A 72089-nucleotide genomic window follows, 5' to 3' on the forward strand; every position below is an offset into this window, starting at 1 on the left:
CACTCCATCTGCTTCCTCTGGTCTGTAATGTTCTCGTCTGACTTGGTTTTTAGTGGGGCGCTCTTGACAGCAGTCGAGCCAGTGGCCACTGGTACACTGATGCCTGTATAAATGCTGCCTATGTTGCAGCAGTCTGCATCAGACTGTATGCTCTGGCTCAGCTTCAGCCAGTAGTCATTAGTGCATTGTTGGGCTGTCTGCTGGCAGTTGTTATATATGGCCCTCATTGTGTCCCTTGTGGCTGGGAAGTTGCGCTGCACTGCACTTGGCCTCCATGACCGGCTCATCTCCTGCTAACTCGCCTGGAACCAGTCCTCGTTTTGATGCTCTTTTCTCACAAATGTCTCCAGCCCTGATTGGTATAGAACATACTGCCCTTCTTCCATTTTAAGTTAGCAGATGTGGCATCTGTCGACCACTATCCACAGGGATGTTTTAGGAGAGACTGAATGTTGGCAAAGAGTGCAGCTGAACCAATCTGTAAACATATCAATAAAACTGATCATTACAAATACTGACAGATAGTTTAATGATGGTATAGGCTTTGGAATATATGGGGACAATACTTCTGAATGTCAATCAATGGGTCATTGATGAGTCTAATGTGGTGTAAAACAAACGTATAATTGGTCTGAAGGAAATATCAGAAATGCAAAGTGGGGCAAGATTTTACAAAATTTAAAACTTACCTAAAGGCAACAGAGGACGAATGCAAAATTTGTACACATACAGTGAATATAGGGCTTAACTGATTATAATATTCAATCACAATTAATTGCATGATTGTCCATAGTTAACTTGCTAATTAATCACAAATTAATCACACATTTTTGGGATCTTTAATCCAAGCTACTTAATGTACAGTAGCAGTCAAAGGTTTGGACACACTTTCCTATTCAAGCTCCCTTTCTACATCTCTCCATTTGCACGCCTGTGCATAATCTATGTAAACAGGAGTTAAACATACAACCCAAGGATAAACTCACCTATTGGCTGGGAGGAAGGCAGTAACACACTCACCATCTATTTCAGGGGTGGGCAACGTGTTCCAGAAAGAGCCAAGAGGGTGCAGCTTTTCTTTGCAGCCACTGACTCCACCAGGTGATTTCACTGATTAATATCACTTTGAGCAGATGGAATCAGTTAATCAGTGAAATCACCTGGAGGAGTCAGTGGCAGCAAAGAAAAGCTGCACCCTCTTGGCCCTTTCTGGAACAAGTTGCCCAGCCCTGATCTATTTGAAGTGGTGTGTTTTTCAAACTTTCACCGTAATGCACTGTCCGAAGCACTGTGCTCATCAAACAGAGCAAGACATGCACTGTTGAAAGAGCTGACAGTGCATATGGCAAAACAGACAATGTGCGCCCAATTATTTATTGTCTTGTGGTTAATTAACTTGATCCAGATCAATCAAAAATGGCTTTGATCAAGCATTCCTGTTTACAAAGGTTTGTTTCTGCTGTCATCGATACCGTTACTGCTGTGTGGCTTCCGTGTGTCCCAAACTACAGTGTGGGCCGTGGGTCGCAGAAGGCGCATGCATTAATTGTGACATTAAAGGGAATTTGCATTAAAATGTTGACTATGGTAAACTGTTTCAGAATGTGGTGGAGGTGATGGTCTAGTGGTTTAAGTGTTGGGCTTGAGACCAGAGGATCCTCCGCATTGGAATTTGGCAAAAGTTTTACACCAGATGCCCTTCCTGACAATGCCAGTTTTACCTGGAGAAATGGAGATGCTTAGAGCCCCTGGTCTTCTGAAGAGGTCCTCCATCCAAGTGTAAACCAGGACTCACTCCAAGGGCTGACAGAATCAGGCTCACACAGAGCAGAGTGGCTGCTTTAGCATTAATTTAATATTCAGTCATTTTCTATACCCGCTTACTCCAGTCGAAGCATGTGGGGGTGCTGGAGCCCATCCCTGCAAACCACTGTACACGTTTGGGGAGGTGATGATCTAGTGGTTAAGCGGTGAACTTGGCAGATCCTCAGTTTAAACACTGACCAGATCAGAAAATCATTAAGGCCCCTTGGGCAAAGACTTTAATTCTCCCAATGTTCAGTCTTTCATGGCAGCAGCGTGACATCGGTGTTTAAGTGAATGTGAGGCATAATTGTAAAACACTTTGATTTTGTAACTCAGATGGAAACACACTATATAAATGCAGTCCATTTGCCACTGTGCCACCCTGTGACTTTAAAATTGAGTATACTGTATGAGGATGATCATATACTACAGTGTAAATTTTGGCTTCTCTTCAATGGTTTATTTGCTTAAAATTGATTGGGTGCATCCAACAATTTCTACTGCCATGAAACTGTACATTTGTAGTTAACTTTAATTTATTAATTAGCATATTAAAGGGTATTCAGCAGAGGTGGAACAAAGTCACGCCATCAAGTCACTCTTAAGTCATGAATCAGCAAGTTCAAAGTCAAGTCTCAAGTCATAATGACCAGCAATTGTTTGCAAGCTGATCAATAACCTTGGGGTAATTTTTGATCCTACATTGTCCTTTGACCCCCACATTAGAAATATTGTGAGGACTGCTTTCTTCCATCTGCGAAATATAGCGAAGATTCGTCCCATCCTGTCTATGGCTGATGCTGAGACCCTGATTCATGCGTTTATATCTTCTAGATTGGACCACTGCAATGTTCTATTTTCTGGTTCACTGCAGTCCAGCATTAGGACTCTCCAATTGGTTTAAAATGCTGCAACCAGACTATTGACATGAAGCAGAAAGTTCAACCACATTACACCCATTTTGGCATCCCTTTACTGTTTTCCTGTCCCAGTGAGATCAGATTTTAAGGTTCTGCAACTACAAGTAGTCTATAAATTTTTTCACAGACTGGCACCTCCCTACTTAGCTGACCTCAATAAACCCTATGTACCGGCCCAGGCTTTGCGTTCTCAGGGTGCAGGACTACTTTGTGTCCCTAGAGTGAATAAGAAGTCTGCAGGTCATAGTGCTTTCTCTTATTGTGCCCCTGTTCTGTGGAATGATCTCCCTGCATCAATAAAACAGTCAGATTCTGTGGAGACTTTCAAGTCCAGACTTATGATGCACTTATTTTCCCTTTCGTATGGCTAGCATACTGGTATAGTACGAGGTCTGTCCAAAAAGTAATGGACCTTTTTATTTTTTTCAAAAACTATATGGATTTGAATCACGTGTGATTGCATCAGCCAAGCTTGAACCTTCATGCACATGCGTGAGTTTTTTCATGCCTGTCGATTGCGTCATTCGCCTGTGGGCAGGCTTTGAGTGAGCACTGGTCCACCCCCCTCATCGGATTTCTTTTGTCTGGGAACTGGCTGAGAGACTGCCGCTTTGCTCCATGAATTTTTTTTCAGAAACTGTTAGAGACAGCCAGTTGGAAACCATTCGAAAGATTCAGATAGATATCGGTGAAGATTCTGTCGGCGTCATGCAGATTAAGGACTGTTAAAACCTTTTTAAAGACGGCCCACCATGGCGGAGGGCGCGTGGCGCACCGAGCGGCCATCAACAGGCTGGATCGAACGCTGTGTTGATCCGGGACATCATGTGAGTACCACAGAAATGGCAAGAGAGCTGGACATAGCACTTTTGTGGCACATTCCACTGTTACAGGAGATTTTGTAATGAAAGACGTGTGGAGGATTTCGCGCATCGGCACGGAACTGCTCATGGCGCGCAACAAAAAAAACACCTCGGTGTTGGAAACCATTCAGAAGATTCAGACGGCTTTCGATGGCTTTCAGTCGAGTGAGTATCTGAGAAATTGTGTAACAGCTGGACATGCCACAACATGTCCTGTGAGACTTCCAACACGGAGGTGTTTTTTTTTTTGTTTTTTTTTTTGTTTTATGCTTTTTACTGTTTTAATTCATTTTATTAGGAAACAGAGTGTACTGGGGCCTCAACTTTACTTAAATTGTGGGTTTTTTAGTGAAGCTTAGAGCTAGTGGCCGGCCATCACCTTAGTATTTCCTGTTTTTCTTGTTGTTTAATGCTTGCAAATTATACTGTATTTCTTGTCTTTCTGATGCCTGATTCTGTTTTTTTCTCTGTAAGGTGCGGCTTCATCCAGAGATGGGGGTGGTATTCGTGTTGGAGACCCTCCTGTCCTGTGCACCAAATGCATTTCCTGTATATTCGTTTTGTAAATTGTTCTGTAATTATGTCTGTAGCATGGCCTAAGCAGAGGGTCACCCCTTTGAGTCTTCCTCAGAGGAAGTTTGTCCTTGCCATTGCTGCTCTGGGTGTTAGTAAGGTTAGACCTTACTTGTGTGAAGCGCCTTGAGGCAACTCTGTTGTGATTTGGTGCTATATAAATGAAAAGAAATTGAAATTGACTTGACAATGACTTGACAGTGACTTCGTCCCACATCTGGTATTTAGGGTAGTTGTACTGTTTAGTCTAAATAATTTACTTTTGCAAGCAGCAATGCTAGTTTCATTCAAGGACAATTGTGGTCTGTGTGAATTGCACTAAATTACAATAGAGACAAGGAACTGTAAATATCTCATCTCATCTCATCTTCAACCGCTTTTCCAGGATCGGGTTGCGGGGGCAACAGCTCCAGCAGGGGACCCCAGACTTTCCTTTCCTGTGCCACATTAACCACCTCTGAACTGGGGATGTCAAGGCATTCCCAGGCCAGTGTGAAGGTATAATCTCTTCACCTAGTCCTGGGTCTTCCCCGGGGTCTCCTCCCAGATGGATGTGCCTGGAACACCTCCCTAGAGAGGTGCCCAGGGAGCATCCTTACCAGATGCCCAAACCATATCAGCTGGCTCCTTTCAACGTATAGGAGCAGGGACTCTACTCCGAGCTCCCTATGGATGACGAAACGTCTCACCCTATCTCTAAGGGAGACACCAGCCACCCTCCTAAAGGAAGCCCATTTCGGCCGCTTGTACCCGTGATCTAGGTTTTTCGGTCATGACCAAACCCTCATGACCATAGGTTAGAGTAGGAGTGAAGAATGACCAGTAGGTCGAGAGTTTTGCCTTTTGTTTCAGCTCCCTTTTCGTCACAACAGTACGCTAGAGCGAATGCAATAGCGCCCCTGCTGCACTGATTCTCCGGCCGATCTCATGCTCCACCATCCCCTCACTCATGAACAAGATCCAGAGGTACTTAAACTCATTCACTTGAGGCAAGACCGTATTCCCTACCTGTAGTCAGTGGTGGGCACACCTCCGATAATCCGATAACAGAAAATTATTGAAGATAATGTTTTCATTATCGGATTATCTTTTTAGATAACTTTAAAACATCCGAGGCTAACAGCGGCTACATCCGCGGCTAGCAGCGGCTACATCCGGGGCTGGCGGCGGCTACGACCGGGGAAGGCGGCGGCTGTGAACGAGGTTAGCAACGGGGAGGGTTGGGGTGCGGCTACCGGACCTGTGGTGGTGAAGGCTACTGGTGAGAATTGTTTTTGTAATCAATAGTGGCCATACTGAGCCACGACAGTCGGCATGGCACCACCCAGGAAAACAGATAAACTCGAGGAAGATATAGAGGAGATAAAGACCTCATTAAACCATATATCAAAAGACATGTCTAATCTAGACAAACTGATGGTGGAAATTAAAGAACTCCAAAATCTGGTTAAAGAGAAGGACAAGATCATTAAGAAACTTGAGCAACGTGTAGATGAACTTGAACAATTTACTAGAAAAGATGACGTTATAATATCTGGACTAGAAACAAGGCATCGGACATATGCAAGGGTGGTGGATTCTGGTGTAGCCAGTGGGGAGGATGCACCACCTGAAGAAAGACAATCATTGGAACAACAAGTTACAAACTTTTTATATCAAAAAGGTGTTGTCATCCATCAAGACACAATATCAGACTGTTATACTATTCCAACTAAAGATAGAAAAAATAAACTATCTAACATTGTTATACGATTTACAAGCAGAAAATATAAAAATGAGTTATTAAGACAGGCAAAGAATTTGAAAGGAACGAGTGTCTATATAAATGAGCATCTAACAAAAAAAAAATGCAGATATTGCTAGGGAAGCAAGACTACTAAGAAAACAGAAACATATTGTTGCTACATGGGTCTGGAATTGTAGGGTGTGGATTAGAGTGAAAGAAGGAACAAACGGTATACAAATCAAAAACATGGAGGACCTTACGAAATACAGACCTGAATAGACAATCAAATATAACATCTGTTGGTAATTGGACCAACAAAAAATCAGATCAAACATGGAAACAGAGGATAAAATATATGACATAGACACTAATATTGATGAAAGTATATTTGACTTAAAAACGATTGGTTGTGAGTATTATACAGTAGAACAGCTGAATAGTGAAAAAATTGCAGAAGATACCCTGTCACTCGTACATATAAACAGTCGAAGCTTGTATTGTAAAATGTCACAAATAAAAGATTATTTAAATCAGTTTAAAAATAGATTTAGTATTGTTGCAATCACTGAATCTTGGCTTAAAGATGATCTCATGGATGAAGTTCAAATGGAGGGATATGAGCTGTATTTTGTAAACAGAAGATATAAAAAAGGCGGTGGTATTGCTCTGTATACAAAAACAGATCTGATGTGTACAATTGTTGAAGAAATGACAATTATGAATGATGTCATAGAAATTGTAACAGTGGAACTTGTACATGAAACATCTAAGAATATTTTAATCAGTTGTGTATACAGAGCACCAGATTCTTGTGTTGTGAAATTTACAGATAAAATAATTGAATTATTCCATCAAATTAAAAACAAAACGCTTTTTATGTGTGGGGACTTTAATATTAACATAGAAAGCTCCAGCTGCCAAAGATTAAGTGATTTTGTGAATTCAATGTATAGTTTGGGGTTATTCCCCTTGATAACAAAACCAACCAGAATTACATCGCAAAGTGCAACGGTAATTGATAATATATTTACAAACAGAACAGATGAAATTATCAAGAATGGGATCTTCATGACAGATATTAGCGACCATTTACCAATTTTTTCAATATTTAAATCTAAAAATAGGTACAACAAAAAAACTGATATAAACTTTAAAAGAGATAAGTCAGTAAAAGCCTTAGAGGCATTAAAATATGACCTTAAAAATCAAAACTGGGAAGAAGTTTATGTCAGTGATGTTAATGTAGCATATAACTCATTTATGAAAATATTGATGAAATCATACAATAAAAATTGTAAATTAATTGAAATTAGTAAGAAAAGAGTAAATAAACCATGGCTGACAAAGGGAATAAAAAATGCTTGTGCAAAGAAAAACTGTTTATACAGGTGCTTTTTAAAATTGCAAACAAAGGAATCAGAACATAAATACAAAAAATATAAAAATAAACTATTAACAATAATTAGGAAACAAAAAAAAGATTATTACAGTGAAAAACTAAATAAGAGTAAAGATAATATGAGGGTAACATGGGGAATTATAAAAAGTGTGATTGATAGTGATGGAACGAAAGAAACTATTCCAAATTACTTTGTTAAGGAAAATAAAGAGATATATGATATAAAAGAAGTTGCAAATGGGTTTAATGATTATTTTTCAAATGTAGGGTCAAGTCTGGTGGGAAATAAACCAATAATAGAAGATAAATTATGTACATTGGTAAATACGGTCAATAGTATTTTCCTGGACAATGTGGAAAAAGATGAAATAAGAAATATTGTAAAAAACTGTGTAAGCAAAAGATCAACTGACCATGAAGATTTAGACATGGTGACTGTAAAAAGTATAATAGAAATTGTTATTGAACCATTTACTTATATTTGTAATCTGTCTCTGTCAACTGGGGTTTTTCCAGATGAAATGAAAATTGCTAAGGTAGTCCCATTATATAAAAATGGAGACAAACATAATTTTTCTAATTACAGGCCAGTATCATTGCTTCCACAGTTTTCTAAAATTATGGAAAAAGTTTTTGTAACAAGATTGGATAAATTTATTAAGAAACATCATATTTTAAATAATGCTCAGTATGGATTCAGAACAAAACATTCGACAGCTATGGCAATTATGGAACTAATAGAGAAAATATCAACAACAATAGATAATAAGGATTATTTTGTAAGTATTTTTATTGACCTGAAAAAGGCTTTTGATGTTATAGACCACTCAAGATTGCTCCACAAGTTACAACAATATGGAATAAGAGGTGTTGCACATCAGTGGGTAAAAAGCTACTTAGAAAATAGAAAACAGTTTGTTCAGATAAATAATACCAAATCAGAATTGTGTAACATTATTTATGGAGTACCACAAGGATCGGTACTTGGACCCAAACTGTTTATTTTGTATATCAATGATTTTGTGAATGTATCCAATGTGCTTGGCAGCATTTTATTTGCTGATGATACAACGCTGTTTTACTCTGGATCAGATATACAGGAAGTAGCACAAGTGATAAATACAGAGTTGGAAAAAGTTAAACATTGGTTTGATATAAACAGATTGTCACTAAATATTAATAAGACAAATTTCATATTGTTTAATGATAGAGCGAAAAAAAAGAATGTGTCATTACAAATAGATGGAATGGATATACAAAGGGTAAAAGAAATGAAATTTTTAGGAGTCATGATTGATGAAGATCTTACATGGAAGTCACACATAAATTACATAAAAGGAAAAATAGCGAAAGCCATTGCTGTTTTGTATAAAGTAAAATATTCATTAAATAGTTATGGTTTATTAACATTGTACAATTCATTGATTGTCCCATATTTAACTTACTGTGTAGAAATCTGGGGATCAACATATACAACCTATATACAACCTTTATTTATTTTGCAGAAAAGAGCTTTAAAAGTGATTAGTAACAGTGGTTTTAGAGATCCATCTAATCCATTGTTGATTAAGTATAGGGTACTTAAATTTCATGATTTAGTCGATTTGAAAATATTACAAACGATGTACCAAGTTAATAAAAATACTTTACCAACAAACATTCAAAATATGTTTGAAAAAAGAGTAAGTAGTTATATATTGAAAGGAATAGAAGTCTTTAAAAAACCAAGATTTAGAACCAAAGTAAAGGAAAGGAGTATTGCAGTAAATGGTGTCAAATTATGGAACAATCTTAATAAAGAAATTAAAGAATTAAGGTCACTTAAATTATTTAAAAAACATATTAAATTAGATGTATTAAGTAAGTATGAAACTATGAAGTAAGTCAGTGGGCTGCAAGAAAGTCAAAAAAAAAAAAGTAAACTTAATAATGTTTGGAGTGTCTTAAGTTTAAATGTAACCTATCAGTGATGTAATCTATTAATTAATGGTCATAATTATGAAATGGGTCAGTGGTATGTGACAAGTTAAAGAAATGCAATCTGTTAAATAATGTTGACTATGATGCTGTATATTGAAAGATTGTATTGTTAAAAGGGGCAGAAATCATAAGACTTGTTCTTCTTTCTGCTCCTTTTCATTCTGGTATTGTGGTGCTTTTGTTTTTTGATTTTCTGTTTTTCTTTTAAATGAATGAAATAAATATTAAAAAAAACAACCAAAAAAAAACATTATCGGACTAATTATCTTCCGATAAATTGTCGTCCGATAACTTTTAGACCGATAACATAGTAAACCAAGCTGAACAGCGGCAAACATTTTTAAAACTTAAAATCAGTTGAGACCTACCTTTTAAAAGTTTCCTAAGAGATGTATAGTTCTACCCTCTACAAACAGAAGAGAGCTGCTTTCAGAAGAAACCACTGTATTCTCTGCAGACAAAGGAGCACTGATCACAAAAAAAAAAAAAAAAAAATCATTTTCCTTAACACCATACTGATACACTGGCAATATCACCCAAGTCATCCAGAGGCATTTTTAACTTATGGTTCAAATTTTAACCAAACTAATTTTGGACAAGTTATTTAAAATTACTGTCATGTCTGAAGTTTTATAAAGTGAAAATATCAGATATATGTTTTAGTTTGAAAGTAATGTGCTAATTTTTGTGCCCAGTAGTGCATTATGGGTAGGCTAGGGTAATCTCAGTACGTTCACGACAGGACAAATGCATTTCAGGCACTCTGTTCAGGCTCCATGGACAGCAGCATTAAACACTAGTGCCTAAAACTCTTGTGAATATATTCTCTGGGTTTTTGACGATATTATATTTGCGTTTGATAAATTCCACGGTTCTTAAATGTAGCAGACACGGATTATCTGGAAATTTGTTTTGGGAGGTTTTCAAGGCCTCTACTGCCATCTACTGGCCAGTAGTATTCATGACAGTATTCACCCTACGTACTAAGCATCTGGGCACCAGTAGATGGCACTGTTCTATTTATTTTGACCCCGGTTATATCAGCTGGTTGTCAAATCAACTTTTTGGCTTTGCAAATGGCTTTTTTTTTTTTTTTTTACAAATTAAGTTTAAAAACAAAACAACAACAAAAACATTACAAGACAGCTCTGCGGTGTTTGCACATGCACCGTGCGAGTGGTTGGACGCTTGTAGCTCTTCAGAAGCAGGATACAGAATAATAACAAACAGGTTTGATTTTCATTCGACCATATGATCGGCGATCAGGAGGTGGTCGTGAGATGTTGAACGCAGCTTGTTACTCCATGTACACGACACGATGCAGGACGTGCAATTAACCTGAAACTCAGTCCAAAAAATTCTCGCACGAATGAAAAATCATCTGAAAAAGGGCCAAAACTCGCACAGTGTAAAGCCAACATTTATGTGTCAAGACAATATTGAGTGCACGTTTTACAACATCATAAAACATGCGCACATCATAAAACGTGTGCACATTTTCTCCACATGCAAAACATTTTGCGATGACACTTCCAGGGCTCCGTAAAAATGCCTGTTTTTACAAATAAAAAATGGAATATTTTACAAAAGCACATTTATCTGTAAACACCAACACACAACACACATCACATTAACGTGTTGGTTTACATAATGAATGACTGAACCAATCAGTGTTTAGCAAAGGCACTTTTACCCAGAATCCTTTGCGATCTGTCTGTGTTTGTAACAAAACCTCAGAATTAGTGCATTATTCAACATTAAAAGATATATGTTATATTTTAACTATGTACAAATGACAGAATTGTCATTAATGGAGTTATTCTATCAGTATTCACACAAAACCATAAGTCAGTATGACTTTATTTTTCAAGACCTCCGCCTGACTGGAGCATTGTGATTGGTAGAGAGCTGGCTTTGTGGTTGCTCTCAGGGTGCTTCTGTGCTGTAGCCGTGTAGCTTCCAGCAGGGGGCAGCATGTTCAAACATAGAAGTACTGGCTCGTTTGGGTTTTTTGTCGCTTTTGATGCTTCCAAAACCAATTGTGGTGTTAAAACTCAAATTCAGCTTGTTAGTAGTTGCAAATGTACCAGAGACAATACTGAAATTTATCAGTTATCTATAACTTCCAATACATTTTTGGGTGGTTTATCAGTTATCTTTATCAAAGATAACTTTTCAGTTATCTGATTATCTGTTATGGAAGTTAATTTTTTGGTTATCTGTGCCCACCACTGCCTGTAGTAGGCAATCAATCGGTTTCCTGCTGGATGACACCTGCTGTTGGATCTTCAATTTCTCTGTTATTCCTGGAACAAATGATAATTTATGATGATTTTACCTTCTCCTCTTTCCCTTTATTTTTTATCGTGGTCTTTGAGTTTTTTTGTTGTTGTTTTGTCCACAACTTTGATCTCAGGACCATCTGAACCTCAGGTTACAGAGCAGTCCAGCCTCCACCGAACATGTCACAGTGGACAACAAAAAGAGTGCCATATTTTCCTCCACCTTGGACACAATTATTCCATTTCCCTCTGCTGTGAAACTCTTCTGTTTTTTTATTTGACTTTGGGAGACATCTCTAATTCACAATTATCATCTGTCACCTTTGTTCTGCACAATGCTCTCATCATGAAACACCAAATGAATGTCCTGTTATGTCATGTGTAGAGAAATAGAGGTTTGGCAGTGTGTGAGCTGCACCTTGGGCATGCACCTGTCAGTTCACAATGATTCTGATTCACAAACATAAACATGGTGAGAGCACAACTACGTGGGTTACACACGTCATAAATCGAGTTGTGATTTTGTACATACACTTATTTTATGCAGAGTAAGAACATTTCTATGCACATACAGTATTAGTGAATGAGGTCCAATATGTTCAACTTCATGCGTGACTTTGTATGACAACTACAGCCGATGTGTCACCGCTTCGTTAGTTATTTAGCATAATGCTCTACACAACAGTGATGCATCACTTTAGAATGAGCAAATTCAAGGCTGAATGTTGATTAATGATATGATTCCAAGCTTTATTTATTTACTTATTTATTTTCCAGAGCTGGTCTTTTCCTTCCATGTTTATTAAAACTTTCATACGTATATTCAGGAAGCTAGAGAAGGTGCACCATGAGACTAGGGAGGGGTGTTATTTTTAAAAAATTGGAAATATATAAATGTTTGCATTGGAATATGGAAATGTACACGGAATAAACCATAGCAGGATAAATTTTGAGTCATTTGGTTCCAAAAACTCATATGGACGGAGCCAGTGAAGATATCGGGTTCAAAAATCGGCAAAAATAGCGATGAAAATGTCCTATCTTGAGAACTGCTGCACCTAGAGACTTGAAATTTGGCTCCAAATGTTGCTTGACCCCAAGTTTATATTCCACTTTCTATAGTAACAATAAGCCTACCTGGTGTTTTTTAAGAGTAATTGACAAAAACCTAATTTCATACACATGTTACAATCAATTGTAACAAACAAAATCTATGTACACTCAACAAAAATATAAACGCAATACTTTTGGTTTTGCTCCCATTTTGTATGAGATGAACTCAAAGATCTAAAACTTTTTCCACATACACAATATCACCATTTCCCTCAAATAATGTTCACAAACCAATCTAAATCTATGATAGTGAGCACTTCTCCTTTGCTGAGATAATCCATCCCACCTCACAGGTGTGCCATATCAAGATGCTGATTAGACACCATGATTAGTGCACAGGTGTGCCTTAGACTGCCCACAATAAAAGGCCACTCTGAAAGGTGCAGTTTTGTTTTATTGGGGGGGATACCAGTCAGTATCTGGTGTGACCATCATGCAGTGCAACACATGTCCTTCACATAGAGTTGATCAGGTTGTCAATTGTGGCCTGTGGAATGTTGGTCCACTCCTCTTCAATGGCTGTGCGAAGTTGCTGGATATTGGCAGGAACTGGTACACGCTGTCGTATACGCCGGTCCAGAGCATCCCAAACATGCTCAATGGGTGACATGTCCGGTGAGTATGCCGGCCATTCAAGAACTGGGACATTTTCAGCTTCCAAGAATTGTGTACAGATCCTTGCAACATGGGGCCGTGCATTATCCTGCTGCAACATGAGGTGATGTTCTTGGATGTATGGCACAACAATGGGCCTCAGGATCTCGTCACGGTATCTCTGTGCATTCAAAATGCCATCAATAAAATGCACCTGTGTTCTTCGTCCATAACAGACGCCTGCCCATACCATAACCCCACCGCCACCATGGGTCACTCGATCCACAACATTGACATCAGAAAACCGCTCACCCACACAACGCCACACACGCTGTCTGCTATCTGCCCTGAACAGTGTGAACCGGGATTCATCCGTGAAGAGAACACCTCTCCAACGTGCCAAACGCCAGCGAATGTGAGCATTTGCCCACTCAAGTCGGTTACGACGACGAAGTGGAGTCAGGTCGAGACCCCGATGAGGACGATGAGCATGCAGATGAGCTTCCCTGAGACGGTTTCTGACAGTTTGTGCAGAAATTCTTTGGTTATGCAAACCGATTGTTTCAGCAGCTGTCCGAGTGGCTGGTCTCAGACGATCTTGGAGGTGAACATGCTGGTTGTGGAGGTCCTGGGCTGGTGTGGTTACACGTGGTCTGCGGTTGTGAGGCTGGTTGGATGTACTGCCAAATTCTCTGAAACGCCTTTGGAGACGGCTTATGGTAGAGAAATGAACATTTAATACATGAGCAACAGCTCTGGTTGACATTCCTGCTGTCAGCATGCCAATTGCACGCTCCCTCAAATCTTGCGACATCTGTGGCATTGTGCTGTGTGATAAAACTGCACCTTTCAGAGTGGCCTTTTATTGTGGGCAGTCTAAGGCACACCTGTGCACTAATCATGGTGTCTAATCAGCATCTTGATATGGCACACCTGTGAGGTGGGATGGATTATCTCAGCAAAGGAGAAGTGCTCACTATCACAGATTTAGACTGGTTTGTGAACAATATTTGAGGGAAATGGTGATATTGTGTATGTGGAAAAAGTTTTAGATCTTTGAGTTCATCTCATACAAAATGGGAGCAAAACCAAAAGTGTTGCATTTATATTTTTGTTGAGTGTAGTTTTTATTTCAGGAACATCAGTTGAGTATAATCATCACATGTAAAGAATGACATGGCCACAATGAACTAATTATAAGAAACAGAGTGGTTTTCTACGTCAACAGCACAGAAATTTTCAAACGCTCCGTCCATATGGGTTTTTGGAACCAAATGATTATTCCATATATATTTCCATATTCCATGCAAAAATTTATAGATTTCAAATATTTTTGAAATAACACCCCTCCCTAAAGTGACTGGAGGACTATTTGCAAGCAGATTTATTTATTTTTTTTCCTAGCATATCTCAAATTTGTACTTTCAGGGCACTGTGCCTCCTCCGTGTGTGACGCTTTTGTCCGCACAAGACTGTCGTTACACAACACATACACAGTCATGGAGAAGATACACACAATAATGTGAACAGAGCTTCAGTCTGAAAATCAGTATCTTGGTGCAAGAAGGGCTGGATGTTGCTGTTGTGATTTTAGTCATTAACAGCACAAACTGTCCTAAGATTTACTCCTCGTGCCATCAGAGTCCAATTGTTGTTATGAAGCTTGCCCAGAATGTCTAGTATCTTGTTTATCACAACTCTAAGTGAAAAATAAATGAGATAAGTTCATAGGAAAGCAGGATGAGCACTGCTCCTTTTTGTACTTGAAGACTTTTTTCCATTTTTAGTCTGTCAGTCAGCAGTGATGGAGCTGTTGAATAGACACTAATCAGAACAAACCCCCTCATGCGACCGAGGGCCTGGGAAACTGTCTAATTTGGATTGGATCATGGGTTTGTGTAATGTTGTGGATTTTACGGTTTCAGTAAAATGATGGTAATTTGTTTGTGCTGAATAAATACTGAAAATTTATGAATGGTCAAGTGAAGGTTTTTCTTTGAAAAACAAGTTAAATGACTGAGCCACTCACAGAATTCAATCAATTTTTTTTTTTTTTTTTTTTATATAGCGCCAAATCACAACAAACAGTTGCCCCAAGGCGCTTTATATTGTAAGGCAAGGCCATACAATAATTATGTAAAACCCCAACGGTCAAAACGACCCCCTGTGAGCAAGCACTTGGCTACAGTGGGAAGGAAAAACTCCCTTTTAACAGGAAGAAACCTCCAGCAGAACCAGGCTCAGGGAGGGGCAGTCTTCTGCTGGGACTGGTTGGGGCTGAGGGAGAGAACCAGGAAAAAGACATGCTGTGGAGGGGAGCAGAGATCGATCACTAATGATTAAATGCAGAGTGGTGCATACAGAGCAAAAAGAGAAAGAAACAGTGCATCATGGGAACCCCCCAGCAGTCTACGTCTATAGCAGCATAACTAAGGGATGGTTCAGGGTCACCTGATCCAGCCCTAACTATAAGCTTTAGCGAAAAGGAAAGTTTTAAGCCTAATCTTAAAAGTAGAGAGGGTGTCTGTCTCCCTGATCTGAATTGGGAGCTGGTTCCACAGGAGAGGAGCCTGAAAGCTGAAGGCTCTGCCTCCCATTCTACTTTTACAAACCCTAGGAACTACAAGTAAGCCTGCAGTCTGAGAGCGAAGCGCTCTATTGGGGTGATAAGGTACCACGAGGTCCCTAAGATAAGATGGGACCTGATTATTCAAAACCTTATAAGTAAGAAGAAGAATTTTAAATTCTATTCTAGAATTAACAGGAAGCCAATGAAGAGAGGCCAATATGGGTGAGATATGCTCTCTCCTTCTAGTCTCCGTTAGTACTCTAGCTGCAGCATTTTGAATTAACTGAAGGCTTTTTAGGGAACTTTTAGGACAACCTGATAATAATGAATTACAATAGTCCAGCCTAGAGGAAATAAATGCATGAATTAGTTTTTCAGCATCACTCTGAGACAAGACCTTTCTAATTTTAGAGATATTGCATAAATGCAAAAAAGCAGTCCTACATATTTGTTTAATATGCGCTTTGAATGACATATCCTGATCAAAAATGACTCCAAGATTTCTCACAGTATTACTAGAGGTCAGGGTAATGCCATCCAGAGTAAGGATCTGGTTAGACACGTTTCTAAGATTTGTGGGGCCAAGTACAATAACTTCAGTTTTATCTGAGTTTAAAAGCAGGAAATTAGAGGTCATCCATGTCTTTATGTCTGTAAGACAATCCTGCAGTTTAGCTAATTGGTGTGTGTCCTCTGGCTTCATGGATAGATAAAGCTGGGTATCATCTGCGTAACAATGAAAATTTAAGCAATACCGTCTAATAATACTGCCTAAGGGAAGCATGTATAAAGTGAATAAAATTGGTCCTAGCACAGAACCTTGTGGAACTCCATAATTAACTTTAGTCTGTGAAGAAGATTCCCCATTTACATGAACAAATTGTAATCTATTAGACAAATATGATTCAAACCACCGCACCGCAGTGCCTTTAATACCTATGGCATGCTCTAATCTCTGTAATAAAATTTTATGGTCAACAGTATCAAAAGCAGCACTGAGGTCTAACAGAACAAGCACAGAGATGAGTTCACTGTCCGAGGCCATAAGAAGATCATTTGTAACCTTCACTAATGCTGTTTCTGTACTATGATGAATTCTAAAACCTGACTGAAACTCTTCAAATAGACCATTCATCTGCAGATGATCAGTTAGCTGTTTTACAACTACCCTTTCAAGAATTTTTTTCTCTAAGGAAACATCCTTCATGAGTCTTAAGTCATAAATTCATGAATCCTAAAGGTCGCATTGAGCTGTGTGCTTACTTTGACACCTGGAGGCTTCTCATATCAGTTCTGTAGACTGATCAGGGGAATCAGGTGGCGGCTTGCTGCTAAACCTCTGGACTGCTTTAAAACCTCTGAGCAGATGTTCGGTGGTTGTGGATTTACACACACACACACACACACACACACACACACACACACACACACACACACACACACACACACACACACACACACACACACACACACACACACACACACACACAGCAGGCTAGATTACATTTCCACCACAGCACCATCATCATGCTCACCACAACACGCTGATAAGCTGCCAACAGATTTAGGCTGAATTTTAATTTAATAGATTGCAGTGGCACAAGGCGGCAGCAGATGGGCAGTTGTTCACCGATTCTGGAGGTCTAAATAAAGTACAGGCTTCAAGCGTATGTCTGTGTTTTGCAGCTGAAGCTTCATTATTGAATAGTATTTTGTTCTGCACTCATGCTTTGTGTACAGCATTCACAGCAAACAGCTCATAGTAAGGTGCAAAGCAAAGGCCCTGTCAACATGTCTCAAGAGTTTACTGTCAATTATTATGCTGGATGTTTGCACAAATCTGAAAATGGAAAGCTTGATCGCATATCCAGGGCAAGCGGCAAAGAATGTACTATTTCAAAAATAAGCGCTGTGTATTCTGGCCGGCTCTGTATTTGCTGTTGACCTGCAAGAGCAAATGTTTCATTAAAGGAAAAACATATAGTCCCAAAGTACAACATGTCTCTTCGACTGTAGCTGCAATAAAACGTGTATGATTTATCGACAACCTTTTACAATTTCAGATTTCACTGTCTCAGCTAGAGGTGGGTGCATCGATCCTAATATCAATAATATCAATACCAATGTTGGTATTGATATTGAACGATCCTCGTCTAAAAAGATTAATACTCAAGTTTATTTTCTCTCCCGCACGCAGTGACTGCTGCGCATGCAGATTCATCAAAGTCTGCTCTCTGTCTGTAAGAATAGCGCTGCACTGTGTCACACAACACAGAGCAGCGCACCCTTGTATTGTGGTTTGTCTGTTTGTTTGTTGTCTACCTCAGGAGATTTTGTTTTAAGTTGTGTTGAGTGATATTTTTTTAAACAAAAATGTTGATTGTGATAATAAAATATTTTGTTGTCACGTACAATGTTTGGCGAAATTCTATCCTAGGTCTTTTGGATCCTTTGGATCTATGAAGCTTAAATATGAAAAAGTATCAGTATCGATATCGGCGATACTGGGCTTGTATTTACTTGGTATCGGATCAATACCAAAATTCCCGGTATCGCCCACCTCTAGTCTCAGCTTTCCAAATGAGCCCACCTTTACTCACACAGTGAGAAGAAATTACTCAAACTCACAAACAACTCAAAATCAGTGACACTTATGTGAACACATCACCCTGCGAGGTTTACCTTCTGCCCAGTGATGTGCGGCGAGGTTCATGGCTGGTGAGGCACTGATTTTATCACAATCAGATTTACAATCATATAAACCTCACAGAGTTTGATTGACAGCAGTTAACGGGTTATGTTTAAAATCTCATATCAGCATTCTTTACACATACAAACTGTAGCACACAAAAAAGCACATATAATTAAAAAAAAAAGCGTTATTATGGTCTTACCTTTACTTATAAATGAAGTCCATGTACCACTCCATCTGAACAAAAGCATTGATGGCTTGCTTGTGGAAGTCCTTCAGTTTTAAAAGTCTCTCTGTCTCAGTGGAGATCACTTCCAGGGAAGAAAGTTGTCCATCAGTCCTGTTCCGACTATATTTGGAGCTTTTTCTGGTATTCAATGTGAGTGGTCGACTGCTCATGTTTGATAAGACTTCTTTGTGAATTATGTAGGCCACAATATCCCATCTGAGTCCAGCCATTGTCACAAGTTGAGAAAAGGAGGCAGAAAAAGGCAGTTTCATACTGGACATCCCCACAGCCAGACTTGATGTGTGTCCTGCTCCGTTTGAAAAGAGTGGGTCTTCTGTTGTCTGAAGCAAACTTTTTACCTATGGGGTTGGTCTTCCTATAATTATTACCTCCTGCTTCGATTGAAAGTCCAGTTTAGAAAATTGTTTCATATTGGATAGGTAATCCTCCATTCTGAAAGTAAAGTCCAGACGAGAGCAAAAAAATAAATGAACGGCAGCTCTTGTAGTTTGCTGTCACTTATTCTGCAGCTGAGGCATTGCAGGAAGAAGAATCCCTGGGATCACTAGTGCCCCTAACATGAGGCAGGAGAACTGTGTGTCTCACCTAGTGCCTTTTTTCAGCAGTTACCCACACATACAGATGTTGACACTACATTATGTACATCGGCTAAACTATGGAATTTAAGCTCATATAACCAACGTGTTTGACCATTTTAATGGTTACATACAGAGAAACAGTGAGACAGAGTCTGCATCCAGAGTCTCCTAAGTAGTTCAGAAAACAATATTCTTATATTTTATGGGGGGAGGGGCATTTAATTTATTTTTTCATTTTACATTTTTTTTTTCTTTCCATGATGACATTACTAATAACACAACATATATATATATATATATATATATATATATATATATATATATATATATATATATATATATATATATATATATATTAATCCAGATTTTGAGTATATTTCTTATTGTTACATGAGAAACAAGGTACCAGTAGATTCAGTAGATTATCACAAATCCAACAAGACCAAGCATTCATGATATGCACACTCTTAAGGCCATGAAATTGGGCTATTAGTAAAAAAAGTAGAAAAGGGGGGACGTTCAAGACATTGTTCAGAAGAACAGCATAGTTTGATTAAAAAGTTGATTGGAGAGGGGAAAACCTATACGCAGGTGCAAAAACTTATAGGCTGTTCATCTACAATGATCTCCAATGCTTTAAAATGGACAAAAAAACAGAGATGAAAATGGAAAACAACCATCAAAATGGATAGAAGAATAAGCAGAATGGCAAAGGCTCACTCACTGATCAGCTCCAGGATGATCAAAGACAGTCTGGAGTTACCTGTAAGTGCTGTAACAGTTAGAAGACGCCTGTGTGAAGCTAATTTGCAAGAATCCCCCGAAAAGTCCCTCTGTTAAATAAAAGATATGTGCAGAAGAGGTTATAATTTGCCAAAGAACACATCAACTGGCCTCAAGAGAAATGGAGGAATATTTTGTGGACTGATGAGAGTAAAATTGTTCTTTTTGGGTCCAAGGGCCGCGAACAGTTTGTGAGACAACCCTCAAACTCTGAATTCAAGCCATAGTTCACAGTGAAGACAGTGAAGCATGGCGGTGCAAGCATCATGATATGGGCATGTTTCTCCTACTATGGTGTTGGGCCTATATATCGCATACCAGGTATCATGGATCAGTTTGGATATGTCAGAATACTTGAAGAGGTCATGTTGCCTTATGCTGAAGAGGACATGCCCTTGAAATGGGTGTTTCAACAAGACAATGACCCCAAGCACACTAGTAAATGAGCAAAATCTTGGTGCCAAACCAAGAAAATTAATGCCTCGCAGATGTGAAGAAATCATGAAAAACTGTGGTTATACAACTAAATACTAGTTTAGTGATTCACAGGATTGCTAAAAAAGCAGTTTGAACATAATAGTTTTGAGTTTGTAGCATCAACAGCAGATGCTACTATTATTGTGAACACCCCCTTTTCTATTTTTTTTTTTTTACTAATAGCCCAATTTCATAGCCTTAAGAGTGTGCATATCATGAATGCTTGGTCTTGTTGGATTTGTTGGAATCTACTGGTACCTTGTTTCCCATGTAACAATAAGAAATATACTCAAAACCTGGATTAATCTTTTTAGTCATATGGCACTGCTATTATTCTGAACACTACTGTGTATATATATATATATATATATATATAGAGAGAGAGAGAGAGAGAGAGAGAGAGAGAGAGAGAGAGAGAGAGAGAGAGAGAGAGAGAGAGAGAGAGATGGGTGTGGTGTCTGTTCCTGTCCTGTGCACTGGGAAAATTTCCTGATTATTCCTTTTGTGAATTGTTTTGTAAATTGTTTTGTAAATTGTGTCAGTAGTATGGCCCTAGCAGAGGGTCCCTCTTTAAGTCTGGTCTGCTTGAGGTTTCGTCCTCAAATCATCAGAGGGAGTTTTTCCTTACACTGTCGCCTGTGTGCTTGGTCTGGGGTTGGTAAAGCCCCTTTCACACCGGGGCTGCTCCCGGTTGCGCCGTGCGTCATTATGACTACGCCGCGTGGAAGCAACTCAGTGCCCAGACGATGCAGCTCGGCGCCACAACAGCGCGAGGACGCAAAAGGAGGAAGCAAGTCGGGCATCGAAAAATTAAACCTGTTTCATTTTTAAAGGTTTTAGACCTTGCTTGTGTGAAGCACCTTGAGGCGACGTTGTTGTGATTTTGTGCTATAGCAATGAAAATAAATTGAAATTGAAATATATACAGAGAGAGGGAGAGACACTAGATTGCTTGCTGCATTGTTTTCAGTCCCTCATACACCTTCAGCACGCGGGGTGAGAGACTTAGCCTGTGCCTAAGTCTCCTCTTTGGCACAGGCTTTCCTAGGGAGGCTGAGAAGTGTGATTCCACTATAATTAGAACACACTCTCCTGTCCGCCTTAAAATTAAATAAATAAATAAAACATGGAAACTATCACCCCAGTTTGCCAATCAAGACATACATTCCCAGACTTCCATACAACATACAACATCCAGAGGCATCACTATCTTAGGGTGACTCTCATCCACTCTGGGTGACTTGGCACCAAGGAGGTTTTTGTTGACCTCAGTGGCTTCTGCCACGGAAATGACAGCAGATCTGCCCGAGGTTGTTAGGGTTGAAGAGATCCAACCATTACAAAATCCTGAGTCCAGGTGAGCATCATACACTTGCTGAATACAATTCAGTCAAAGAATGGCCTTCCTTTCCTTAGTTGTTTCACTTCTTGCCAGAGACCCTTTGAAGCTGACCAAAAGTCATTCTAATTGGCCACACCAAACACCTCCCACACTGTGCTTTTGCTTGCTGGTGGCACCAACCGAATGGTCCCCTCTAAAAATTGGTCCACCCTGCCTTCTGAGGCTGACTCTGACTCTCTACACGCAAAGCGATTAAAGGGAATAATGTGATTATTAATCATCAGATGACAAAGTAAAACATCTTAAATCATTCTAAAGTCAGTTTTAAGCAGAAATGAGGCAGTTTTGAGCAGAAATGTGCTGATAATCGCCTCATTTCGCGACTGACGCTCCGACATGACGTAGGCGCTGCAGCACGTCACTCTCAGATGTGCTGCTGTGGCACTCTGATCGGTCCCCCCATAAATTAATATGAAACAGTGCTGGATTTATGTGGAAAAGTTTCTTGTACAAAAGCTTCAGATATCTGTCACTGAGACAGATGATGCCTGGAGTGCAGTTTTAAGCAGAAACAAGGTGATAATGGGTGAATCACTGCCAACACTCAGAAATGATGCTGTTGGTGTTCCGAAATGATGCATGCACAGTGACGGCAGGGCGGACCAGGTTTTAGGTGGGACCGTTCGGTCGCCGACACTGGCACCTATCTGTTGATTGCAGACATTGCGTAGACCTTCTAAAGCTTGATATTTCCCTCCCTGTGAGCTTCTCCATCATTGCCAATGTGAGCACTAATGTTAAACAGTAGAACTCAGGGATTCCCAGCACGGACCTCTTATAGGATCCCACTAGTAGTATCCGAGAAGCCTGGGTCCTCTGAACTGCCATTTGTTGCATATGCACAAAGAGAAGCGAGAGTCCTCTCTCTACCAATGGTCGGCTGAAAAGTCCTGCCTCATACACCATTATTTTAAAAAGCAAGATACTCACATGAATCACACACTGCTTAAAGCTTGGACTATACTCCATCAGGCAGTGTTGTTAAATTTCCACATAGTCACCTTCCCTTTCCACACACTTATACCAAAACTGGGCAAGTTTTTTTATCCCATCAGTGAATAAATCTGGTGTCTTCTCTCAGCACCATTAATGAGCAGATGCTTGCATTTCTGCATTACGAGTGTAACGGTGTCCCTTCATGTGTTCTTTCAACTTTGGGAACAGGGAAAAAGACTAAGGGCATGAGATCTGTGCTGTACAGTGGATGTGGTAAAGTCTCATCAAATTTGAGCCGGTGCAATGCATCCTGTGTTTGTCGACTTGTGAGTAAAAAAAGTATTGTCATGCTAACAAATTGTGTCTTTTCTAGGATTATCCCACTTAAATCATGCGATCAGCTTTTGCAATTTCCACATATTGGTCAGAGTTGACAGTGTTTCTGTGTTTCAAAAATTCTGTGGGGAATTTGCCCTCACAGTCTCACAAAATGGTTATTAAGACATTTCCCGCTGAAGGGACAAAATTTTTTTTTTTTAAGTAATGTGAGCCCTTATGCCTGTACTCTAGTGACTGCCACAGACATTCCTGAAAAGCCACTTTTGCTTCTCTTTCATTTCAAAAATCAGCATCCATGGGAGCTAACGTGCACACACTTTTCCAATGCCAAGTACATCATGGACAGTGTGATGGACCCGCTCTTTTGAAATCTCAACCGTTTTGGTGAAGTGTTTCTGCTTGATACAGCAATTTGGCATGAATCAGTTTGTCCATCCGCACTTGATGCTGTGCATCAGTAGCTGTTGTGGGGTGCCCATTACAGGCGTGGTCATCCAGACTTGTCATGGCTGGATTTTTACCCGTTAAACTCTGTCCACCTCCTGACAGTACTGACAACCAGGTGTGGCCATAGACAACACTCAATTTTTGATGAATGTTCATGTGTGCACAGCCCTCCACCGTGAAGAATTCAGTCACATCACATTGTTTCAAATGCACGTCTATGTACATTCACAGTTCTTTTACCAACTACTGTGAGCATGTGATATGTTGATGGTGATTCTGTGCATGCTTGAAATTGCAAGCAAGAAGTGTTTGGTGTTGAGATAGTCAATGAGTAAATGACTATTCTCGTGTTATTCTTGTATTCTTGTTTCACTTTGCATCTTGCACGTTATTTAAATAATGATGTTCGAGGCAGAATTTTTCAGCTGACCCTCGTAGTTGGTGTGACTCAGACTTCTCCAGAGGTGACAAGATAAAGGCAGAAAATTGATGAGTGAATGGGTGATCAGTGGTGCTGCACTTCAGTATCTACTCCTCTCCACCACCAGCATTTCACTTTGAATCTGTGTTTTGTCTGCAAAAACTGATGATGCAGGAACAAAAACAAAAAGAAATAAAACACCTGCTTTTGTACAGTACATGTACTAACCAATCAATAGTTTTCAACTGCAGAGTCCAAACATTTAGGCTAACAAACATCCATAATGTGTACTGTAATGAAAGTTGCTTTGTCACTGGACATTTTCGAAATATTTGTAAATTTTGTAGACCTGGGGGCTTTATATAGAACATACATGGGTTTAACATATACAAAAACTTTAACATGCACTTGAATCACATGCACCTTATATAATGTTTGCACATTATACAGTTGTATGTAAAAGTTTGGGCACCCCTGATGATTTCCATGATTTTCCTTTATAATTCATTCGTTGTTTGGGTCAGCAATTTCAGTTAAATATATAATATAGCAGACAAACACAGTGTTATTTGAGACGTGAAATGACATTTATAGGATTTACAGAAAGTGTGCAATCATTCTTTAAACAAAATTAGGCAGGTGCATAAATTGGGCACCCCAACATAAAAAAATACATCAATATTCAGTAGATCCTCCTTTTGCACACATAACAGCCTCTAGATGCTTCCTATAGCTTCCAGTGAGAGTCTGGATTCTGGTTGAAGGTATTTTGGACCATTCTTCTTTACAAAACATCTCAGGTTTGTTGGTTTCCAAGTATGGACAGCCGGTTAAAATCACACCACAGATTTTCAATAATATTCAGGTCTGGGGACTGAGATGGCCATTCCAGTACATTGTACTTGTTCCTCAGCATGAATGCTTTAGTAGATTTTGAGCAGTGTTTAGGGTCATTGTCTTGTGCAACTTCAACTTTGTCACTGACTCATGAATATTGTTCTCAAGAATCTGATGATATTGACTGGAATCTACATCCTTTGCTTCCTGTGTTCAGCCCAAAGAGCAGTCCCAGCAACACAAACACTTTAAAGGTTCGAGAGGGGACCAAGTGATAAATTAGGATAGGGGTAAGAGCTGTATTGCTTGGGAATGTAAATGTTTTCATAAATATTTTAAGTATGTTATTTTTGATAGGTGTGGCAGTACATATAAATTGTAAAATAAATAAATGTAATTAGGATTAATATTTGTAAGTGATACATTTAATATGTGAATTTGATGGAAGAACCTGCAAAATGGTGCATTCCAGTTATGTGGGTATATAATACTCTCATCACACATATGCTGATTGAAGCCAAATGGCATCAGAATGACACATCCGGCCTCAATCAGGAAGTATTGCGATCTGACGGCCGCAGTCTCTGAGCAGTCGACATATTTGGAGCCATTTGCTTAGCTGTCCAGAGGGTGTTGCACATGTTCAAAACACTCTTGGCGCCATTGAGATGGGATGCACATCTGACGGCAGTCTATGTAAAATCCTGCGGGATTCGAACCTGTAATTTACAAAAGCTCTGATTAACAGACAGAAACTTTACCACTGTGTTACCATCGCTGTCCTATATCAGGAGCCTAAAATGCCTTAAATCAACAAGGAGATAAATGCATTTAAAAAAAAAAGAAATTAGATGATGTAGATGGTGAAAAAAGCACCGTAATTGCCCCAGTTGTGGAGGAAAAACAAAACAAAACAAAAAAACAGCTATAACATGTTACACCACATACCACACACCATAACAAAACACTGCATTTTATTGAATCCCTCTTATTGAGTGGACAATACAAGTATGAATCATCTGTTCCTCTGTAGATGACCCATGGTCACAGATGTACAGTGATGACATGACATGAATGAAGCAGTGCGCTGTTATCATGTCCACATCGGCTGGCCTGGCATGTCCAGCTGGCCCCGTGCGTGTGTCTGGCCCATCACACGTGTCTTGTGGATAGCGCGCCACAGGACATACACCGTGTCATGTGGAACAGAGCTCACATGGGTGACATGACATTCAGATCGCCCACTGCGTGTTATGATCTGATGGTCCGTTTCAGCTAGGACAGCCTGTCAATGTGAACACCATGCACTCACATTCTGCAGCCGGTCACAACAGCGATAGTTAATGAGGACAGCAAGCAGACACACATGTCACAGTGGACAGTTGTAAGGTTTTGTCTGTCCAAACACGGTACATGTTCCCCAGCCGTGACATCCAGAACCAGAGATCTCCAACAGCTGCTGCTGTCGGGGGCCACGCCACCTGTCGGTTCAGCACACACACCAACGTGTCTCTCTGTTTGTTATGTGATAAATTTTTTAGTTATTTGTTATCTAATTGTGCATGTAGGTAGTGTAGTACTTATTAATATACCTGTCCTGGCTGTGGTTTCTGTGTTTTCAATGTTAAACGTTGTGTGCACTGAGCCATCATTTTTTTAGCTGTCAGTGAGTCTCTGGTCAGCAGCTGGGAGGTGGCTCACTGTGCTGTGCGCGCTCAGACTTGGCTGTCCGGCCCCCATGTGATTGTGTCTATGCATGTATATCAGCATTTTATGCAAGTGCGCCCCCCCCGGCACACCACGTGTTGGGGGAGTGTGGGGGGTGTGAAACACACGTACGCCACATGTTTCAGGGTGGCGCCACACCCGCGCACACGTGCGATACACATGCAAGCCACATGTGTGTTGCTTTTTGCAACACCACACTTGTGGGGGCACTTAGATAAATTTCACATCCAACTAGAAAGTGGTTGTCAGCTCACTGTTTTCGTGCTGACAGCGCAAATGTCCACACATTTTCTTAGTGTCAAGCAAGTGGTGCTGGATGTTCCTGTGTCTCACCTGGAATTTAGCTGACACCTGCCAAACGGGTTTGAACGGGCTTTCACAGGGCACTCTCTTTCTGCCGCTGGTGTGTGTGAATAATTGTAGCAACAGGTCTACGACGCATTGGACGCAGATCTGATTTTTTACGAATAACATGCAATTCCTCCTGCGTTCGCTAGTCAGCTTCAGTCAGCTTGTGTGAAGGGGCCCTTAATTTTTATCTTGCAGTGGTAAAGCATCTACAGTATCTTCAGAGGTGGACCATGTGGGCACTTCACAGGGAGGTTAGACCAACTTAGTGGGTGTGTCTCAAGATAGAGTAGGAGTTTCTAAACATAAACTATTTGCTTTTGGGGTGAAACCACAACCATGTGTCACTGCAAAAGCCAGACACTGATTTTTGGTCTGTGTCATCCCTTTAATTTATTCTTTATGGAAACAATGCAAGCATTTTGACCAAGACACACTCAACATTGAGTATTCTGCCAACAGTTTCTTCAAAACAGAATCAAAGCGTAAACAGACACAGTCTTGGTAGGCACAATTTAGTCATCAATGTTTGCTGTCATTTGCAGAGACACTGACAGGATGGAAATATTGTTTTTTTTTCTCAATATGGCTGCCAAACAATGTGGATTTTGTTATCTACCTGCTTGTAATAGATCCAACAGCTTCATTAAATATGCCAGTCCAAGATCTTCTGTCTCAAAATACACATGGGGAATATAGTCTCCTGGGGCCTCATGTACAAAGACTTGCACTGACTTTCTAATATAAGTTGGCATACACCAAAACCCTTAATCAGGCATAAACTCAAATATATTCCAATGTATCAAAGTGTGTGTAGGCATAAATCCACGCACATTCGGTTTGACAATCCCACTGAATGTGGAATTTCGCACACGAGCACATGCACTAAACTCCTCCCTGGCCACGCCTCTATCTGAATATGCAAATGTATTCAAATAGTTTGGTTGTGTCATGCTGATGGCACCATACATATGGAATATGTGATTGATGATTTGATGACTTGAAAGCATTGCTTAAATTTTCATTGTTACGCAGATGATACCCAGCGTTATCTATCCATGAAGCCAGAGGACACACACCAATTAGTTAAACTGCAGGATTGTCTTACAGACATAAAGACATGGATGACCTCTAATTTCCTGCTTTTAAATTCAGCTAAAACTGAAGTTATTGTACTTGACCCCACAAATCGTAGAAACATGGTGTCTAACCAGATCCTTACTCTGGATGGCATTACCCTGACCTCTAGTAGTACTGTGAGAAATCTTGGAGTTATTTTTGATCAGGATATATCCTTCAATGAGCATATTAAGCAAATATGTTCAAATCTGCTTTTTTGCATTTGCGCAATATCTCTAAAATTAGAAAGGTCTTGTCTCAGAGTGATGCTGAAAAAGTAATTCATGCATTTATTTCCTCTAGGCTGGACTATTGTAATTCATTATTATCAGGTTGGCCTAAAAGTTCCCTGAAAAGCCTTCAGTTAATTCAAAATGCTGCAGCTAGAGTACTAACGGGGACTAGAAGAAGAGAGCATATCTCACCCATATTGGCCTCTCTTCATTGGCTTCCTGTTAATTCTAGAATAGAATTTAAAATTCTTCTTCTTACTTATAAGGTTTTGAATAATCAGGTCCCATCTTATCTTAGGGACCTCATAATACCATATCACCCCAATAGAGCGCTTCGCTCTCAGACTGCAGGCTTACTTGTAGTTCCTAGGGTTTGTAAGAGTAGAATGGGAGGCAGAGCCTTCAGCTTTCAGGCTCCTCTCCTGTGGAACCAGCTCCCAATTCAGATCAGGGAGACAGACACCCTCTCTACTTTTAAGATTAGGCTTAAAACTTTCCTTTTTGCTAAAGCTTATAGTTAGGGCTGGATCAGGTGACCCTGAACCATCCCTTAGTTATGCTGCTATAGACTTAAACTGCTGGGGGGTTCCCATGATGCACTGTGTGTTTCTTTCTCTTTTTGCTCTGTATGCACCACTCTGCATTTAATCATTGGTGATTGATCTCTGCTCTCTTCCACAGCATGTCTTTTTCCTGATTCTCTCCCCTCAGCCCCAACCAGTCCCAGCAGAAGACTGCCCCTCCCTGAGCCTGGTTCTGCTGGAGGTTTCTTCCTGTTAAAAGGGAGTTTTTCCTTCCCACTGTCGCCAAATGCTTGCTCACAGGGGTCGTTTTGACCGTTGGGGTTTTCTGTAATTATTGTATGGCTTTTGCCTTACAATATAAAGCGCCTTGGGGCAACTGTTTGTTGTGATTTGGTGCTATATATATATAGATTTGATTTGATTTGATGCCCGCCATTGTCTCTGTGTTGTTTTGTGTAAAAATTAAAGAACTTTCAGACACAACGTGCAAAAACAACAAAAGCTGTGATTAGATCTCAGTTTTCTCTGCACACTGTAATATAAAACAGAAATTAAATGTGTTTGTATGTGTAAATGCTCAACTGAGGTGCTCGCACAGACAGAAAATATATTAGGTGCACAGTGGCTGACACTGTGTGACATTAACATTAAGTGCTTTTATTGACAAATACTGAACACAGTTGGGAGCTTGTTAAGAAGCTCTCTAGTTCCACAATCAAGAAAAAGAAAACATATTAATAAAAAAAATCGGTCTGCCTTTTGCATCTGCGCATACGTCATTTCGAACCACAGCAGCACGTCTGAGATGGAGTCTCTTCACCCAAAGCAATCAAATGGATTAATGGGATTAGTAACCATCAGATGATAAAGGTAAGCCCTGTTAAATCATTCTAAAGTCAGTTTTAAGCAGAAACGAGGCCGTTTTAAGCAGAAACGAGGCGAAATTCCGTAATGCTTTGAAATGTCCGACGCGCAGTGAATGCATCAGCTAGCAGCTCATTTAGCCACGGCGCTCTGATCACTTCCTCTTTCTTTTATGATGAAATAATTCTGAATTTATGTGGAAATGATTGTTGTACAAAAGTTTTGAATATCTGTCGCTGAGATAGATGATGACTGGTGTGCAGAAACAAGGTGTTAATCCGTGAACCATGTCATCAGGGGGGACCGATTTTTAGGGGGACCATTTGGTCTGCGACACCGGCTCTCGCTGTAAAATGCGCTGTAATATTGGAACGTACCTGGATGAGATTCACATGACCATGTTCCATACAGTTGGCATGGCTCTGCGCAAGGTTGACTGGCACACGCCTGACCGATCAGCCAGCCATGCAGGAATGTCCATTATGTCAGGATGCTAGCATGGTCAGCCCCTATGTGGGCAAAGACAACCCCTTGTTCCTCCCTGTATTATGCTCTAGGCCGGCTACAGTTCTGTGCGCACCTCCAGTAACAGTGACCTTGGTAATCGAAATTGGTTTATGAAGTTTGAAGCAGGGGTGGTGGCCAAGTGGTTAGTGCACTAGGTTTCTCTGAAGAAGGTTCCCGGTTCGAATCCCACCCCTGCCACATTTCTCCATGTGAAGTGGAGTTGCGTCAGGAAGGAAGGGCATCTGGCGTAAAACCTGTGCCAATTCAACATGCAGATCCACCTTGGATTTTCTGTGGCGACCCCGAGTGCAAACAAGGGAGCAGCCAAAGGGACTTACTTATCATCATTTGAAAGTAAATCCTTGCTTTCCCTGAGTACATGCTAACATCAGATTGAACCTTTTCAAAGGTCCTCTAACAACGCTAACACAGCAACTGTTAGTGTCATTTCACGCATCACTTTGTGCATGGCTTTATATCCATCTATATAATTGCAAACACGTCAGTTGGTTAATTGCTCATCACTGTGTCGCTGATGTGCACATCAGTTCAATTCAGTTCAAGTTTATTTATGCACGTTTAAACACAGCTGCAGCTGACCAAAGTGCTTCACAATAATAGCAATACAATAACTGTATATACCACTATATATCACTTAGCCAGTGTTGAAAGCCAGGGAAAAGAGATGAGTTTTCAGTCTGGACTTAAACTGTCATACAGACTCTGAGGACCTGACAGACAGCGGAAGATTGTTCCAGAGTCGTGGCACTGCCACAGAAAAGTCTCTATTATCTCTGGATTTAAGCCTGGCTTCAGGAACAGCCAGGAGAAGGTGGTCAGCTGACCTCAGAGCCCTATTACTAGGGGAGCTACGACCACAACCTTTGCACCCCCCATCCCAGGACTGTGATATTTAAGTTGTTTATATCAATCAATCAATTTTTTTTTATATAGTGCCAAATCACAACAAACAGTTGCCCCAAGGCGCCTTATACTGCAAGGCAAGGCCATACAATAATTATGTAAAACCCCAATGGTCAAAACGACCCCCTGTGAGCAAGCACTTGGCTACAGTGGGAAGGAAAAACTCCCTTTTAACAGGAAGAAACCTCCAGCAGAACCAGGCTCAGGGAGGGGCAGTCTTCTGCTGGGACTGGTTGGGGCTGAGGGAGAGAACCAGGAAAAAGACATGCTGTGGAGGGGAGCAGAGATCGATCACTAATGATTAAATGCAGAGTGGTGCATACAGAGCAAAAGAGAAAGAAACAGTGCATCGTGGGAACCCCCCAGCAGTCTACGTCTATAGCAGCATAACTAAGGGATGGTTCAGGGTCACCTGATCCAGCCCTAACTATAAGCTTTAGCAAAAAGGAAAGTTTTAAGCCTAATCTTAAAAGTAGAGAGGGTGTCTGTCTCCCTGATCTGAATTGGGAGCTGGTTCCACAGGAGAGGAGCCTGAAAGCTGAAGGCTCTGCCTCCCATTCTACTCTTACAAACCCTAGGAACTACAAGTAAGCCTGCAGTCTGAGAGCGAAGCGCTCTATTGGGGTGATATGGTACTACGAGGTCCCTAAGATAAGATGGGACCTGATTATTCAAAACCTTATAAGTAAGAAGAAGAATTTTAAATTCTATTCTAGAATTAACAGGAAGCCAATGAAGAGAGGCCAATATGGGTGAGATATGCTCTCTCCTTCTAGTCCCCGTTAGTACTCTAGCTGCAGCATTTTGAATTAACTGAAGGCTTTTTAGGGAACTTTTAGGACAACCTGATAATAATGAATTACAATAGTCCAGCCTAGAGGAAATACATGCATGAATTAGTTTTTCAGCATCACTGAAGACAAGACCTTTCTAATTTTAGAGATATTGCATAAATGCAAAAAAGCAGTCCTACATATTTGTTTAATATGCGCTTTGAATGACATATCCTGATCAAAAATGACTCCAAGATTTCTCACAGTATTACTAGAGGTCAGGGTAATGCCATCCAGAGTAAGGATCTGATTAGACACCATGTTTCTAAGATTTGTGGGGCCAAGTACAATAACTTCAGTTTTATCTGATTTTAAAAGCAGGAAATTAGAGGTCATCCATGTCTTTATGTCTGTAAGACAATCCTGCAGTTTAGCTAATTGGTGTGTTATATGTTGTTTAAAGGTGTTTTAGTGAAAAAACTTATTTTTTGGTGTCCATCTTGGATGCCATCTTAAAAACTGGCTTGAGGCCAGTTTTTATTTTTGGGAACATCCTGATTGTGTTTTGGGGTCATCTCAGGAACATAAAAAGGTTGGTTTGTTTTAGTCCTGGAGGGGTGCAAAGGTAGTAGTCGTAGCTCCCCTAGTATATGTGGAGTGTATGCCTGCAAGAGTTCACTCAGATATATTGGGCCCATACAATGCAGGCACTTAAAAACAATCAGCAACAATCACTTTGCGCAAACACTAAAATCTCAGTTTTATTTTTATTAAGATTCAGAAAGGTAGTTCTCATCCAGACTTGAACATCATTCAGATAGTCCTATAGTGTGTTTTTACAGCAGCCTGGGTATCACAGGACGTCATCACTCTGATGACTTCTTGTTTTCACACTATTAACGGTTTCCAGCATGACCTTTATATATATATATATACGAGGTCTGTTAGAAAAGTATCCCACTTTTTTATTTTTTTCAAAAACCATATAATCACGTGTGATTGCATCAGCCAAGCATGAACCTTTGTGCGCATGCGTGAGTTTTTTTCATGCCTGTCGGTTGCGTCATTCACCTGTGAGCAGGCTTTGTGTGAGCACTGGTCCACCCCTCTCGTCATTTTTTATTGCGAATAAATGTCTGAACGATTTGGAGCTTTGCTGCATCAATGTTTTTCCAGAAACTGTGAGAGACCTCCAGGTGGACACCGTTCGGAAAATTAATATGGCTTTCAGGGACGATTTTATGGGGATTACACAGATTAAGGAGTGATCCAGACAGTTTAAAGACCGCCCACAACTGCTGAGAGTGCGCTGTGCTCCGAGCGCCGATCGGCAGGCTCAAACCCCGCTGAAACAACCAGATCATTTCCAATGTGAAGGCTTTGTTGATCCGGGACGTCATCTGACTTTCACAAAAAGGCAGAAGGCGTGGACATCAGCACTTTTTCGGCACATTCCACTGTTACAGGAGTTTTTTTCATGGAAAGAAAAGCGGAGGGATGCGCCACCGAGACGGTCATTACGCGGCACAAAACCACCTCCGTGTTGGTCTCACAGGACGGCTTTCAGGTGGATTTCAGACGGCTGTCGGTTGCTTTTCAGTTGTGTGATTATCCGAGAAATTGAGCATGAGCTGGACATACCCCAACATGTCCTGTGAGTCTTCATCACGCTGTTGCTTTGCGCCATGCGGCTCCACCGTGACGCGCGGAACTCCACTCCTCTTTCCATGGCAAAAACTCCTGTAACAGTAGAATGTGCCGTTCATTTCTAAACTGGATGCTGTCTGACTAGTATGTCATCTGACTAGCACAGCAATTGTGAAAAGACGTGGACATCAGCACTTTTTCAGCACATTGAGACAGACCTGCGGAGGAGTATATATATATATATATATATATATATATATATATATATATTGCCTTTCAGCTCCTGGGGAGCTCTTCCCCCCAGACTCACCACTTTTTTAAGCATTTTTCTTTTTCTGCCTACAATATGGCCAAATTATCATATTGCAATAATATCATATCAATATGATATAAGATGTGACTATGATTTCACACAAAGTGCAGCAACAGTGAAAATGAAACATTCTTAAACAAAACAGTAATAATACCACACTGATTTTGCACTCATCATAAGCTTAGGATACAGTGCCCTCCAAAAGTAGTGGATCACTTGGTATTTCACACCTATTATTTTAGAAAGATTTAAAAAGAAAATAAGATTATAAAATCAAACCTTTACTGTGCCATGTGATAGAATCACTATGATGACCGCTTAAAGATGGTGGCCGCATTTCTTGCGCATCGGCAACCATTGCGGCATCTACTCCTCTTTATAATGTCTATGTTCGTCTGCCATCAGCCTTGTGATAGAATCACTAATGACTGGTCCAAGATGGTGGCCGCATTTCTTGCGCCTCAGTAACCAATGCAGTACTCTTCTTTATAATGTCTATGTTCGTCTACTGTCGGTTTGTGGCTTTTTATGGCTTTTTACGACAACGGTTTGAGGCTTTTTCCCCACTGCTGAGATTTTTTGTGCCATTTCCGGTTTGTTCCTTCGTCTGCCGTCGGTTTGTGGCTTTTTACAATGGTTTGTGGCTTTTTCCCCACTGCAGAGATTTTTTGTGCCATTTCCGGTTTGTTCCTTCGTCTGCCGTCGGTTTGTGGCTTTTTACAATGGTTTGTGGCTTTTTCCCCACTGCAGAGATTTTTTGTGCCATTTCCGGTTTGTTCCTTCGTCTGCCGTCGGTTTGTGGCTTTTTACAATGGTTTGTGGCTTTTTCCCTACTGCAGAGATTTTTTGTGCCATTTCCAGTTTGTTCCTTCGTCTGCCATCGGTTTGTGGCTTTTTATAATGGTTTGTGGCTTTTTCCCTACTGCAGAGATTTTTTGTGCCATTTCCGGTTTGTGCCTTCGTTTACCGTCAGTTTGTGGCTTTTTACGACAATGGTTTTGTGGCTTTTTCCCCACTGCGGAGATTTTTTTGTGCCATTTCCGGTTTGTGCCTTCGTCTGCCGTCGGTTTGTGACTTTTTACGACAATGGTTTGTGGCTTTTTCCCCACTGTGGAGATTTTTTTGTGCCATTTCCGGTTTGTGCCTTCATTTACCGTCAGTTTGTGGCTTTTTACGACAATGGTTTTGTGGCTTTTTCCCCACTGCGGAGATTTATTGTGCCATTTCCAGTTTGTTCCTTCGTCTGCCGTCGGTTTGTGGCTTTTTACGACAATGGTTTGTGGCTTTTTCCCCACTGTGAAGATTTTTTTGTGCCATTTCCGGTTTGTGCCTTCATTTACCGTCAGTTTGTGGCTTTTTACGACAATGGTTTTGTGGCTTTTTCCCCACTGCGGAGATTTTTTGTGCCATTTCCGGTTTGTGCCTTTGTCTGCCATCGGTTTGTGGCTTTTTACAACAGTTTGTGATTTTTTCCCCACTGTGGAGATTTTTTTGTGCCATTTCCGGTTTGTGCCTTCGTCTGCCATCAGTTTGTGGCTTTTTATGACAACGGTTTTGTGGCTTTTTTCCCACTGCTGAGATTTTTTGTGCAATTTCTGGATTGTGCCTTTGTCTACCGTCGGTTTGTGGCTTTTTACGACAACAGTTTGTGATTTTTTCCCCACTGCGGACATTTTTTGTACTATTTCCAGTTTGTGCCTTGGTCTACTGTTTCATGTAACACAGCACCGCTTAGAGTGAAACATATTGCCACGCAGCCCATGTCACTGACACAATTATTTTTAAGAACATGATTTGTGCATGTGAGTTTACTGCCATCTGAAGAAAGCGTGACATTGCGAATTACAAACGTTACCATTTTATATGAATGAGTGTAAGATTTCATGGATGTTCACAGAATAGTGATGCTGCCTCCAGCGATTTTACATGTGTACATGGTGAGGTTTTAGAAGATGCTGTAATTTGCACAAAATTAAACAAACTTTAATTTTATAAAATATTGTAAGCGTTCTGGCCGGAGAGTGTAATGTTAAAAGTACACTAAAAACACAGAGTTCGTAGTGTCATGTGATGTGAATGATGAAATGAACTGAAAAATGTTTAATGAAAAAATCTGAATCAGAATCGCCTTTATTGTCATTGTAATTTACATTGCAACGAGATTTGAGTGCAAATCCAAAAAGGTGCTTTCTGTGGTGCGAGTAATGTTTTGCCAAATAAAAGATAATAAAATTTAACAATAAATTGTTCAGAGTATACGAGGGCTGTCAATAAAGTAACGGTCCTTTTTATTTTTTTCAAAAACTATATGGATTTCATTCATATGTTTTTACGTCAGACATGCTTGAACCCTCGTGCGCATGCGTGAGTTTTTCCACGCCTGTCGGTGACGTCATTCACCTGTGAGCACTCCTTGTGGGAGGAGTCATCCAGCCCCTCGTCGGAATTCCTTTGTCTGAGAAGTTGCTGAGAGACTGGCGCGTTGTTTGATCAAAATTTTTTCTAAACCTGTGAGACACATCTAAGTGGACACGGTTTGAAAAATTAAGCTGGTTTTCAGTGAAAATTTTAACGGCTGATGAGAGATTTTGAGGTGATTCTGTCGCTTTAAGGACTTTTCACGGTGCGAGACGTCGCGCAGCGCTCTCAGGCGGCGTCATCAGCCTGTTCAAGCTGAAAACCTCCACATTTCAGGCTCTATTGATCCAGGACGTCGTGAGAGAACAGAGAAGTTTCAGAAGAAGTCGGTTTCAGCATTTTATCCGGATATTCCACTGTTAAAGGAGATTTTTTTAATGAAAGACGTGCGGACGGATCCGTGCGGACGGATCTGCGCGTCGGGACGCAGCCGACGCGGTGCGGCGGCACAGGAAAAACACCTCCGTGTTGATAACCATTTGTAAAATCCAGGCGGCTTTTGATGGCTTTCAGTGGAGTGAGTATATGAGAAATTGTTTAACAGGCAGGACATGTTCCAACTTGTCCTTAAGGCTTTCAACAGAGGTGTTTTTCCTGTGGCGGAGCGTCGCGGCGGCTGCGTCCCGACGCGCTGACCCGTCCGCACGTCTTTCATTAAAAAAATCTCCTTTAACAGTGGAATATCCGGATAAAATGCTGAAACCGACTTCTTCTGAAACTTCTCTGTTCTCTCACGACGACCTGGATCAATAGAGCCTGAAATGTGGAGGTTTTCAGCTTGAACAGGCTGATGACGCCGCCTGAGAGCGCTGAGCGACGTCTCGCACCGTGAAAAGTCCTTAAAGCGACAGAATCACCTCAAAATCTCTCATCAGCCGTTAAAATTTTCACTGAAAACCAGCTTAATTTTTCGAACCGTGTCCACTTCGATGTCTCTCACAGGTTTAGAAAAAATTTTGATCAAACAAAGCGCCAGTCTCTCAGCAACTTCTCAGACAAAGGAATTCCGACGAGGGGCTGGACGACTCCTCCCACAAGGAGTGCTCACAGGCGAATGACGTCACCGACAGGCGTGGAAAAACTCACGCATGCGCACGAGGGTTCAAGCATGTCTGACGTAAAAACATATGAATGAAATCCATATAGTTTTTGAAAAAAATAAAAAGGACCGTTACTTTATTGACAGCCCTCGTATGTACAACTAAATAAACATAAGATAAGGTAAAACAAAATAAAATGTGGACCGAGTAAAATGTAAAAACGAGACTTATATACATTTTCACCGTCACACCATTTGACAGAAAGAAAACCTGAATGATGGCAGCTTTCTGCCTCATTAATTACTGTATAGAAGTTTTCAAAATGACACCAAATACTGTGACTTCTAGTAATAATCTTTTTTTTTAACCATATTTATTAATTTATGTTTTAAACATGAAATACAATGCCACATATTTTACTGTAAGGACTTTTTTTATTTGACCGTGTGAGATTTGAGTTTACACTTTTGTTACTAGTCCTGAATGTTACTTGAATTTTAGATTTTTATGTATTTCATTGTTAAACTGCTAAATGCTGACTGCACAAACAAACCTTATTGTAAAATACAGATTACCAGAAAAGACAGCGCGTTTTTTTTTGTTTTTTTTTATGGAGTAATGTCCAGTGGTACATAGTGGGTTTGATTTTTTTTCTTAAGAGAAGACAGTTTAATAAAATATCGTGATATAACTGACAAGTTAATGGAAAACAATCAATAATCGATTAATTAAAAAAAATCCTTACTCGTATAAAAATAGGCTTACATCCTTCTATAATAACTGGTGCTGCATCTCGTTTAATTCTCTCTCTCTCTCTCTCTCTCTCTCTCTCTCAGCACAGAATCTGATATTAGAAAAAAATATTCTCAATTACCATTTCTGAAGCCTCCTGTGAAAATGTGAAAATTTCACCGACAGTGAAAATACTTAATTAAAATGTAGGTATGTTTTAATGGAATTCATGCTGACAATGTAAGAGAGGAAGGGGGAGGGGGGAGAGAGAGGGAGAGGGAGAGAGAGCGAGAGAGAGAGAGAGAGAGAGAGAGAGAGAGAGAGAGATGCGGAGGACGCATGTCGGTGTGAGTGTCTCGGGGCTCCTGGAGGAGCAGACGGTCTGCACTTTTACGCACACTATGGACTTCACATGTCGGGCTGCTGCTGCTGGCGCAGCGGCGGAGGTGCGTCCGGGTGCTTCTGACTCCTCCTCGTGTCCTCTGCTCCTGTGAAAGCAACACAACTTCAGCGGCTCCTCTGGAGCGCGGCGGAGGACCACGCGTCACTTGCGTCGCGGAGAGCCGGCTGAGCTGAAGTTCGTCGTCTTGCGTTCCCGTCCGAATCTGGATCGTACTCGCTCAGGACCATGTGCCAGTCCTCCACCGGTACTCCGGAGCAGAGCAGCCAGGATCCGCAGCGCGCACGGAGCGCGCACTCCGCTGGCAGGATGCGGACTTTGCGCCCGGAATGAGCGCAGCGGACTGCGGCCACAGGAGCTGCTGGAGGTGCATCCGGCAAGGTCAGAAACACAGTCTGACATCAGAGAAACTTACTGTCAGAATAAACAGTCTCGGGCAGTAATCATCATCATAATAATAATAATTAAAATGATTATTTACTGTAATCTTTATCTTACACTTTGCGTAAAATCAAATATAATGTTCCAGGTAAATCCACAGGAATAAGACTTTAAAATTACTCTCGCAGTTTATTCAGTAAAACAGGCAGCGCCGCAGAAGTGAAGACTTTAGGTTGTTTTCTGTCATGGTGATGATGATAATGATGGTGATGATGCCTCTGTGAGGTCGGGTCAACATAATTGGACTCAGTTTGACGCCTTGTTTGCCCCCTAAAGGAACATTACGCAACTATTGAGCAACCTTGGCCACAAATCAATGCAATCTGTCAGCTGGATGCTGGTGTTTTATTAATCATTACCACCAGACATAATACAGACCATCACCTCCTCCCCACCACCCATGTGCTCTCCCAGATTGTATACTCATAAATGCAGGGCGATTGTGCTGATTTGTCTTTGAAAATAAAATCAGTTTAATCATCAGACTTTATCAGTGGAACAGCTAAATCACTTAATTTAAATCTCATGACCTTGTGCACACAGTTGCACCTGTCCTCTCTGCAAGAAGCCAACATCGATCTTAGTTTTGTCTCCCATGCGAGGAATTTGTCTCATCTTATCACTGCTGTCAGGATGCGTTGATCATCACCGAGCACTCCTCTGCTCAAAACTTAATGATTCAGACGTGTCCAGTTTCATGCCAGACTCAGTTTAACAACTACAAGGGAGCACGCACCTCTGGTCCGAAAGGACTACTGATTAGTAACATGGGCATAGGAGGCAGAGGGAGCATTAGCACATGTCCCCCCAATCACTTTTTTTTTTTTTTGCTCCCCAGTTTTATACTTCAGCATTGTGTGCATGTGATTGTCTGAATTTAGACAAATTCACTTCCATTTTTTCACACTTTTTGATGCAGAACTAAAATGTCCAAAAGTAAAAGCTTATTACTGTGAACATAGGGCAAATAAGTCATTTATTTTGTCCCACTGGACAGAAAACATTTTTGAATTCAGGTAAATGACGGCTTTGAGTTTAAACATTATCATTATCAAGGGAGTACCCTTGCATGGTTAACGTCATATCTGACCAGTCATTCTCACTGTGTTTTGTACAATAACACTACCTCTAACCTTAGTGACATGAAATTTGGGGTTCCACAGGGGTATGTCTTAGGCCCTCTGCTTTTCTCACTTTATGTAGCACTCCTTGGGCACATATTGTGGCAATCTCATCCACATAAAATCCTTAGAAGATTGCCTTGTATCAGTGAAAAGGTGGATGTCTAGCAACTTTCTACTTTTAAATTCTGATAAGACTGAAATGATGGTTCTTGGTCTAGTGAGACATCAGCATCAATTTGACCAGCTAATGCTTAGCCTAGGCTCATGAGTCAGACATCACACTGACAAAGTGAGGAACCTTGGGGTAATTTTTGATGCTATATTGTCCTTTGACCTCCACATTAGAGAAATTACAAGGACTGCTTTCTTCCGCATAGAAATATAGTGAAGATTCATCCCATCCTGTCTATGGCTGATGCTGAGACCCTGATTCATGCATTTGTCTCTTCGAGATTGGACTACAGTAATATTATATTTTCTGGTTTACCACAGTCCAGCCTTAGGGGTCTCCAATTGGTTCAAAATGCTGCTGCCAAACTTTTGACATGAAGCAGTCACAGTGCCTCATTCATTCATGTCAGCATTTACCACAGGCATCACATGATTCTTCAGCATTCTGCATGCAATGAAAATAAAGCCCATGATCCATCAAGACAAAAACAAAGTAAAATAAAATAAAATAAGTTACATTCTTTGGCCTCTGTGTGGAGGGGAGAGGCAATGCAACAGCGTACACATGCTCCATGACGTGTCTGTCAATATTTATGTGTTCTGCCTGCCAAACGAACGGGTTCTGCCAACGGTGGAAACTCGAACCAAGGCAGACTTAACCATTCTGTCCTTTACCATCCTGTGCAGTACTGACCCGGGACTGCTCTGTGGAACAGGAGGTGTCAGCATATGCTGTCTGAATCATCATGGTGTGACACCTGCATAACCTATCTGACATATCCAGCGTGTTTGGTACATTTTTCATACGTTGACATATGCTGGCTAAGTCATCAAGGTGTGACAGGGCTTTAAATGAAAAACTAATTTTTTCCATCTCACTTGTTCATTTTGAATTCATTAAAGTATAACAAATACCTCAAAATAACAAATAAACACTTTTCACAATTCAATACTATTCAGTGAGCAATACAGCCACCCTTCTTTTGAAGAACTGGCATGAACCTAACATCCATGGAGCCTGTGAGTTTATTGATCTGTTGACAACTTGTGGGGCAGCAACACCTAAATGCTGCTCAAAGAGCTGTGTTTTTTCCCTCACTGTTAATCTTACTTTTGAGAAGGTCCCACAGGTTCTCAGTACGGTTTAAGTCAGGTGAGGAAGGGAGGCACGTCATTTTTCTGTCATTTTGAGTAGAGCCTGACCGATATATCGGCCGGCCGATATTATCGGCCGATATAAGCCCTTTTCAAAGTACTCACTATCGGCCGAAATTTTGCCGATAGAACGCCGATAATTTCTCATAAACAGAACAGAACAGTTACTGAAATAATGTTTGTGTTGGCAATGTAAAATGTCCTTGCACAGTTTGTCCAGTGGATAGAGCTCTGACTCCATTCAACTGAGAACTGCTTACACCCCTGCTTAAATGTGTTCATCACCGGCCCCCGTAGTTCACCGTCACACTGCACTGATTGGCTGACAAAAGCATACAAGTAAGTTTATAAGGATCTATATCCTTATCCTGAACCTATCGGCTATCGGCAAATCAGCCGATTTAATGATTATCGGCTTTTTTTTTTCATCCAAATATCGTTATCGGCATCGGCCTCTAAAAATCCATATTGGTCGGGCTCTAATTTTGAGGCATTTGCTGGTTCACCAAGCAGTGGAGTACTTTGATGCATGTGATGGAGAATTCTGTCCTGCATTAAATCATGTATTTCTTTAATGATGCACACTTTTTCCTGTATCACTGCTTGAAGAAAGTATCTTCCAAAAACTGGCAGTAGGTTTGGGAATTTTCTTCAGGTCCATCTTTAGCCTGAAAAGGTGCAACTAGTTCATCCTTGATAATACCAGCATATTCCAGTTCCCCTCCTCCACCTTGTTGGTGTGTGACTGGAAGTGGTGGTGCATGTCCATCAGTGATCCAGACATGGCCCCATCCCTGTAGTCCATCAAGAGTCACGGTCATTTCCTTTGAAAAATCTATCATGAAGTATTTTTTGGCCCACTCTTTATGTTTCAGCTTGTGAGTCTTGTTCAGTGAAGGCTGTGTTTTCAGGCCAGTCTCGTGCTTTTTTCATGCTCCTGCCACAAAATGAGTCATCCTTTAGTGACACATTTTTTTTTTTTCTTGCTATTTCTAACCCTACCTTTTCTCCTAATCTTAAGCATAACTGAACCCTCTCTCTTCCCCAAACCCTAACCCTAACCCCCACAGATCCCCCCCTGCATTACCCCGCATTTCGTGCTCCAGTCAAAAAAGTCCTTTTCGTGATGGTATCACAAACCATAGATAAATTTGCTATTTGTGATGCCGTCACAAAATGGCATCAGACTGGGTTGTGTTTCAGCCTTCCTTAACTTTGCCATGTCTCTGAACACTGAACACCTTGTACTTCTGGGCACTCCAAGTAGGTTATAGTTCTGGTATATGGTGGTAACATTCAAGGAAAATGGGCCCCTGGTGGTGGTGCCATGTTTAATTCTTTTCAAGTGTTTTTGTACTTTGTCTTTTCTTCCCCACATTTCATTGACAAAACCTTTGTTTGTGATCATGCCCAAACAGTGTAGCTATTTGAAGAGTGCTGCATCCCGCTGAAAGGGATTTCACAATTTTTGACTTTTTTGTGTCTTTTAAATCTCTTTTTGTCTAATTTTACCGTAACCCTCTGGGATCCGAGGGCATTTGTTGGACAGTTCACTTGACTGGCATAAATGTTTTATTATTGCTGTTAACAGCTCTCCCTGCATCCCACAATCAAGTTTTATGTCTCTTTTTCAGGACACCCTGTGCTTTCATAATATACTGTATATGCTTTTGTTGTGTTTTATAAGTGTAATAAAGGTTTACAATCAAAAATAAGGAAGGAAAAAGTAAAGCGGAAAATAATTTTCCACACACATTTATTCAAAACACACAGCAAACTATAACAACTGTTTTCACACTTTCTAAAGGTAATTTGAGATCTTGTGTGAAAGACTGTACAACAAAAAGGTTAAAACTATAAACACAAATGCACATTTTGAACAATATATACAAAATGGTCTCTGCGTTTTTTTTTTGTTTTGTTTTGTTTTTTTGTCTTCATTGTAAAAGCAACAGAGTTATCCAGTAACATTCACATGGAAACTAGTGGAGCAATCCTGATAGTTACACACTCTTTGTTTGAGCACGTGCGATTGTCATCAGAGGCTCTCCCTCTGCTCCGTCTGCTTTCAGTGATCACTGTGCGTAATGGCGCAGGGCACATTTGGAGCCCAATAGTATATACTCATTGGAGCATCCAGGGGGCTATTGAAATGGGCCAACTAGTAACATATCACTCCTGAAAATGATCTTTGGCTTTTCACGTGAGGTGAATCTGCCCTACGATTGGATTTTGGAAAACCATGTGACGGTGAACCAATTCCAATTGGACACTCACACTGTGCACGTCATCACACAGCTTCTATGAGGTGTACAAAGATGGCCGATGGCTGGCTCGAAAGTCCGCGGAGTTAACTTTTCAGCAAAAAAAAGTAAGTCTCTATCTCATACCATTAAAAGTTATTTATAATTTAGTAAAGCTTGAAGTTGTGTAATAATTATGCATACTGTGATACAGGGTGTTAATCACTTTAGACCACACCCTCCCTCATTACACAAATACATATCACCCAAGAATGCTTAAAATCAATATGCATTCAGGTTTATGCATCTTGAAGTTGGAAAATATGCAAGGAAATGATGATATGGTCAGACATTCCTAATAATTGTACATGCAGTGTAAATGGTTATTCTGGGAACACAATAAGACAATTAGATTAAGTCTTGTCATTTCACTAAACACATATCTGATAACTTCAGAAATATTTGGAATTATTGAGCAACCAGAAAAAAGTTGTAAAAAGCTGCCCAAGTGATTTTGGCTTTGAGAATGCTGTCTGTGTCATGAGCAGCTTTGTTTGTTCTGGATAGGCACAGTTTACACTGTAAGCCTTTCAGATGTGACACCATCAAAAATTTACAGAGCTATACCCTTTTTAAACACTGTATTGAATAAAAATGAATGCATGAACACTAAAACAAAAACTGCCAGGGGACCAAACTAAACAGTAATCATTTGCGGCAGTGTATACACACAAATTAAAAATAAAATAAAATCCAGCCTGAATTACATTAAAATAAATAGAACAAAACCAACGTATTTGTGGTAATAAATGGAAACTTTTAGAGACATTAATAATTTCACAGCTTTTCAATTTTGGGAGATGGAAAGAATGTTATTGTATAAAGTCAGATACTAAGAACTTAAAAGTAGGTTTCTCATAGCTTTATTTGCCTTTGTGGAAATGAAATTTGCTTTAAATTAACAGGCAATTTATGATAACGAATCTGTAAAATGCTACAGATGAGCCCAGATGCATTGCTGTGTAATTACTGGATTTCATTTTGATTCATTTGTTTAGTTATTTCTGAATGCATGGTCATACAGTGTTGAGTTTGTGCTCATTTTGTTCTGGAAAAGGGAGCGATCAGCAGATATTCAGATACTACCATTTTGTTGAGAAATAAAAACATTTAAACATAAGGCACTCAACCCCCCCCCCCCCCACACACACACACATACACAGTCACCATCTTACTCAGTATATTTGTGTAATTTTGAGTTAAAATGTGTAAAGTAAGTAAGACCCTTCGGCTGCTCCACAAGGTTTTTAAGGTGTGCTGTTTGTAAAAGACTTCCTATAACAGGTAAACTATAGTATAGCTCAGAATGACTTTTCTCTGTTAATTGCAAAATCTTATTTAGTTAGTTTAGTTAATTTTCACGTGTTCCATTGGTAGTTTTTTTATTTATTTATTTATTTTTATTTGTTAGAAGTTAATACACCTTGTTTCCATATTCAAAAAATGTTCTAATGGAATAAATGAAAATTCACTTAAAATACAGTTTTAGCTAAAAAAAAAAATAAATAAATAAAAAATCAATTGCATCTTAAAAAAATCTTTCAGCCTATAAAAATAAATAAATAAGCTTATTTTGTCTCAGATATGGCTCAAAACAAATTGTTTCCAAGACTCTTTTGCTTAAAGGACATGTTGCACTGAAATCATAACAATTAAGATTTAGGCTGTTAGTGACCATCCAATGATTACTTTGTCACAAAGTATACAACATTTGCAACAAGTGTGTTTCTGACAGGTGCCGTAGCTATTAGAAGTGTACCAGTGCTCGCTTGAATGGAAAGTATCTGCTAACATTAAGAACTGAGGCGCAGATTAATTCCAAAGTTGACTTAAGTGTGATGTTGTGTTATGATGACTCATTTTTAAAATGAAAACTGAAAATTTTGATGCAGTCCGTAAAAGCAGCAGCCGCGAGACAATTTAGTGCACCTTTATGAAATTACTCACAAATGCAGCCTGTTAAAATTAACACAAAACCCTTATACGTGTTGTATATAACTGTGAAGAAAAAAAAAAAATCTATATCTATGTGATCAGCCTGTGAAAAACAATGTCATGGAGACATTTCATGTCCAGGTACAATGTGGCAATAAAACAGCTGACGTGTGGGTTAAAATGGCCCAGCAGCCTATGTTCACAACAGCAGTAAACCAGCTGAGAGGTGCCCTTTAAAACAGTGCACTGCTGTGCTGCATACACACACACCTCAACAAACAAATTTCCACATACTCTCTTGAAGTACAATAAAAAAGGCTTACCAACTTCACTGAAGAGAAAACAAAGCAAAAATCAACAAAAATTTATATGCCACTCACACAGCTGTAAAGATTTCCAAATAAAAACTCCACACCATCAAAGAAGCCCCCACGCACGCATCGCTTGTGCCAGCCAGAGAACATGCAGTCCACCCGTCCTCACACAGATCGAGTCGCCTGCCAGACAAGATGTCCAGGTCCAATCATCCTCACATGGATCGATTCGCCAGCCAGACAAAATGTCCAGGACCACTCGTCCTCTGGTATGGATCATGCAATCAATTGATCGCCGGCCAGATGTTCCACAGCAGCGCTGCCTTCAGCTCAAGTTCTCTCACAATTATTGCATGTTAGATAGAAAGTCCATTATCTCCTAAAAATAATGCATTCTGACCTTTTTCCAATGTAAGAAATCAGTCTGCATGTTCAAGCAGTCTTTCAAAAGACCATGTCCATGATCATGGCGGCAGTAAAACAGCATCCTGCAACATAAATAGCGCGTTACCCCACTGTACATTCCAGAATCTGACAGACTCTGAAAAAGTTAAGAGTTTTGGAGTGAAGCGTGTCATCTCTTCTGTAAATCCGAGCCATAGCTTTCAACGGAAAGATCTACTTCGTTATCAAACATAATTGCATTTGTTTAGCTCTGTCAGCCATCGGGATATTTCTGTACCGTATTTTGAAGGACAAGAACTTATAGCTCTATGCCATGAGGCATGCGCGTGTGCCTGCTGTACTCACGTGGAAATACATAAAAACATATATCACTTTGGCCACAGGCTGGAGCGGCCACTCAGCACATCCACATGGCAGGCTGCTTCATGTGAAATGGACTCTCTGATCATGTGAACACTCAGCTGACGATCTGAATGTCATGTCACCATGTGAGCTATGGTCCACATGATGCAGTGTCTCCCCTTCAGTGTGCCGCTTGCTGGACACACGTGCCACTCACTGGACATGCGTGCTGCTCTCTGGACATGCATGCAGGGCCGGCTGGACATGCTGGGCCAGCAGATGTGGACATGATAAGCGTGCACTGATTCATTCATATCATTTCATGACTGTACGTCTATGACCGTGGGTCATCTACGGAGGAACAGAAGGATCATACTTGTATTGTCCACCCGATAAGAGGGATTCAATAAATTGAAGTGTTTTTTTATGGTGTATCATTTTTATTATTTTACCCAAAGCAGCGACGTCCACAGACAAAGGGGGTCATGTCCCCCTGTGACCTGCAGCTGTTCAGATAAAAGTGCTTGCAAGTCACAGCCGGTGAACACCTGTAGTGTCTGGTAGAATATGACATCTGCATAACTACACTGGGAAACGCTGACATCACCTTGCTGTGGTCACGTGGGAGAAGTTCAGGCATCCATGGGGAGCTCAGAGCAGAGCCGCTGCTCCTTTGCATTGAAAGGAGTGAGCTGAGGTGGTTCGGGCATCTGGTAAGGATGCCTCCTGGGCGCCTCCCTAGAGAGGTGTTCCAGGCACATCCATCTGGGAGGAGATGCTGGGAGAAACCCAGGACTAGGTGGAGAGATTATATCTCTACACTGGCCTGGGAATGCTTCGGGATCCCCCAGTCAGAGGTGGTCAATGTGGCATGGGAAAGGGAAGTCTGGGGTCCCCCGCTTGAGTTATTGCCCCGCAACCCGATCCTGGATAAGCGGTTGAAGATGAGTGAGTGATGAATGATATCGCTTCAGCTGACTGCTGCATCAGTGCATCGCAATGCTGGTGAATATTGTGCCATGATGAGAATCACCACGAGGTGCATGGCACTGTGGGATTTCCCCACATTGTAATAATTAAAACACATATGACATTTGCAACGCGGTCACCAGTGGAACATGACACGTGTGTTCATGAAACGGGAGCCAATTCTTCATGACACGGGAGCTAACTCTTCATGGGACGGGAGCTGACTTTTCATGAGACGGGAGCCCGGCTGACATCTTCATGAGAGGTGCACATCAGTTAATTCATGTAAAACATAAAAACTAATCCAGTAATCTATGTCTTTTCATTACTTCCTGGTGTACGTCTAGGCGGAGGAATTCAGTATTATAAATTATAGTGTTTTATAAATTTTTTTGCTCCGCTGCTGTGTGTGCGACTTTCCACGTGCTCGCACTGTGTTCATGCGCGTGAACACGAGAATGCACGAAACCATCGCTGGGGTATTGTGCATGCCTGTATGACCCTACGTCTCAGCTGACAGCAGGTGAAATGTTTAGCGGTTCCCCATTTTGTTTGTGGTTTGCCAATTTTCTTCCAGTTTCTGCTTCTTTCTTGTTTTCTGTGAGAACTCCAGAAAAAAAAAAAATCTGGAATTATTTCACATTTTTTGCTGGTTAACTGGTGGACAAGTATGTGAGGCAACATGCACACAGGTGTGTTGTGTAAGCTGTCAACACAAAGGCTACCATATTTTCAAAGAGAATAAATCACTTTTTTTTTCTTAACCTTGGAGGTCCTGCAACTTATACTTCTGAAAATACAATAGTTACAATTATAACATCTCTACTTGCTGTATCAAAATGAATCAGTGAAGAGACAAATATTTTATCATAGCCTTATTACGTGTTTTTCTACTTGTATGCCTGAAATTTCAACTTCCGCTTTTCACTTGAATGCAGCACGAACTTTGAAGCTTGCACATCCGCACGTGTAATTCCTTCATGCCATCTGCAATGTCTCAATTTGCAAAATCATGATATATGTCATTTGTCCAAAATAATTTACCTCCAACACAATTAGCTGGAATTTTGGCAATATACCAGTCACATTAAGGTAGTTTATAATAAAACTTCATTACTTTGTACAAAGTAATGAAGTTTATGGAAAGTCAAAACTGTTGGATGTCAACTCTAATAAAAAACCTTTCGTGAATGTAATTTTTTAAAAATAGAATTTATTATAAATAACACAATCCCAAAGTATTTTTTTTTTTATGCAACACAATGATAATTTGAACCATTTTCTTTTTTTAATGGGCCTGGCCAAATTTGCTACCTATCCCATTTGTGAAATCATTCCTTCCTCCATGTCAGTGCTAACCAGCAGAATGGGTGGGTATCATTTATGTCATCAAAGGAAAATAGATAATGGCAAAATCTCCCAAAATAATAAAGGAACAAGAATAATGTTTCAGGTAGATTTGGATTATCACTCAAACATATCCAGCTTTCACTGACTCAAACATTATTTTTCAACAATATTCTGTCAAAATTCCTCTATGACTCTTGAAATATTTTGCAGTCAGGCAAAGCTGATCTAACCCCCCCCCCCCCCCCCCCCCCCCCCCCCCCCCACCCCCCCCGCCCCAGACAATAAATCCTCTAACAATTTCAGTTGAGTGCTCCCTTTGGATGTCTGTACATGTACACTTTGTGTTTTAAATCTTTTCCCCCTACCATTTATTCGAGACGGCTGCTTTGAGTCCATATCTGTGATCTTTTTTAGCTGTGTAACAAAGCTGCAGCTGATTTGTATGCACAGTGCTCTGCACCCTCAGCTGACACGACTTCACTTTGCATTTGTGGGATGAAAAAAAGAGGGAAATGATGTGATCAGATGTGTGAAAATCATACATTCTCTGGGATTATCAAGAAAACAAATTATTGTCTCACTCTTCTCTTTTTGCAACAGGTGTGTGGATCCAAATGTCAAGTCCAAGAGGAGCCGTATTATTGTGGAAGCAGCAGTGTGTGACGTGAAATGAAGTGAAGAAGACGACTTCCAGTTACAATCTTGTGGAGTCTGTTTTTCCACGGTTTTATCAGAATGCTGTGAAAAAAAAAACCTGTGTCCGATGCTCTAAAGAGGAGAGGGGTTGACATGTGATGAACTTTACTCTCGTTTTCCTGCCTTGGTATGGACACAGGCTGGTGATGGAATCGTATCACATAATGACAACATTGCTCTTGTGTTGAGAAGCTTAGGACAACTAATTACCAAGAGATTACTTGAGAGCTTCTTCAGCAGCTGGCTATACAGAGTGGTTTTATTAAACTGCCACATTCTTATGACAGGCCTGTGTGCGGTGGATTCTTTTAAACTGTGATTTTCTATTGTTTCCTGTTCATTTTGAAATGGAGATACAGTGGCGTTTGTGGAATAAGGACTGGGCCTCCATCCTTAGGCCGTGGATACCTATACTGTTAGGCCTTCATCTCCAGTTCTCCCGGGCCTCCAATTGTCCTGAGGAGTGCCGCTGTGATCGCACCTTTGTTTACTGCAATGAGCGGAGCCTGACCTCAGTGCCTCTGGGAATTGGTGAGGGTTATAAGACTCTCTACCTCCACAACAACCAAATCAATAATGCTGGTTTCCCTCTGGAGCTCCACCATGTGACTTCTGTGGAAACTGTGTATCTCTATGGTAACCAGCTCGATGAGTTCCCCATCAACCTTCCCAAAAATGTGAGGGTTCTCCATCTTCAAGAGAACAACATTCAGACCATCTCCAAAGCAGCTTTGGCACAGCTGTTTTGGCTGGAGGAGCTACATTTGGATGATAACTCCATTTCTACTGTTGGCGTAGAGGAAGGGGCCTTCCGTGAAGCTGTGAGCCTGAAGATGCTCTTCCTCACTAAAAATCACCTGAGCAGTGTGCCAATCGGTCTTCCGGATGATCTCAAAGAGTTGCGATTGGATGAGAACCGGATTGCCATTGTTGCAGAGGAAGCATTTCGTAATGTCACCCGCCTTCAACGTCTCCTACTGGATGGAAATCTGTTGACAGATGAAGGGATTGCACCAGGGACCTTTCAGGACCTGGTTATGTTGAGGGAGTTGTCTTTGGCCCGCAACGCATTGACGTACCCTCCCCCTTTTCTCCCAGGGATGGTGCTGGTGAAGTTAAACTTGCAGGAAAATCAAATGAACAGGATCCCTGTGGGAGCATTTGCAGGACTGCACAAAGTGGAGAGGCTGGATATTTCTAACAACCAGCTGCAGTCATTAACACAGGGAGTCTTTGATGGCCTCATCAGTCTGAGACAGCTCACTGTTCGGAACAATCTTTGGCTGTGTGACTGCAGCATCAAATGGGTTGTGTCATGGCTCAAATCTCTCCCAGTGTCTCTCAACGTGCGTGGCTTCATGTGCCATAAACCTGAAAGGTTCAGGGGCATGGTAATCAGGGAGCTGAGTGCTGAGTTGGTCCAGTGCCCACAGAGCACACCAGTGACACACTTGCCCACATTACCAACTGACACTACTCTGATCCCATCCTCAATATCATCCACAAACTCTTCCTTAGTCACACCATATGTTTCTGTCTCCTCCAGGCAACCCTCATTCCCGACATTACCAACCCATTACATGGTCTATACATCAAGAGATAGGGGGTTAAGAACTAAGCAGCCTGTGGATCCCCGGAAGGAAACTCTGCAAGTCACATTTGCCATAATGAATGGCTCAGCTATACATGTAAGCTGGTTGGCTGCATTTCCAGTAACTGCCTACAAGGTGACCTGGGCCAGGATGGGCCCCAGTCTGGCAGGTGACACCGTCAGGGAGCGAATTGTGGGTGGGGATCACAGAGGGATCCGACTGGCTAACCTGGAGCCAAAGTCTACCTATCGGATCTGTGTAATTCCTTTAGATGCATTTAATAACTACCGGCCCAAAGATGACACTGTGTGTACTGAGGCAACCACCACGTCGGCCACCTTCAGTCCTGACAACAAAAGACCATCAGCGCCTGAGCAGGCAACACAAGAAGAACCAAACTCACCTTTCCTACTGGCTGGGCTGATTGGTGGAGCTGTGATCGTGGTGCTAGTTGTTCTCCTCAGTATCTTCTGCTGGCACATGCACAAGAAGGGCCTTTCCAAGTCCTCCTCCAAGTGGAAATACAACCGGGGCCGAAGAAAAGACGACTACTGTGAAGCAGGCACAAAGAAGGATAATTCCATCCTGGAAATGACTGAAACCAGCTTCCAGATAGTCTCTCTTAACAATGAGCAGCTCCTCAAGGGAGATTTTTGCATTCAGCCTATTTACACACCTAATGGGGGCATCGGCTGTCCCCTGGCGAACAACAGCACAGTCTACTGCAAGAACAATGTTCAGGATGCAGACCTGTCACACACATGATGGTTTTAGAGGGTGTCAGGAACATTTTTATTGACGGTTCTTACTTTATTAGACACTGTACAGCATTAATGTTACTTCAAGAAATGTAATTTATACCAATGGCTGGACACTATCTTTTGTACAAGAGATTTTGATTTATAACTTATTGCTATATTTTGTTTTTTTGTGCTGATTGAGCTGTGCAGATAAGTGTACAATCAGGATTCATTTCTTTGTCAGTATTAAGGCTGATTTTCATTTAAACCTTCAGAAACAGTGAAGGATTTTCAGCCAGTGTGCTTTGACCATGACAGATTTACAATGTCATTGTAAGTGCAGTATGGCATCAAAATGATAAAACCAGCTAATAAAAGGAAGCAGGGGAGAAGGAGAAAAGAGACAGGCACAAATCAACCACAGTCAGCACTAGAGGGCGTAGTTTTCTGCAAATCATGCAAACAAACCGTTTTCTTGTGGACACCTTTAATGAAGCCATCACAATAATATGGTACATTGTGTTGTATGGCTGGGGGGGCCTGGCTGCTGGTTTGTTTGCCTTTTGTGTTTCCTCCCAGGTGGCGTGCATTTGGGACTGAGTGGCTGTGTTGCTGAGGCTGTTAGGACTTCACCCTGATCACCTGCGACTCGTCAGGACTCACAGCTGAGGTGCATCTGGAGGGATTGGAGTATGTTGGCATTTAAGACTGAAGTGCACAGTGTGCATTTGCCAGAGACTCGACCTTGTGACCAGACGGGTGAGATCGTCGTCTTGGGAGCCATCTCATCAGCAGCGGACGCTGAGAATGTCCAGGTTTGATGCACGGTCTGTGAAAGAGGAGAGGGTGAGGTCTCACGCTCGTCAGCACACTTCCTGAGGTACGTTGGATTTTGTGACTAACAGTTATACAGTCAGTAAATGTGGTGTCCCTCACACCTTATTGTATTGAGCTGTATGTTAGTCATGTATCAGCTTCCACTGCGGTGGTGATTTGTGAACAGGATGTTCCATGCCTGCGGTTGGAAGCTGATCAGTAATCAAGCCAGGAAGTGTTTGCTGTTTGTACACCTTTAAGTGTTCTGTGTGTAGAGTGTGGACTCACATAATGGTTCCTTCTTTCACAGACTCGGTTGTTGCGGCCACCTGGGGGGTGTCGGCGGGGTCCTTGGGTCCGAAACAGCTTCTGGCTCCGGACCGTTAGCGCTGCTGGGAGCGCACCACGCCAGGCCGCACCTTTTATTATTATGATCACTGTTATGTATTAAATTCAGTTAGCCTTTGTACCGTGCTCTGCTTATTTCATACTGGGTCCTTCAAACGCTGGTCGGTTCTCCGAGCTGCGTCCGACACATAACACATTGGTCTATACTGGCAACTACAGCAAGTCGAGATGCAAATCAACAGTTATGTGGCTCCAGGAAGAGGATGCATTTTTTATGCAAATGAAATTTTTCTTGGCTTTTCAAGGAAATTTAAAGGTCACAGTTATTAAACATTCATAAAAACTGAGGCATGAAAAGCAGAAGTGCTTTCGCCTTTCAACGTTAATACAGTGTCATTGGAAGTGTGTGTTTGTGTGTGTGTGTGTGTGTGTGTGTGTGTGTGGTGGGAGGTGTTATTTATGCTGGCTGTGCTTGACGGTTGGTGTTACGGAGTGAAGAGCAAAAAAGCACATCTGCTGTATGTTTAACTCATTTTCAACCAGCTACAGTTCAGCAAAAATAATGTTATGGTGAGACAGTATATCTATATATATATGTGCCTTGAAGTTATCCGCTTCATGTCTTTTGGATTCTTGTTTTTTTTTTTTTTTGCACAAACGTGTACTATATTATTATAAACATTCAGTTTAATTGTTGTTGAGGAAGCCTCTTGCTCTTGGTTATTTATTTATCTCATTACACATTTAATTAAAACATAGTTTTAAAAAAGTGGCACGTTTCCTAATCTGTTTTATAATTGTCATGGGCTCCTTTTATTTAAATGTATACATATGTGTAGGAAGATGAGAGAAGAGTTCATTCTGAGTGGGGACAAGTAGAGATTTTCTGAGGGATGGCATTTCTTGGGATAGTTCAGGGGTCTTCAGTGACCTCGCTCTCCCGTGTCTCTCTTATCCCGCGCGTCCGTTGATTTGAAAGGTTTTGACCAGTTATCTAAGTTTGAACACAATTAATCTGAGGGCTAGACCACCACTCAGAGATTTATTAAACAGAATTTAAATGTCACAGAATGCAAGTTTTACAGAATGAGTGAGATCATACCCAGATGTTCTTATGGTTCCAGGAACTGAGAGCTTCCAACCAGCCGACTGGTGTTCCAGCAAGCTCTCAGCAAAAAGGAACCCCAAACAGTGGGCTGGGCTCTGTTTTTATACTCCTCTATCTTAGGCGTTGTCCTTCATCTGAGTGGTCTTCATCCCTCTTCTTCGTGACACTGGTCCTGCCCACACGCGCCGTGGAGTCCTCTTGTTTCCTCTTTCTCCTAAAGTGACACCTGGGCCTAAAATGATAAGAAATTGTTTTGGGCCAAAAAACTGCTAACTGAAAGACTGTCAGCAAGTCTCATCACGCGGTTATCCCACAAGAATATTAGCACATCTCAAAATTGCACAATATTTTAACAAACAATTCTAATTATACCCGTGTATCAAGTTTAGTCTCCTTATCTGAGGGTTTGTGGTCAGTACTGGCATCCTGTTCCATATGCTGTTTGCAACATGTGGATGTTTCTCAATTTAGCTTTCGGGGCCTCACTGAAAAAGGGACACATCACATTTATAACACTTTGAAAAATGATTATATAAGTAAATCATCTTTATAACAGCTAAACTAATACTTAAAGCATAAGCAAATCTTAAAATAAAAAAATGTAATCATAAACATAACATACCTTTAATTTGGTACACACAATACACAATTCAAAAGCATACAAACATATATTTCAAAAGTATTTGAACATATAGATATCATGTAATTAACAATTACGTGTTTAATAAGCATTGCTAAATATTGATCACTATGAGCATATGAGTAATATATTCTTCAACACCAACAAGCTCTATTAATATATAAATGATCACTTCCAAATATTAGAACACACTCATATATGTAACAATATATTCTTGGCTCAATAAAAGATAAAGAATAATAGGATTATTCTGAATGGGGAAAAAAGCACAAATGGTTAATGCATATTTAAGCACATTAAGGATATATTCCTTCACGTTCTACAGCCTGATCGCTTTGTTGACTTCAGGAACGAACGCCATAAACAGTCCTTGCTTTAGCTGCCTCATTTCTGAGATGGTAGCAGGCAACAGATGGACGCCGGTAGAGCTGCTTTGGTATGTATTGTTGAATGCTTCTCTTAATTGCTGCTGCAGTAGAAAATCACTGGTCCAGGAAGGAAGCATCTTCAGAGACCCCGCTTCACATGTCAGCGAGCCAGTGTAGCCCAACAGTGTCTGTGATCAGCAACAAAAAGAAGTCACACTGCAGATAATCCACGAGGTTCTGTCACTAAATCAAAATCTGGAGCTCTTTGAGAAACTGCACACTAATTGTAATGTATTAATCCTGTAACTCCTTTCGGAAACCACTACAGAGGTAGATGTCAAACCTGTTTTAGTGTAACATCAGCACATGATTATGATGAATGTTGTGAAACTGCTACAAAGAAAAACAATTCCAAAAAAAAAAAAAGATATACCGGCTGTAATTATCCACAGATGCTCAACATAAAAGTGAGATGAAATGTCTGTTAAATAAGTCAGAATGTCTCTTTTTCTTTTATATAAAATTATTTAAAAATAATAGTAGCAGCACAGATTTATTTCATGCCTTCTTCACAAAGTCAGATTTCAAGCAGGTTTGTACAAACCAAGATGAATGCCTCTTTGAACAGCATTGACTATTATAGAAAATTATGTAATTACTTTGAAAAGCATCTGAACAAATAATATGGGGTAATTGGGACTCAATCGCGGCTGGTTGTATTGATTTTTAAGAGAGCACATCTTCACTTTTTCATGAAGGGGAATTTGCTGCAGGGATGCCTAGCCTTTCATTTGGTGTACCTAATAAACTGGCAACTGAGTGTTTATTTGTCACCGAATACCATAACCTTGCTAATTCTCCCTCTCTCTCACTCACTCACACACACATACACAAACGCACAGTATCAGCTGTCATGACAATAATGTATTTAACGATCACAGCGTATCACTTCTGTAAACTGTTCAGGCAGCATTCCACAGTGTGTTATCACTCTGTTAGTCTACAGTGCCTCCGGAAATTATTCACAGCGCTTCACTTTTTCCACATTTTCTTATGTTACAGCCTAATTCAAAAATGGAGTAAATTCATTTTTTTCCCTCAAAATTCTACACACAGTAGCCCATAAGGACAACATGATAATATTATTATTATTATTTTTTTTGTAAATTTATTAAAAAAAGAAATAATGTATTCACACCCTTTGCTCTTTGTTAATGCACCGTTGGCAGCAATGACAGCCTGAAGTCGTCTTGAACATGTTGCCACTAGTTTGGCACACCTATCTTTGGGCAGTTTTTGCCCATTCCTCTTTTCAGCACCTCTCAAGTTCCATCAGGGTGGATGTTCTGTGGAATGACCTCCCTGCGTCAATAAAACAATCAAATTCTGTGGAAACTTTCAAGTCCAGACTTAAGACACACTTATTTTCCCTTTCATATGGCTAGCATACTGGTACAATTTTGTTTTACACTTTTTACTCTTTTAATTCATGTTATTAATAATTGGAGCGGGCCGCGGCCTCAACTTCACCTAAATTCTGGGTTTTTTAGCGAAGCTTAAGTCTAGTGGCCGGCGATCAGCTTAGTATTTCTACTGTTTTTCTTGTTGATTAATGTTGCCAAATTATACAGTATTTTTTGTCTTTCTGATGCCTGATTCTGTTTTTTCTCTGTTTAAAGTGCAGCTCTGTCCAGAAATGGGAGTTGTATTTGTGATGGTGATCCTCCTGTCCTGTGCACCAACAGTAATTCTTGTATATTTGTCAGTGAATTGTTCTGTGAATTATTTCTGTAATTTATGTTTGTAGCATGGCCCAAGCAGAGGGTCGCCCCTTTGAGTCTGGTCTGCTTGAGGTTTCTTCCTCAGAGGGAGTTTTTCCTTACCACTGTTGCTCTGGGGGTTGGTAAGGTTAGACCTTACATGTGTAGGAAGATGAGAGAAGAATGGAAAGAGTTGCCTCAAGGTGTGAAGCACCTTGAGGCAACTCTGTTGTGATTTGGTGCTATATAAAGGAAATAAATAAATAAAAAAAAAAAAAAAATGGGGAGCGTCAGTGAATAACCATTTTCAGATCTCTCCAGAGATGTTCAGTTGGATTCAGGTCTGGGCTCTGGCTGGACCACTCATGGACATTCACAGAGTTGTGCTGATGCCACCACTTTTTATCTTGGCTGTGTCCTTAGGGTCATTGTCCTGCTGAAAGATGAACCATCTGAGGTCAGCAGCGCTCTGAAGCAGCTTTTCATCCAGGATGTTTTGCACATTGCTGTATTCATCTTTTCATCATCCTGATTAGTCTCCCAGTTCCTTCCACTGAAAAACATCCCCACAGCATGGTGCAGCCACCATCATGCTTCACTGTAGGGATGGTGCCTGGTTTCTCCCAAACATGATGCCTGACATTCACGCCAAACAGTTCAATCTTTGTCTCATCAGACCAGAGAATGTTGTTTCTGATGGTCTGAGAGACCTTCAGCTAACTTTTGACAAGCTCCAGGTGGGCTGCCATGTGCCTTTTTCAAAGGAGTGGCTTCCGTATGGCTACTCTGCCATGCAGGCCTGATTGCTGGATGGCTACAGAGATGGTTGTCCTTCTGGATGGTTTTTCTCTCTCCGCAGAGAAATGCTGGAACTCTGACAGAGTGATCATCAGGTTCTTGATCACCTCTCTGACTAAAGCCCCTCTCCTCCAATTGCTCAGTTTAGAAGATATGAAATAAGACAATAATTTCACTCAGAGCAAATATTGCAGAAGGGATGTCTTAATTGATCCGTTAGGACATTTGACCACACAACAAGCCATAATGTTCCTGTGCAGCCTTTCTTATGGCTGACATGCACGTTTTTGCCCAAGAGGTGGCACTATTGTTAAAGTTGTTCTGAATTTGAGTTTGAAGTTTGCCACCACTGGGCTTCCGTAGTTGGTTAGACTTGAGAGCTGAAGCAGCAGAGCAGCAGACTAAAGTAGCACAGCAGCTTTACCTTGTTTCCACAGAGTTTTGGAAATATATGTCTGTGAGTATGACTACATGTGTTGTTTTATGCCAAATATGTTTAGTTAAAGGTCATTTTATAAAGATAAAATTATTTTGGTCGCAATTCTAATTTCTGTTAACCCGTCTATGGCATTTCCCAGTATGTGTTAGCATCAAGTTAAGAAGATGTGCTATTAATATTTAAGTGTTTGCAGCAATAATGCTAGCCACATTTAGGAGCATTTTAAGCAGTGGGTCATATCTGTATACGTGACTGAACACACCTGTGCAACTAAAAATATTTTAATACATTTCTTTTTGTGTATTTTAGTTTTACAGTACCTTCAACTGTGAGGCAAGAATTAAACAGGCTGAACCTGGAAGACTTCGTCTCTCATTTGGAGAACTGTTTACCTGTCTGCCAAACTAAACACTTACGTTCAGGGAGGGCAGAACAGTTCCTGTACTTGTCATAAAATGTTCAAAACAACAGACAGAGCTCTCCATAACATCTTGCGGCTGCTTTGACTAGCTTCCAACCAAACAATTCTGTGAATGTCTAAACTCTGCAGAGTCATTGTCAATCAAAGTTGCCCTGCCCCTAATGATATATAAATTTATGACTAAAAACATCTTTTATTGAGACGTTAGAAAAACACATCTCACCCACAGCTGTCATGGAGGGTGAATCAAGAGACCAAAACCATTTTCTTTTTTGTACCAGGCTGTAAACACATTTATCTCTGCCCTAAAGCTGGATATTTTAAACAAGAATTTGAATGGGAACCTGCTCGCTTTTGGAGCCAGCCTCAAGTGGGCAGTGATTGAAGATCAGCTTTTTTTTTCTTCTGGGTGAGCCTCATCTGAGACCATTGTTTGTAGGTAATTTGGGTTGATTCAATCATATTTGGACTCTAGACCTCAATTGAGGCCAAAAATCATCCATGAGAGATCAGCCTTCAAAGTGTATGATGTCAAATTCAGGAATGTGTGTCATGAAGATTTCAACGGTATGACTCTTTGTGGTAGCACTTATTGGTGTAATACTTAAGTAGTATTCTTATCTGTACTTTTTGGAGAAGAAAATCCAATGAAATTGAAATAATTAACATTGTTTTTTTTTCTATATGTAATGATGTAAAGAATTTTTTTTTTTTTTTTTTATATGTGTATATATATGTGAACTTCACCAAATCCTTTATGTTTTATGTCCATTTAATGTTTAGAGGCAAGTTCTGTTTTTTGTTGTGGTTTCCATGTATTGAGTGTTGCACTGTACTGTCGCTTTAAGAGACTGTGTACGTGACTTCTGCGGCAGCTCCTCCCTCAGTCTGTGTTTCAATACGTGAGAGGAGGTATGTATGTTAATGCTCCTGCCAAATTTATTAGTAATTTGAGCATTTATGTATTTAATTTGCATGGAGAATGAATCTGCTGTGGTACAGTGTTGACATGCAGTTTTGAGAAGCATGTGTGGCTGTGTGGACCAACTTTTGGGGTTTTTCTGGAAGCACATGCAACAAGCTAGCTGCAGTGGTTTTTTTATGTGCTAACAGGGGCTGATGAACCGCTGTGTATGGAGAGACTGTATGTTGACCAGGATTTTGTATCACTTTTCATTTGTGCAGTTGTGCAGCCTGAGATGAGAGCTCCAGTAAAAAGTGCCTCTAGTGTCAACCCGTGTCCGGTTCCTCCTTCCTCTACACGAAGCACAGACATGAACACAACGCAGAGTATCACAGGTTAACGGAAGTGCAGCAAGTCAGCAGTAAATTATTACGTGGACAGGCGCACACCCGTTACATATATACTATTTAACTAAGTCAAGTTTCAGTGTCAGGGTCAGTCTGTTGTGTGGGCCGCCGAAGAGGAGATACTGCTGGCCCACCACCACCAGATGGCGCCCTGCTTGGAGTGCAGGCTCCAAGCACGAGAGGGCGTCGGAGCCGCTGGAGGTGACAGCTGTCATCTATCAACGCCAGCTGTCACCCATCACCACCACTACAAAGACCGGACTGCAACTCCACCTCCTCGCCGAGAAATCTTCTACCATACAGGTAATTCTCTGCTAAACCTTAAATTCGAGTATTAGTCTGATCTCTTTTTGCAGCCGTTTTCCTGGGACGGATACCCTGTCTGCGGAGTTGGCGTTTGGTGTGGACTGCGATGGCTTCGCCTCACACCCCACCCAGATAAGTGGTTATCTCAGGAGCTGCACGAGTGTGTGATTGGAGGTGGAGGTTCTCCCTCCTTACTGAACACAGACTGTGGGATTACTGAGTGTGCAAACTCACACTCATCCAGAACTGTTTCTGAAGACAGTGGCCACCTGGGGCGCAGGGCTTGGCGGCTCCGGTGTTCTTCAGGTCCGTTGGTGGTGAGGCTTGTGTGGGTTCCAGCTTTCCTCTCACCGGACGTCTCCTATCTTCGAGCCTGCCACACATCACCTTTTGTCGGATTGATATAACGCATATTTGTATCTGTATTACGTTGTGCACCTTCACAACATTAAATTGTTACTTTTGGCTTATCCATTGTCCCTTCATTAACGCCCCCTGTTGTGGGTCCGTGTCACGACACTTCCCCAACACAGTCAAGTGTAAACACTTATGAGTGTTTAATTCTCTCCACTATCAGTGGCTCTTTGTCCACAAAGTGCTAGCAGAAAAGATGAGGAGGGAGAGAGAGAGAAAGAGGAGAGAAAATGGTTCATCATTCAGTATTTTTTTTGTTTTAAAGCATAACAAGCAAACAAAACTGATTGATAAGTCATTCTCTCTCTATATATGTATCTTTCAAATGCTCAACTAAACACCTGTCTCTGCAGTTACACACACACAGAAGCTGCCATCCAGAGAGTCAGAGACCATATTAGTGAAGAAGATACCTTCAGCTCTGCTGACAGGGTTGAGAGAGAGAGAGACAGAGAGTGCTCTAAATGTATTTCCTTAATGTCTCCAGTAGAAAATGGAGTGTCGTTAAGGGTGAAACCTATCGATCGTCCAGTATTAATCAGCTGTTTTCCATCTTCAGCCACATTTCTGATGCCTCTATTTCCTTTAATTCATTATCTGTGATCTGGAAATTCTGATGGATCTTGCAAACAAATGTTCAGTAAATCAAATCCCAAGTGTTAATTTGGATCTCCTTCCTCATTCATGTAAAGTTTGTTTGGTCTAAAAAACGAGGTCTGTTAGAAAAGTATCGGACCTTTTTATTTTTTTCAAAAACCTGATGGATTTGAATCGTGTGCTTGTATGAGCAAACCTTGAACTTTCGTGCGCATGCGTGAACTTTTTCACACCTGTCGATTGCATAATTTCCTGGTAAGCAGCCTTTGTGTGAGGTGTGTGTCGTGCGCTCAGCGTTTTTTCATTTCAAGGAAAAAGACGGAACGACTGGAGCAGTGCCGCATCAAATTTTGCCAGAAACTGGGCGACAGCCAGGTGGAAACCATTCGGATGATTCAGACGGCTTTCGGTGACTTTTCAGTCATGTGACTATCCGAGAAATTGTGGAAGAGGTGGGCATGTCACAGCATGTCCTGTGAGACTTCAACACAAAGGCGCTTTTGCTCTGCCGTCGGCAGCTTCGTGCCGAAGACATCGGCATGATTTTCACCGCCAAATTTTCTGTCACAGTGGAATGTACCAAAATAGTGCTGATGTCCACCTCTTCCGCAATTTCTCGGACAGTCACACGACGGTCCCACATCACCACAGCGTTCACTTTGGAAATGATCTGGTCATTTCAGCATGTTGATGGCTAACTGGAGCGTGGCTCGCTCTCCACCGTTGTGCAGACGTCTTTAAACCAGTTGTACCGCTCCTTAATCTGTGTGGTGCCCATAGGATCGTCACCAAAAGCCGTCTGAATCTTCCGAATGGTTTCCACCTGGCTGTCGCCCAGTTTCTGGCAAAATTTGATGCGGTGCTGCTCCAGTCGTTCCGTCTTTTTCCTTGGAATGAACAAACGTCGAGTGCACGACACACACCTCACACAAAGGCAGCTTACCAAAAAATGATGCAGTCGACAGGCGTGAAAAAGTTCATGCATGCGCACGAAGGTTAAAGGTTTGCTCATGCAAGCACACGTGATTCAAATCCATCAGGTTTTTGAAAAAAATAAAAAGGTCCAATACTTTTCTAACAGACCTTGTATTTTGTGGATTATAGTGTACACCTTTGTGGTTCTAAGAATCTTTTCAAGAAGGAACAGGATTTGTGAGCATTAAAAATTGTGCTCCAACAGCTTGGCATAATTTTTTCTTTTTTTTTTCTCCTCCTGGTCTTCACTGATTCTTTGGCTTGGCCTTTAAAATACAGCCAAAGGTTCACCAATTAATTTGATACATTCTGTTTGTCTGGAATTTATCAGGCTGGATGGTTAGGAATTGCTAGACACAAATGCTTGAACAAACAGCTCTGGTTTTTAGAAGGCTTTACTGTACAGGATTGCAGATGTCGGTGCACAAGTAGGCAGTCAAAGAAAAGCAGCAGTACAAAAATCATCAGGAAAAAAAGCGTGGTCATTGCAACAGGCTGGAGGTCAGGAAAACACAAGGAGGCAGGCATGACTATGGAACGCAGGTACAGAACTGGAATGAAGGCACAAGGCATGACAAACTGGCGATGAAGTAACACGCCAAGTGAGCTTATATAACCCCTGGTGATCAGCAAATCAGAAACAGATGTGCGCCAAGAAATACCCATCACCAAGAACCAAGAGAAAGATAAGAGAAGCAGAGACAGACAGACCCAAGCAGAAAAACCCAGCAAGAGAATAACCAGATGAAAACCAATGAAATACGAAAAAATCACAGATCAAAAGAAAGAAATAAAACCATATAACCAAACAAACTCAAACTCTGACAGAACTCTACAAGGTCTGTCCAAAAAGTATCGGACCTTTTTATTTTCGACAGGCGTGAAAAACTCACGCATGCACACAAAGGTTCAAGCTTGGCTGATGCAATCACACGTGATTCAAATCCATATGGTTTTTGCAAAAAATAAAAAGGTCTGAGGACAGACCTCGTATATACATAGTGTTGGGAGTTGGCCGTTCATTTGAGTGACCTATCGAGCTGACTTGAGCATTAAATGTGACAATGGTGGACAAGCTGACATTTTGGATACAGTATGAATTGTCAGATGTATCATATCTAGTGATGCCGGTAATGCGATACTTAAATCTTACCGCTTGTTTCAGTAATGAGTAAATGAACGCGTTAATCTTTCTAAATCAGTAATCAGTACTTTTCTGAGTTACTGTCCGTTCCTGTTATTTTTGTATGGGTTGCCGCTGACTTGAGACATCTGGTGGCCATCTTTGGCCGATGAAAACATCGCTGAGCTCAGTACAAATACATGAAATTTGGTCACTTTTCAAAGGGGTCAGATTAGTCAATAAAGTCAGTTTAATGTACAATGGTTCATTTCAGGTCAGCTTAGTGTATAAATCTCATTGTTCCAGGCAGTGAGAGCTACCAGCTGGGTGTTCGAAGCAAGCTAGAGACAAAACAAAACATCAGTTGATTCAATAGACAGTCAGTGCAGCCCGAGCTCGGCCAGCCAGTCGCGGAGGTACAAATTCTCGCCTTTGGATTGGCCACTTCGCTGGAAGTGACTGTATCCATGGTAACTCATTGTGGGTTGATCACAGCTTTAAAGCAGGTGTCCCGACAAGATGCAGGTGGAGGTCTGAACTGTCCACTTTCAGTGAGCTGCTGCACAGAGCCGCATCCAATGTGCAACTCAGCTCCAAGTTGAAGAAAAGTCTCTCAAAGTGTGGTGATGCTCAAAGCTATGGCTTTACAAAGACATTTTTATGCTTTTTCTTTAAAAATCTGTGCCAGCCTGTATCTCCTCACTAAAAACAGCTGATCCGCGATACGCAAATACTAATGCTTTTTTTTCCCCAAATGCACCCAACTGTCTTTCTGAGACCTAAATTATGTAAAAAAATGCTGATAAAAACTTTCTTACCCGTCAATCTGGCCATGTTTTCTGCATAAATAAATTGTATCCATTCTTCTGTTCAAACAGCAAGCCAAGGGCAAATCCATGCGGTGAGGGAATGTGAGCAGGGGCCGGGGTGGGGGGGCATGGCTCCCAACAACAGCCCTATATTAAAGGTCCACCTTTGAAGACTTTTTTTTTCATACTGTTTCTACTATTACTACTACTATTACTACTACTACTACTAATAATAATAATAATAATTTCAACAACTAAAATGTTTAGAGAAAATGTAAATGTTAGGTGTTATGTTTTTGGCAGCTGCTGACAGTAACTAATAAAGTAACTAGTAATCTAAGCTAGTTACTTTTAAAATTGAGTAATCAGTAAAGTCACTAAGTTAGTTTTTCAAGGAGTAGCCAGTAATCAGCAACTGGTTTACTTTTTCAAAGTATCTATGGCATCACTGATCATATCATGGGGGAAACAAAGTCTGACACCAATAACAAACGTGATCCTAATATGCATATGTCGTGGACATGAACAAGCGGAGTGCCTCAGCATTTCACCATGTCATTTAGGTCCTTCAGACTTTATTTTGAGTAAATGCTTCAGGGAAGCATTGGCATGGCAAAAACCTTTCAGCCTCTGGCAGAGCCCCCGCCTTTTTAAGCATTTTTCTTTATTTGCCTCTCACATGCCTGGAAAAGTTCCTCACCATCTAACCATGTCCTTCAGGTGCTTCGGACTTTTTTTTTTTTCCAGTAAAATGGTTCTTGGGAGCAAAACCTTCTGGGGGGGCGGACCTCCCTCAAAACCCCTGCCTTTTTAAACATTTTCCTTATTTTTGCCTTTCAGTATCTGGAGGTGCTCTGCCCCCATACCCCCACCTTTTTAAGGATTTTTCTTTTTTTGCCTTTCAGGTGAACCCCCTAATTACAACCCTCTTAACCCCTCCCACTTTAAGCATTTTTTTTTTAATGTAGATGTAAATTAATATTCAACGTTTTCAGCTACTTGACAGTAGGGCTGTACAATATGGCCAAATTATCGTATCTCAATATTGTCATATCAATATGATAAACGATATGAATGTGATTTGACACAAAGTGCAGCAACAGTGAAAATTAAACATTCTTAAACAAAACAGTAATAATACCACACTCATTCTGCACTCATCATGAGGTTAGGATACTGTGCCCTCCAAAAGTATTGAACACATGGAATTTTACACATTTAAATTTGTTTATGCTATTTTAAATACAATGAATACAAAATAAATAAAATAAAGAATAAAAAATTTAAAAATGATCTTCCTCAGTCTTAAACTGTAAGCAAATAACTCAAACTTAACAATACCTGAAAATAATAATCAGTTTTATTGCTAGTTTTCTTCAAACAAGTCAGGGGATGGAAACTTGAACATTTCTAAGTAACTGAATATGTCTTGGACTTTATTTACATCAATTATGAAGAAATACAATAGCTTCTTTCACCAAAACATCAAATCTAGGCTTGCATCTCAAATGTACTTTCTGTCAAATTGTAGCTGAACTATCAGGTCTTCTTTTTAAGAAAATCCTCCTCTACACCACTTCATCAGGAAGCTGGATTTTATACTTTTTAATTAATTTATATCAAGTTGTAGAGATTTCCTTTTAGTTTGAGTTAAGGAAGATGATTTTTAGAAAAAAAAATGTCTTTGAAATGGAATAAACTAATTAAAATGTGTGAAACACCAAGTGTTCCAATACTTTTGAGGGCAACTGAGAAACACTGAGGAGCAGCATCTTAAATCTCATATATAATGCAGCAGATAAGAGAATATTTAGAGTGGAATCCTGCAAATGGTGATACAAGCATCAAATGTGGCACAAATAATCCATAGACATGAACTCTTTTTGTGTAATTCTTCAATCAATTCAGTTTTTTATAGTGTAGTGTCTAAGCTGTATTTGTGCTGAATTTGATGCTTGTATCACCATTTGAAGGATTGTTTCAGTTATCTGCTGCACTAATAAGCCAACAGAGCATGAACCAGCTGCTGTCTGTTAGCTTAAACATGTCTATATAAGACCCCCCAAATTAAAGGAGAAATGCTGCTTTTAACAACCTGAAGCTCATTTCTGGCATAAAAATACGTTTACTCACCAATATAAGTTTGGTGTGATTAGTAGTCCATAGTTCAAACAAAGTGTTCAGTTCAAATCTGCGCGACGATTCGCTCGTATAATTCAGCAACACTAGTAGCCTTTATTCTGCCTTGTATTTTGCACAATATTTAAGAAATCAGTCACATTTCTTACCCCCGATGCAATACAGAACCCTGATGTTAAATAAGCCTGGTTAAATAAAAATAAATAAACAAATAAATGCCACTCATGAGATTCGAACCTGCAATTTACAAAAGCTCTGATTACAAGACAGAAACTTTACCACCGCGCTACAATCACTGTCTTATAACAGAAGCATAAAACGGCTAAAATCAACAAGGAGATAAACATTTTTTAAAGAGAAAAAAGTGCCGTGATAACTGACTGTAACTGCCTATTTCTGCTGATACTTGACTGAAAGTGGCGTATTTGTTGCACTGTTGGCTTGTCATATAGTCCTACGGTGCTCTGCTCAGATCACCTGCTGCATGTCTACCTGAACTGATGGTCCATTTCAGCTGGGACATCCTGTCAATGTGTGCACTGTGCATGCTCCCCAGCCCACCGCAAAAGCAATATATGTTTTTTTTATGTATTTCCACATAAGGACAGCAAGCACACACACGCGCGTCACGGTGGACAGTTGTAAGGTCCTGTCTGTGGTCGAGGTGCATGCACACCACATGTTGGGAGGAGTGGGGGGAGGGCAAAACACATGTGATGTCGGGGAGTCGACACGCTGGCACACCACATGTGTACTTGGCAACTCCACAGTCGCGGGGGCACGTCGAGAAATTTCACATCCAGCTCGAAAGTGGTCGCCTGCTTACTGTTTTTGTGCTAGCAGTGCGAATGATCACACATTTCCTAAGTGATCTGGGAGCAGTATTAGATGTTTGTGTGTGTCACCTGAACTTTGGCGGACACCTGCCACGAGAGGGATCAAACTGGCTCTCACAGGGCAGTCTCTGTCTTTCTGCTGCTTGTGTGAGCGAATGGTTATAGTGACAGGTGTACGAGGCATTGGAGGCAGCTCTGATTATTCACGAATGACAGGTAATTCCTCCTTCGTGCACTAGTTGGCTTCAATCGTGTTATGTGTGAAGGGGCCCTTTGCAACAACAGTGTTCCTCCTTCAGCTTCCACCATCTGATCCATTGTTGAGCTCTGACTCTCTTCATCCTACAAACCAACATCCAAAGGTGTCTCAGTACACTCTCCACTGCCACCACCTTACACTCTAATTTTTTTTTTTATCTTACTTCTCCTACAAATAATGTAGTCCACCTGTGTGCACCTTCCTCCACTCTGAAATGTCACCCCATACTTTTCCCTTTCTATAAAAAATTTGCCTTTGTCAAAACCATGAAAAGTACAAAAGAGAGAAAAGGTGCAAAACTGATCTGAGTTTATGACTTTAACTTTGTTAAAACAAGAGATAAGGATGTTTGCATTGTCTGGTGAGAAGGTTACAAGAATAATTTTATTTTAAAACCCTTTCTGGGTAAAGTCATTAATCCTACCCAGTGATCAGAGTTCATTCAGGTCAGTGGTCCTGATCAGCACATGCTCAGAAAATGTTGGAATAAGTTGTTTTCCTGATCTGTGGACTTTATGGCTAGCTTGGCTACTGGATTCACTGCTGCACATAGAAAGGTGAGAATTTGTCCTTATTTATGACAGAGATTATATTTTGTGTGGATTGAGCAGTAACAGGGTGAGTGTGTGCGTGACAGAGGGAGCTCATTTCTCCGCGAGGCTATTCTGTTTTTAACAGGCTGGAAGCATGGAGCTGTGGCATTTCTTCAAATCATACTGATTTTTACTGCAACTTCATGCAAATTAATGCAGTAATCACTTTAAAAGCAAGTCACCATGACACAAAATCACACATGTAAACTTTGCAATTTATCCGTGGTTCACACCATGAAACAAAATGGACTTGTCTGATTCGGACAATGTCATGGATGATCGCTACTGTTCAATCAAGTTTTCTACTTGTTCCAGGCAATTGGACAAGTGTCAACCCCCATAGGGTCTTTTTTTTTTTGTTACACAGGGAGTCCTGCTGGGTCTGGTGGAACAATTGCATTTTGAGGCATTAAATTCAACATAATCAAACCATTTTTTTTGTTAAATTAGTCAGCAGATGTTTACTTCATCCCGGCTGCAAGTAATATAAACACCACATAACACCAAATTTGTTCCTTTTACCTTTGTTAAATCACATTTATGAATAGAAATTCCTTTTTTGTAAGTAAAATGTAACAAAATAAGGATATGCATCATAAAATAGGCATAACTGGAAAGTAACTAACAATTGTACAAATGAAGCAGGTTTTTCCAACACTATAGTGTATCATTTATTTGAATTTGATTAGAATTCAACATACTCAGGTCAGTTTACATACAACCCCAATTCCAATGAGGCTGGGACGTTGTAAAAAATGTAAATTAAAAACAGAATACAATGATTTGCAAATCCTCTTCAACCTATATTCAATTGAATACACGACAAAAACAAGATATTTAATGTTTAACTGATAAACGTTATTGTTTTTGTGCAAGTATTTGCTCATTTTGAAAGGGATGCCTGCTGTTGTGTGGGCCGCTGAAGAGGAGGTACTGCTGGCCCACCACCACCAGATGGCGCCCTGTTTGAAGTGCGGGCATCAAGCAGAGAGGGCGTCATAGCAACCGGGAGTGACAGCTGTCACCCGTCATCAGCACCAGCTGTCACTCATTCACATCATACCACCACCACCATAAAGGCCGGACTGCAACTCCACCTCCCTGCCGAGAAATCAGCTACCTTGGAGGTAATTTCTCTGCTACACTTAACTCTGACTTAGAGTCTGAACTGTCTGACTTAGAGTCTGAACTGTTTTTGCAGCCGTTTTCCTGTGGTGTTGCCTTATCTGGGGAATTGGCGTTTGGTGTGATGAGCGACGGCTTCGCTTCACACTCCAACCAGATAAGTGGTTAGACAGGAGCTGCATGAGTGTGTGATTGGAGGTGGAGGTGCTCCCTCCCAAAAGAACACAGACGGTGGAATTACTGAGTGTGCGAACTCACACTCATCTAAACTGTTTCTGTTCTCTGCCAGCAGTACCCGGTCTGACAGCTGGAGACGGTGGCCACCTGGGGCTCCGGGACTTGGCGGCTCCGGTGTTCTTCAGATCCGTTGGCGGTGAGGGCTGTGTGGGATCCGGCTCGGTTCTAGACGGACGTCTCCTATCCTCAAGCCTGCCCACACGTCACTCAGCATTTAATTGTCTGTGGTACCAAAACTGTGTTTGTCTGTATTCCGTTGTGCACTTCACAACATTAAATTGTTACTGTTTGGCTTATCCATTGTCCGTTCATTTAGCGCCCCCTGTTGTGGGTCCGTGTTCACAATAGCCTGCAACATGTTTCAAAAAAGCTGGGACAGTGGCATGTTTACCATTGTGTTACATCACCTTTCCTTCTAACAACACGCAATAATTGTTTGGGAACTGAGGACACTAATTGTTGAAGCTTTGTAGGTGGAATTCTTTCCCATTCTTGCTTCATGCAGAATGTGGCTTGGCATTGTCTTGCTGAAATAAGAAGGGCCATCCCTGAAAAAGACGTTGCTTGGATGACAGCATGTGTTGCTCCAAAACCTGGATGTACCTTTCAGAATTGTTGGTGCCATCACAGATGTGTTAGTTGCCCATGCCGTGGGCACTAACACACCTCCATACCATCACAGATGCTGGCTTTTGAACTTTGCGCTGGTAACAATCTGGATGGTCTTTTCCCTCTTTTGTCTGGAGGACACAACATCCATGATTTCCAAAAAATCTGAAATGTAGACTCATCAGACCCCAGCACACTTTTCCACTTTGCGTCTGTCCATTTCAAATGAGCTTGCGCCCAGAGAAGGCAGTGGCATTTCTCGATGTTTTTGATGTATGGCTTTCGCTTTGCATGGTAGAGTTTTAACTTGCACTTGTAGATCTAGTGACGAACTGTGTTAACTGACAGTGGTTTTCTGAAGTGTTCCTGAGCCCACACGATAAGATCCTTTACACAATGATGTTGGTTTTTAATGCAGTGGTGCCTGAGGGATCGAAGGTCACAAGCATTCAATGTTGGCTTTTGACCTTGCCGCATACGTGTGGAAGTTCTCCAGATTCTCTGATTCTTCTGATTATATTATGGACTGTAGATGATGGAATCCCTAAATCCTTGCAATTGAAGGTTGAGAAACATTGTTCTTAAACTGTCGGACTATATTTTTCATGCAGTTTTTCACAAAGTGGTGATCCTCACACCATCTTTGCTTGTGAATGGCTGAGGCTTTTGGGGATGCTCCTCACCGGCCTCGGAGGATGTTCATTCAGTTGTTTAATTTTGTAGAAAAAGCATCACAGACATGACACAAAACTAAAGTCATTTCAAATGGCAACTTTCTGGCTTTAAGAAACATTATAAGAAATCAGGAAAAATAATTGTGGCAGTCAGTAACTGTTACTTTTTTAGACCAAGCAGAGGAAAAAAAAAAAAAAAAATTGGACTCACTCAATTCTGAGGAATAAATTATGGAATCACCCTGTAACTTTTCATCCCCAAAACTAACACCTGCATCAAATCAGATCTGCTTGTTAGTCTGCATCTAAAAAGGAGTGATCACACCTTGGAGAGCTGTTGCACCAAGTGGACTGACATGAATCATGGCTCCAACACGAGAGATGTCAATTGAAACAAAGGAGAGGATTATCAAACTCTTAAAAGAGGGTAAATCATCATGCAATGTTGCAAAAGATGTTGGTTGTTCACATTCAGCTGTGTCTAAACTCTGGACCAAATACAAACAACATGAGAAGGTTGTTAAAGGCAAACATACTGGTAGACCAAGGAAGACATCAAAGCATTAAGACAGAAAACTTAAAGCAATATGTCTCAAAAATCGAAAATGCACAATAAAACAAATGAGGAACGAATGGGAGGAAACTGGAGTCAACGTCTGTGACCGAACTGTAAGAAACCACCTAAAGGAAATGGGATTTACATACAGAAAAGCTAAACGAAAGCCATCATTAACACCTAAACAGAAAAAAACAAGGTTACAATGGGCTAAGGAAAAGCAATCGTGGACTGTGGATGACTGGATGAAAGTCATATTCAGTGAAGAATCTCGAATCTGCATTGGGCAAGGTGATGATGCTGGAACTTTTGTTTGGTGCCGTTCCAATGAGATTTATAAAGATGACTGCCTGAAGAGAACATGTAAATTTCCACAGTCATTGATGATATGGGGCTGCATGTCAGGTAAAGGCAGTGGGGAGATGGCTGTCATTACATCATCAGTAAATGCACAAGTTTACGTTGATATTTTGGACACTTTTCTTATCCCATCAGTTGAAAGGATGTTTGGGGATGATGAAATCATTTTTCAAGATGATAATGCATCTTGCCATAGAGCAAAAACTGTGAAAACATTCCTTGCAAAAGGACACATAGGGTCAATGTCATGGCCTGCAAATATTCCGGATCTTAATCCAATTGAAAATCTTTGGTGGAAGTTGAAGAAAATGGTCCATGACAAGCTCCAACCTGCAAAGCTGATCTGGCAACAGCAATCAGAGAAAGTTGGAGCC

General features: G+C 40.8%; 1 protein-coding gene across 1 annotated transcript; it reads left to right on the top strand.

Moving 5' to 3' along the window:
- Positions 1 to 49709: 49709 nt before the first annotated feature.
- On the top strand, positions 49710 to 52231 carry si:dkey-87k14.1 (leucine-rich repeat transmembrane protein FLRT2). The gene has a single exon (XM_034159583.1). The coding sequence runs from the start codon at positions 50110 to 50112 to the stop codon at positions 52117 to 52119; it is 2010 nt and encodes a 669-aa protein (XP_034015474.1). The 5' UTR covers positions 49710 to 50109; the 3' UTR covers positions 52120 to 52231.
- The last annotated feature ends 19858 nt before the right edge of the window (positions 52232 to 72089 follow it).

The sequence above is a fragment of the Thalassophryne amazonica genome, chromosome 19 (assembly GCF_902500255.1).
Source record: "Thalassophryne amazonica chromosome 19, fThaAma1.1, whole genome shotgun sequence".
Lineage (NCBI taxonomy): Eukaryota > Metazoa > Chordata > Actinopteri > Batrachoidiformes > Batrachoididae > Thalassophryne > Thalassophryne amazonica.

Excerpts from the sequence above, each read along its gene's own strand:
- si:dkey-87k14.1 (XM_034159583.1), top strand. The coding sequence starts at position 50,110 with ATGGAGATACAGTGGCGTTTGTGGAATAAGGACTGGGCCTCCATCCTT.